The 71716-nt window shown below is 31.5% G+C and overlaps 9 protein-coding genes across 10 annotated transcripts; 4 read left to right on the forward strand and 5 right to left on the reverse strand.

Annotated features, from left to right (window-relative positions):
* Positions 1 to 18047: 18047 nt before the first annotated feature.
* LOC108562328 (protamine-like) lies at positions 18048 to 18575 on the forward strand. Its single transcript, XM_017920619.1, has one exon. The coding sequence runs from the start codon at positions 18048 to 18050 to the stop codon at positions 18573 to 18575; it is 528 nt and encodes a 175-aa protein (XP_017776108.1).
* A 2324-nt stretch (positions 18576 to 20899) lies between these two features.
* On the forward strand, positions 20900 to 31281 carry LOC108562335 (integrin alpha-PS1). Its single transcript, XM_017920628.1, has 12 exons — positions 20900 to 21014; positions 21289 to 21428; positions 21524 to 21544; positions 27292 to 27562; positions 27624 to 27835; positions 27974 to 28181; positions 28240 to 28761; positions 28891 to 29140; positions 29218 to 29377; positions 29443 to 29597; positions 29664 to 29905; positions 29966 to 31281. Exons 1-12 carry the CDS (start codon positions 20983 to 20985, stop codon positions 30861 to 30863), a joined length of 3111 nt encoding a protein of 1036 aa, XP_017776117.1. The 5' UTR covers positions 20900 to 20982; the 3' UTR covers positions 30864 to 31281.
* A 196-nt stretch (positions 31282 to 31477) lies between these two features.
* LOC108562329 lies at positions 31478 to 35092 on the reverse strand. The gene is made up of 2 exons (XM_017920620.1): positions 34845 to 35092; positions 31478 to 34157 (listed from the first exon to the last, which is right to left on the reverse strand). The coding sequence occupies exons 1-2, from the start codon at positions 34980 to 34982 to the stop codon at positions 31533 to 31535; spliced, it is 2763 nt and encodes a 920-aa protein (XP_017776109.1). The 5' UTR covers positions 34983 to 35092; the 3' UTR covers positions 31478 to 31532.
* Positions 35093 to 35316: 224 nt separating this feature from the next.
* On the forward strand, positions 35317 to 36307 carry LOC108562330 (thioredoxin domain-containing protein 9). The gene has a single exon (XM_017920622.1). It carries the CDS (start codon positions 35452 to 35454, stop codon positions 36184 to 36186), a length of 735 nt encoding a protein of 244 aa, XP_017776111.1. The 5' UTR covers positions 35317 to 35451; the 3' UTR covers positions 36187 to 36307.
* Positions 36308 to 36358: 51 nt separating this feature from the next.
* LOC108562336 (zinc finger MYM-type protein 3-like) lies at positions 36359 to 40327 on the reverse strand. Its single transcript, XM_017920629.1, has 3 exons — positions 40236 to 40327; positions 37965 to 40182; positions 36359 to 37449 (listed from the first exon to the last, which is right to left on the reverse strand). Exons 2-3 carry the CDS (start codon positions 40123 to 40125, stop codon positions 36359 to 36361), a joined length of 3252 nt encoding a protein of 1083 aa, XP_017776118.1. The 5' UTR covers positions 40126 to 40182; positions 40236 to 40327.
* A 418-nt stretch (positions 40328 to 40745) lies between these two features.
* On the forward strand, positions 40746 to 45078 carry LOC108562332 (GPI inositol-deacylase). 2 transcript variants are annotated; one of them, XM_017920625.1, is made up of 13 exons: positions 40746 to 40821; positions 40873 to 41097; positions 41214 to 41361; positions 41418 to 41641; positions 41699 to 41950; positions 42013 to 42186; positions 42246 to 42505; positions 42562 to 42981; positions 43041 to 43160; positions 43215 to 43613; positions 43667 to 43829; positions 43886 to 44367; positions 44423 to 45078. In XM_017920625.1, the coding sequence occupies exons 2-13, from the start codon at positions 40957 to 40959 to the stop codon at positions 44757 to 44759; spliced, it is 3120 nt and encodes a 1039-aa protein (XP_017776114.1). In that variant the 5' UTR covers positions 40746 to 40821; positions 40873 to 40956; the 3' UTR covers positions 44760 to 45078. The 2 variants fall into 2 exon arrangements, with proteins under 2 accessions (XP_017776114.1, XP_017776113.1); XM_017920624.1 differs by having other exon boundaries at positions 40760 to 41097.
* Positions 45079 to 46128: 1050 nt separating this feature from the next.
* LOC108562333 (DNA polymerase subunit gamma-2, mitochondrial) lies at positions 46129 to 47361 on the reverse strand. Its single transcript, XM_017920626.1, has 4 exons — positions 46799 to 47361; positions 46556 to 46745; positions 46276 to 46499; positions 46129 to 46219 (listed from the first exon to the last, which is right to left on the reverse strand). The coding sequence occupies exons 1-4, from the start codon at positions 47345 to 47347 to the stop codon at positions 46160 to 46162; spliced, it is 1023 nt and encodes a 340-aa protein (XP_017776115.1). The 5' UTR covers positions 47348 to 47361; the 3' UTR covers positions 46129 to 46159.
* LOC108562334 (glutamyl-tRNA(Gln) amidotransferase subunit C, mitochondrial) lies at positions 47315 to 47939 on the reverse strand. Its single transcript, XM_017920627.1, has 2 exons — positions 47552 to 47939; positions 47315 to 47500 (listed from the first exon to the last, which is right to left on the reverse strand). The coding sequence occupies exons 1-2, from the start codon at positions 47845 to 47847 to the stop codon at positions 47338 to 47340; spliced, it is 459 nt and encodes a 152-aa protein (XP_017776116.1). The 5' UTR covers positions 47848 to 47939; the 3' UTR covers positions 47315 to 47337.
* A 696-nt stretch (positions 47940 to 48635) lies between these two features.
* On the reverse strand, positions 48636 to 54518 carry LOC108562331 (mite allergen Der p 3-like). Its single transcript, XM_017920623.1, has 6 exons — positions 54357 to 54518; positions 54008 to 54189; positions 53739 to 53893; positions 49833 to 49925; positions 49442 to 49578; positions 48636 to 49349 (listed from the first exon to the last, which is right to left on the reverse strand). The coding sequence occupies exons 1-6, from the start codon at positions 54498 to 54500 to the stop codon at positions 49161 to 49163; spliced, it is 900 nt and encodes a 299-aa protein (XP_017776112.1). The 5' UTR covers positions 54501 to 54518; the 3' UTR covers positions 48636 to 49160.
* Positions 54519 to 71716: the final 17198 nt, after the last annotated feature.

Below are 71716 nucleotides of genomic sequence, written 5' to 3' on the forward strand. Positions count from 1 at the left end.
TTATTCTTTTTTAAATCAAACTGTAAAAAATTCAGAAATAAATTCAGAAAATTTGTATTAAAATGTTAAAAATAGAATAATTACTAATAAGTTCTTGATATTTCCATTAGGTTTTACGTATTAATTACGTATTCATTAAAAATTGAAATTTTACACAATAATTTCAATTCACTTTTTAAAATTTGTAACAAAATGTTGAAAATAGAATAATTACTTATAAGTTTTTGATATTTCCATTAGGATTTACATATTTATTCAATTACAGTTCAATTTTGAACATGAAAGATGAAAATTGTATAAAAACTTTTCAAAAACTTGCATTCATTAAATTTTATACAAGAATTTCAATTCATTTTTTTTTTTAAATTTGTACTATAATGTTAAAAATAAAATAATTACTAATAAGTTTATGATATTTCCATTAGGACTTACGTATTTATTCAATTACACTTCAATTTTCAATATGAAAATTTTATAACAACTTTTCAAAAACTTTCATTCATTCATTAAAAATTGAAATTTTATAAAATAATTTCAATTCACTTTTGAAAATTTGTATCAAAACGTTGAAAATAGAATAATTACTAATAAGTTTTTGATATTTCCATTAGGATTTACGTATTTATTCAATTATAGTTCGATTTTTAACATGAAATTTGAAAATTTTATAACAACTTTTCAAAAACTTTCATTGAAAATTGAAATTTTATATAAGAATTTCAATTCACTTTTTAAAATTTGTATCTAAATGTTGAAAATAGAATAATTACTAATAAGTTTTTGATATTTCCATTAGGATTTACGTATTTATTCAATTATAGTTCGATTATCAATATGAAATATGAAAATTGTATAAAAACTTTTCAAAAACGTTCATTCATTCAATTTTATATAAGAATTTCAATTCATTTTTCAAAATTTGTATCATAATGTTGAAAATAGAATAATTACTAATAAGTTTTTGATATTTCCATTAGGATTTAGTATTTATTCAATTACAGTTCAATTTTCAACATGAAAATTTTATAACAACTTTTCAAAAGCTTTCATTCATTCAATTTTATATAAGAATTTCAATTCATTTTTTAAAATTTGTATTAAAATGTTAAAAATAGAATAATTACTAATAAGTTTTTAATATTTCCATTAGGATTTACGTATTAATTCAATTGTAGCACGATTTTCAACATGAAATATGAAAATTCTATAACAACATTTCAAAAACTTTCATTCAAATAAATTGAATTTTATGCAAGAATTGATCATTTATTCACACACTATAAAATGCACATGAAAATTAAAATTATTTAATAACAAATTTTATTAATTGTATATTGAAATCAATGAAATTTGAACTATTTCGAGTCTCTCCAATTACCGCAATTAACGAAACTTTCTTCTGCATTGTATTTCACGCATTGTTTACCATAGTTGATCTCCTTTGTTCTCGGATTACAACCAAGAGCGACAAGTGTCATTACACTTATCCTCACAAACAATTTCTTTGTTTTTCCCTTCCCTTTCTCTTTTGACTCTACACCCATGAATCACTGTCATCATCGCCATCATATAAATTACCTGTCTGAAATTTCTTCCTCTCAACTTTTATTTCGTATTTCATTTCATATTTTTTCCTCATCAATTTCAGACCGACTTAACAGTTATGAATAATGGCGCCGTTTTTACGTCCAACGAATATAAATCGAGTGAATTTCCGGACTCGACCTTCGAGCGCAATTGATCTGAGTTTCTTATCGAAACAGAGAGAGAGAAGAAACGTTTGGTCGAGATAACCAGAAGATGACCGACGTTTGCCTTCGCAGATAACAAGTTCTAATGCTCTTCTCTCCAGACATACCAGACAATTACAACAATAAATCTGTGTAATTTCGTAAATTTTCCTGAAATAAATAATACCTAAGAGACGTAAATATAAACGTTTACGTGTATCATTATTCATGGAAAATGCTGCCGTGTTTAAACGCTGGAACACTTTAAATTGTTTATAATTAACTCGACGTGTGTAAATACTCCCGGAGAAAACCCGATTCATTGAAAAAATATATATATATATTCAAGGTATAAAAATAATTAACCAGTTTTCTGTATACGTTTATCGGGTGATTCTATTTATATGTTTTCAAAGTTATTCTAGAATTATTCACAACTCGCAGCGACTTCAGCTCTTTGCATTTATCATTTCATTATACCAATCTCAAATTTTAATTATAGAAAATGAAAATCAATATTTGTTAATAAAATTTTTCCTCATAATTTATCATATTTCCAAATAATATTACATATTTTTGTACTTTAATAATCAAAAATTTAGTTTTTTTTTCATTCTTGAAATTACATTTATTTAAATTAATTAAAATCTAACGAATTTTTGTAAATTATATTAAAAATAATTTAATTTTATTACTGATTTGAATTTTTTGTTTCTCAAGAAATTCCAAGACAGAAAATGTAGTTATATATTTCTTGAAATTTCATTACAATCTTTTTATTATTAAAAATCTAAAATATTTCTGTAATTTAAAGGAAACATTAATTAGCTTGACTATAATTTTAAAGTATTTCTTAAGAAATTCCATGACAGAAAATGTAATAGACAAATACCGACAATTTAGAATTACTTTTCTCGAAATTACATTTGTTCACATTTGAAAAATTCTTTTTACAATATTTTTTTTTATATTTCTGTAAATGAAAGGAAAAATAAACTAGTTTCAATTTAATTTTGAACTGTTTCTAAAGAAATTCTATGATTAATGTAAAAATCTGAAATATTTCTGTTATTTAGAGGAAAATAAGTAATTAATTTGAAAAATAAATTAGTTTGAATTTCATTTTTAACTTTTTCTCAATAAAAAACTATGATTATAAACAAATTAATTATGTAATTCTTGAAATCAAATTTGTGATTAAATTGATTAAAATCTAGCATATTTTTCAATTCGAAGAAAAAAAGAAGTATAATTGGAAATAATCTATAAATAAAAAAAAATATAAAATTTATTTTTCTAATTTTTGTTTATATAACACTATTTAAATTTCTCCTGAAACTCTTCATTACGTGAAGCAATTCTAATTGGATTTTGCTCTATTTCTCAACTCTTACCAAACATAGAAAGTCTAAAGCGACAAAAATATTTCCTTAAAAAGAAAGTCACGAATTACTACTTAAAATTATTGCTGTAAAGATCGTACATGTATGAGAAAATAAGTTTACGTTTATTGAAACATAAAAAATAAAAGTGATTTGAAGTAAAAGAAAAAGCATATAAAATAAAATTTATTATGAAATTACAGTTGGTTTCGAATAAAAAAAATGAAAAATCGTAAAATGAAATTGTTAATTATTTTGTTTTTTCTCTCTATTTTCTTATGTTTTTTATTATCAACAATTTAATAATAAGATTATTAAACAGGTTATAAACATAGGGTTTTATAATGAAGAAATTTATAAAAAAAAAACTACGTGCATTTGCAAATGAAGGTTATTTGAAGAGTTGTAAAGCAATCCACGTTTTGGCTTCGAAGTCAAGATGTATCCATTTAATATTATAATTTCTGTGCGTTCGAAAATTTCCATGCGGATTTATGTAATAAAGCGTACACTTTGCATAACGTATATGTTAATGTATGAATTGTTTCGAGAATTGTTAATTAAGTGAAGTTCATTAAACGCGAATGCAAAGAGATATGGTTTGGTAGTAATTAAAATTAATTGAACGAGTGCGGACTTCCACATTGGAATAACAAATAATTGGATTTGGATTCGGGACGGCTTTCGCGGCTCGAACCAAAATCGGTTACTTAATTGCAGCTACATGCGAATTTGCACGGAACCGCTAATTGCATTTATAAATTCAACAGCGCTCGAAGAAAATACGTTTAAAAAAAAACATAAAAAGTTTGAAGAAAGAGAAACGACTATTTCGTAATCCGGCAATTATCGATAGTTTAAATCCAGGGTTGTTAAAAGGTTGTCATTGAGATTTAAACTAATAACAGTTTATGTAACCATTAAAATGTGAAAACACTGCTCTTTTTGAGTGTTGATTTTTCAGCAATGTGAATACTTGTTACATTCCCTAAACATTCAGCTTTCATATGCATCTTTTGAATCCTTTCAATCTATGATAGTTTAAAGGAAAATCACTGAAATATGAAATATGTTTTTTCGAACCTTAATTTTTCAATTATGAATTACAGCCAAATGGAAGAAATCATATGAATATATGATCTCTCTACATTCTCCAAACATTCAGCTTTCATATCCATCAAGAAAATCACTAAAATGAGAAAACCTTGATTTTTCGAGCATAATTTTTTAAACTTTGGAAGGGAATCCAGGCAAAATGATGAAATCACAGCAACGTATGAATACTTGCTACATTCCCGAAATATCCATATTTCATATACATCTTTTGATTCTAGTCTAACTGGTATAGTTTCTGAAAAAATCACTAAAATGTGAAATATGCTTTTTCGAACGTTAATTTTTCATTTGTGAATTATAGCCAAATGGATGAAACCATATGAATACTCTAAATTCTCCAAACATCCAGCTTTCATATGAATTTTTTGAATCCATTTAATCTATTATAGTTTCCGAGAAAATCACTAAAATGTGAAAACCATACTTTTTCGAGCATAATTTTTTAAACTTTGAAAGCGAATTACAGGCAAACTGATGAAATCACAGCAACGTATGAATACTTGCTACATTCCCGAAATATCCAGATTTCATATACATCTTTTGATTCTAATCAAACTAGTATAGTTTTCGAGAAAATCACTAAAATGTAAAAAATTTCGAGCATTCATTTTTCAACTTTGAAAGCGAATTACAGCAAAACTGATAAAATCACAGCAACATATGAATACTTACTACATTCCCGAAATATCCAGATTTCATATACATCTTTTGATTCTAGTCAAACTAGTATATTTTCCGAGAAAATCACTAAAATGTGATATATGATTTTTTGAACGTTAATTTTTCATTTGCGATTTACAGCCAAATGAAAGAAATCATATGAATACTCTACATTCTCCAAACATCCAGCTTTCATATGCATCTTTTGATTCTAATCAATCTATTATAGTTTCCGAGTAAATCACTAAAATGTGAAAACGAGCGTTCATTTTTCAATTTTGAACGCGAATTACAGCCAAACTGATGAAAACATATGCATCTTTTTAATCAATTTAAACAATGAAACTTTTCGCAACTTTTGCTCAAAAATTTGATTTCATTGTTAAAATCTTTGAATTCTTATTTCATTTTCTGTCTACAATTTTATCCAAGATCAACCATAATTGTATTTACTGCTTAACTCTTGTAATTTACAAGTAATCAAAATGAAACTGGAATTGCTTAAGGTAAAACTCGAGGAGGATAATAAACATCGTTTAAATACTGTTACCGATGTCGAAGATTCGTGGAATGCAGGAGAGACGTCCTCTCAATTGTAACGTACGGGCTATGTATGACCTTATCTTCAGATCTACTCTCGGTTTCAAATATCCCGCGCTCCTTCACCCGAGATGCTCAAAGTAAATAACATACATTTTAATCTACGCTGCGTACGTTCACGCGGTTCGTAAAATAAATAAGACGGGGCCGTATCAGCTCATGTAATGTTTGTATGTACATAGATAAAGACTTTTTTTTTGGTATCGGATTATGTCGAAACTCTGAGAGAGAAATTACATGTACAAACACATACAAAAACAAACAGGAAAATTGTACAAATTGTAATGCAGTAAATATTAATATTTGCAATTCAAATAATTTTGTGTCTTCTAAAGATATTGCTTAACTTTCAAATGTAAATGTAAGTTTTTTTACTACAAATTGATTCAACTAAAGTTATTATATGATGATAGTAGTAAATACAAATAAATCATTGAAACATGTATAATTTCTATTTTTCTTTTCAATGTTATTGATGATATTGAGAATGGAACGTTTATGGTCATAAAATTGTTTGTTTCAAATAATATTCGTGTCATGGGTAAACACATAATTCAATTACATGGACAAGTTTTATTCAATGCCAATTATTTACAAAAATATATAAGATTTGTATATAAAAATTATATGTATAATATTCACAATTTTATAGATTAATTCAATTTTAATAATTTACAAAATTTATATGATTTTTGTATGTAAAAAAAACTAGACTAAAACCATCTATTTTACAGATGAATTTAATACCAATTATTTGAAAAATTGTATACAAAAAGGTAAATATTTTTTGTTTAATTAAAAAGTAAAGACAAAAATTTCAATTTCAAAGATTTCTATATAGAAATCTTTGTAAAAAAACTCAAATTTCACACTTTTAATGTCAATGATTTACGAAGTTGTAAAAGATTTATGTACAAAACAAAGCAAAAACAAAGTATAATATTTTCAATTTCATAGATTAATTCTAAGTCATTGATTTGCAAACTTGAATAAGATACAAAAGAGATGAAAAATTATATTTTTTTTAATTAATTCAATGTTAAGGATATGCGAAGTTGTATAAGATTTGTATACATTTGTATAATTAAGGTACAATTTTTAATTTAATTCCAATGATTTTCAAAACTGTATAAGTTTTGTATACAAAAAATCAAGTTGAAAAATTACGAATTTCCTAGATTAATCCAATGCTAATCATTTGCAAAGATTTGTTTACAAAAATTTTGATACAATATTTCCAATTTCATATATTAAAACAATTCCAATGATTTTCAATACTGTATAAGTTTTGTATACAAAAAAAATAAGTTGAAAAATTACGACTTTCATTGATTAATTTAATATGAATAATTTGTAAAGTAGTATAAGATTTGTATACCAAGAATCAAGATGAAAACTTACGAATTTCCTAGATTAATCCACTGTTAATCATTTGCAAAGATTTTTTTTACAAAAATTTAGGTACAATATTTTCAATTCTATATATTAAAACAATTCCAATGATTTTCTAAGTTGTATAAGAATTGCATACAAAAAATCAAGATTAAAAATTTCTAATTTTACTTGATTAATCCAGTGCTAGCAATTTGCAAAGTTGTATAAGATTTGTATAAAAAAATGTTTATTTCTTTAAAACCCATTATTAAAAAAAACTAGGTACAATATATTGAAGTGATGTATTTATATATATTTGCTATTTGGCAAGGAGCAAACGCAGACAAGAATTTGGGTGGAAAACGTTACAATTCGACGGTTTTATTTATAAAACGTAAACACTGCAAACTATTTCTCCACTTTGAGCGATCGTCATTACGTTACTTTTTTTTCATTCTAACTCCTAAAATAAAGTGTTTTGCGTAAGCGTTTCGCAAGCGCCGAAGAGCTATGTAAATCGTATCGACTTAAAAGTCGCAAATGGGATGCAGGATGCGAAAAGCGAGCCAGGAATTGAAATTTCAAACGGTCTTAAGACGATTCGATTCGGCATGCAAATAACGGTTCGACAACAATAATCCGGTGTGTGCCTTATTAGACGGATTCATTTACGTTCTTCTCTCGCCTTCCCAGCGGGCGGCAATTTATATAATCTTCTGTTTATTGTAGAAGGAAGGAGCGGAGGGGGAGACCCTAAACCCATCCGGCACGCAGACAATTTAACACTGTTTACACTGCAAGTCGTTCGAGTAATTGCTTTCTGGATGCACGCCGGACGACTACTACTTCATTTACACTCGTTAGTCACCATTGCTTTTCATATAATTTTTAATGTCCTTATCCAACTTAATTTGTATCATTTGGAGAGATATAAAAGAGAGCACAGAACAGTTAAAAACAACATCGTTCCAAGAATTTTAATTGATTAAATATTAACATTTTTATTGTGTTTGCAAATATTATTTTCGACTTGCAAAGATTCATACTGTTTGTTGTTATTTAAGACTTAAATAATTGCAATGTGTCAATAAAATATGTAATTTTTCTTATCCAACTTAATTTGTAACAATAAAAGATCAAACAACAACAACAGTTTTGATGGTCAAATAAATCAAAATATTAACATTTTTCTCAATTGTTTTACAGCACATCTGTACCAATTTAACAGTTATAGTTAAACGTTTTACTTGTGAAAATGCTTTATTTTTTTTATAATAATTTACATAACTTCTTTTGAATTCATATTGCATTATGTTCTTTGTTAACAAATTGTTGTTTGCTCTTTGTTAGGGACTCTTTAAAATGGTTGTAGCATTTCGAACGACATACTTAGCATATTCGATTTTTGCTCATGCCGTAACGATCTTATTGTATTCCAGTTTTCTGCATTTTTCTCGTCTTACCATAAACTTCTACGTAGTTTTTCTTCGACATGAAATTGCTTTCATGCTAACAAGGAGTATTCCCTGTTTTTTTACATTTCTAGAAGTTTATTAAAGTTTCTTTTCAGACTTTTAGAAATATATTGTATATTAAACTTTAATTTTTATTTACGTTATTTTTTAGTTCTGTTTAATTATTTAAATAAAAATGTATCTTGTTAGAAAATTAAGTAAATTACAAACTTTTTTTAAAAAAAAAAATTAAATTTTCAAAAGTTTCGTATTCATTTATGAAATTTATACAATATTTCTCAGAATTTGTTGTATTTTGTAACAAATTGAAGTTTCCATTATACTTTTAGGTCTATAAGATGCATCTTTGTTATGTAGAGAAATTGATTTTGAAGTTGGATGTGTTTACGTAATTTTATACAAAAATGAATTTTCTAAAAATTGTCTCATAAAATTGATCTTAAGTTCGAAAATTACGAAATTTTGTATCAATATGAAGTTTCTACCATATTTTTTAACTTTCAAATACACCTTTATTATGTATTTACTTTGAAATTGGATGTGTTTATGAAAGTTTATACAAAAAAAAGTGTTTTTAAAAATTGTCTCACAAAATTGATCTTCAGTTCGAAAATAACGAAATTTTGTATGAAAATTAAGTTTCTACCGCATTTTAAGGACTATAATATCCACATTTTATATGTAGACAAATTGGCTTTGAAATTGGATGAGTTTACTAAATTTTATACAAAAATGTATTTTCTAAAAAATTTCTCATAAAGCTAAGTTAAAAAATGACGAAATTTTGTATCAAAACGAAGTTTCTACCATATTTTTGGACTATAAGACACACATTTGTTCAGTAGACAAATTTATTTTGCAATTGAATGTTTTTATGAAATTATATACAAAAATGTGGTTTTCGAAAATTACGATCTTTTGGAGCGAAATGAAGTTTCTACTATATTCACAAATTGTCTTTGAAATTACATGTGTAATAATGTGTTTTCTAAATAAAATTTTATCACAAAATTGGTCTTAGAGTTCGAAAATTTCGTATCAAAGATATCATTCAGATTTGTATCATTTTTATGCAGATTTGATTTTGAAATGGGATACAAACATGTATTTTTTAAAAATGTTTCATAAAATTTGTCTTATGTTAGAAAATGACGAAATTTCATAAATTTGGTTCGAAAATTCTTATATTCTCTAATTGATTTAGATTGAATAACTATAATAAATCTACTTATCCCAACAATCTCATTGTATTCTATACTATTTTGTATGTCTCATGAATATGTTTACTTTGTTTACTTGAATAACATTACGAGAAAGAGATTAAAGCACGAAAACCGTGCGTGTTTTAATGGTTTTAAGCTTTGCGGGGTGACATCAATTCCGAGAGAAGCTCTGACATCATTCGACGACGTAATTAAGCATGAAATTTAATGCATAAATTAAGCTGCGGATATTGTAAAGAAAAAGAAAGGATACAAGAGAAGAGAGCTTAATCCGAATAATATTGAAGCAGGAGATTAATGATGGCACAAAGTGGTCTCGTTAAGTGAACGAGAAGAGAAAAAAAAAACAACAACAAAACAACACGGAATGCTGCAGGGTTGACGTTGCATTGTGAAACTGGTCTGGAATTCGGCTGCGCACTGAATTAACGCCGCTCATCGTGCTGCAGCTTATTATTTTTAATTAGTTTAATTATTGTATATAGTATATATATATATGAAGAAAAAAAGAGAAGAAAAGAATGAATAAATAAGTCCGAAGTGAAGCTTAATGAAGTGCGCGATTCTTGAGCACAGGGAGCCACTTGTTAAGTCTGTCCATATTTAGTCGCAATTCATTACCGTTTCTTTAACATACTGAAGCAGTAACAGCAGCAGGAGACGAGCTCTGCCATTTAGCAAAAGCGGTCCAGATTTCTTTCGCGGTTTTCACCTGACCGGACTTTCGTAATTGCACTTAACAGCTCTCTTTGCTGAAGCAGGAAAAAAAATAAACTAACTCAATTGAACGTTACGCTAATTAAGCGCGACTTTCGCAAATTGAAACTAAAAATTTTCTTGTAAAAAAAAAAATAAATAAATATAATACTGAAACTTGAAAGCGCAATTACGACCATATGTCGTTTTGCCGCTGAGATATTTTACAATTTATTTTCTGTGCAGTCCGGAATTCTTCTCACGGCAGTCAACATTTTTCCCGAGACGCCAATGTCAAGCTCCGGCGGTCGCACTATATGGACTTTCTTCCGGAAACTCTAGATTTTTCCACCCTTTTTTTTTCTACATTTTACTACTACCTACGTCCACTTGAATGTATTCTTTTTTAATGTTGACGTATTTAGAAGGCCACGTGTCTGGAATTCTTCTACCTTGATCCAATTAAATGCGCGCGGTCACGTTTTGGTTGTATTTGGGCTTATTACGCCGACGATTTGGATGAAAAGACATAAATGTACGCTATAATTGATGACTCCCCCCCATCTCGGTTATAACGAGTCGCAGCGGGACGCACGCTCGCCCTAAATTCATACCACGTTCGTAATTGCCTTCAGGATTTAACGAACTGTGTAAATCTCATAATCCTTCTGTTACGTTTTGTCTTTGGGAATTAAAACACCTAACTTCATGAAACATAAGTCTTTTAGATATTACATATCAAGTCTTTAAAACTAACATTTTAGTCAAGTTTGAAATATTTAAGTGAAAAGTGTTAAGTAAAAATATTCCAACTTCAAAGAAATGTCTTCATATTTTATTTAATTATTTACAAACTGTTCACTTTAACTAAATCAATGATAATTCAATTTAAAGACTAAACTATAGCCTTTCCAATGAACTTATTACAAGACTTGTAGTATTTTTCATTAGTTTATAATATAATTTCAAAAATGAAAAAAAAGTCTTTCACGGTTTAACGAACTGTGTAAATCTCATAATCCTTCTGTAACTTTTTGTCTATCGGAATAAAAACACCTAACTTCAAAAAACATAAGTTTTTTAGATATTAAATATCAAGTCTTTAAAACTAACATTTTAAGTTAAGTAAATAAATTCCATTTTCAAAGAAGTATCTTCATATTTTCTGTCATTACTCAATAACTACGTACGCTAACTAGATCATTGAAAATTCAAATTAAAGACAAAACTATAGCCTTTCCAATGAACATATTACAAGACTTGTAGTATTTTTCATTAGTTTATAATATAATTTCAAAACTGAAAAAAAATAATATTTGAGGATTTAACGAACTGTGTAAATCTCATAATCTTTCTGTTACATTTTGTCTATCGGATTTAAAACACATAACTTCTCAAAAATATAATTCACTTAGATATTAAATATCATTTTTTTAGTATTACATTTTCTAAGTGCGAAATATTTAAGTGAACTATTCAAATTTCAAAGTGTGTTCATATTTTATGTAATTACTCAATAACTACGTACGCTAACTGGATCATTGAAAATTTAAATTAAAGTCAAAATTATGGTCTTTCCAATGAGTTTATTGATACATTTGTGCTACTTCTCATTTATCTATAATATAATTTCAAAACGGAACTAGCAAAAGTAATATATTTTACTTTTTTCTAAAAATTAACAACTTTTATTGATGCAACCGCAATTGATAATCTAATAAATTGATAAACTAACCTCTAATATTGCTATACTTAAACAAGTACGAAGTGCTTAAATGAAAATAAATACGTTTAAAAAAAAAATAAATTTGAACTTGAAAAAAAAAATATAATCACCTTTTCTTTAATTACTCAAACACCACAAAAACTAATTACATCATTTAAAATGCATATTAAAGAGAAAACTATGGTCTTTTCAATAAGCCTATTTCCAGAATTATAATATTTCATTTGTCTGTAATAAAAATTTACTTATATTTTAAATAAATTATTTTTTACAGTTTTCAATTACTTCAAAACTATTAAGTTTGTATAAATATTAAAATATAAGTAACTTGAAAATATAATTATAACATTCTTTAATGCTATTAGAGGAAATTTATTATTATGTTAGTGGAATTACATACGTTTTTATTATAATTAAGTTAATCAAACAATTAACAAACTACATGCATTCGTTTATAAAAATCTGAGTTTATAATTGCAAAATTAAACATTTTCTTACAATAATAATCATAATAAAACAGGTAGTTAACTTCTAGAAAAAGCTGAAATTATAGTTAATTTAACAATAAAAAAAAAATCATATAAATAAATGATGAATGTTTGATTTTTCATGAATTTTTTCATGTTTTCAGAAGCGTCAGACAATTTGTTTTACTTGTAATTTAATAAATATAATATTTTCAATGAAAAATATATGATAGATTTTTCTTACAATAAAAAATGTAGCTAATTTGACAAGAAATTGTATAAGTGAATGCTGAAAGTGCGTTTGTTGATTGAGTTTTATATAAGTGTCAGGCAATCGCAGCCGCCTTTGTTTCGCTCACGCTTACAAGTACATGTATCAAAAACAAAACAAAAAAACAGAAACAAGCATAATGGAAGGAATAAAAACGCAACAAAACGAAAATAATAAAATGCAAACTCGTTCGGTCAGAATGTAAGTTGATTCGTCGCGATTTATTTTTATTGCGCATTGTTTAATAATCTTGCGAGCAAAGCAAGCAAGCACTTTTTTCCCTTCGATTACCCAAGAAACGGTTACGAACTGGCTCGAGCATTGGAGAAAAAAAACACGAAACGAAAGGGGGGGGGGCTTTGCACTTCGATATCGACAACGGAAACGTCGAACTGTTTTCTAATTCTATTTTTTTGTTGGCCATTAGTGTGTATGCGTATGTATATATAGATTTAGACCTCCAGATGGGCGCAACAGACCTCGAAATAAACCCTAGATGAGAAAAAAAAAAATGAGCACGCATCAACCCCTTGTGGTTAATTAGCGTTTGGGAATCACGCTTTTCAAGTGGACAGGAAGCGATTCTGGATGAAGTAGTTTCTTTATATAATAATAACGAAGAGAGGAAAAAAAAGAAGAAGATCGGAAGCGACGCGTGCTCGATCTTAAATCGACGGGTATTTTAAGAACTTTTATTGATGCGTGTACGAGCGTTTTAACACCTCGTTATATTTGTAAACAGAAATTATCAATGGGAAGCACACACATCTCTGTATCAGATTGTTGGTTTTATTATAGACTTCCCGGTTCAGGGAGGATGATGAGATTCGAGCATAGAGAAAATGAGAGAGAACTTTCATGAACTGTTCGTTCTTAGCCTCAGGTACAATGAATTCCTTTGTTGGGTCCAGGTAAGAAGGTATCTGGCAGAGATTTATTATCGAGCGAAAGAAGAAGAAGAAAAAAAATCAAATAGAACACGAGAAAACTTCTTTCTTCTCGCTTTGTAGTAAATTCTTCTCCTGCTGATTCCCATCTGAATATTAATAAAATTTCTAGAATTGCTGTCTGGGCTTTCGACGATATATAATGTTTTCGCGCTATTTTTAATTTGGGTCACGACATAAATCCAGAGAGTTTACTATGCGAGTGCAAAAGGCTGCTGCTCCCGCAGCAATTTTCTGATTCTACAGACTGTTTTTCTTTCGGGAAAAACAGGCGAAAACCAAAATCCCCCTTCGACAGTTTTTGGGGAGCGCACAACTGTTCTCTCTTTACATATGAGTCAGACCTTTAATTTTTGTTTTTCGGGGGTGGTTCCACAAATCCGCATTAATTACACCCCTGCATCGAGCGCTCTATGCACTGAAAGGAAATAAAACTGAGGTGGAAGATACGAATATAGATAGAAAATACGGAAAAGGTCAGTAGACTGTTGTCGGCTTTGGCGAAATGCCACGCGAATTTTCGCTTGATTTTAATCAATATTGGGGACGAAAATTGTTTGCACGGTGACGCGAAAAAATGAACTAGATATGATGGATAAATATAGGAGGATTGCTGATAAATTAACCGCTTGAACGGCAATAATAAATCATTGGTAATTCGATAATTCAATAAAAATCAATCAGAGTTCATTTGTTTAATGATGTTTATCGTTTTATACGGGTTCGGTCAATGTTCATTGGCTCAGATCGATCTCTTCTCGTCTCTCCTTCTGTGCCTTTTCCATCTATTCCAATTCGTTTTCAATTTCAACCCCTCTGGGCTGGGAGCGATCAATCAATATGTTGCTCTCTCTTATCCGGCTCATATTTACTCTGCTGACACGAAATTAGATAAAGGCCGTGGTCTTCCTCGTCCTTTCGCTCGATAATGTCCAAAAGCGAAACGGGACAAATCAACACATTCACTTTGATATTGAGTCCTAATATTTCATCTTTTGTGTAAACTTGTTCATTTTTTTTCTCTCTAATTTGATAATGTCCAAAAGTAAAACGAGAATATCAACACATTAAGTTGATACAGATTCTTAATAATTCACTTTAGTTCGTTAATTTGATAAGTCCAAAGTAAAACAAGAAAATGAACACTTTTATGTTGATACAAACTCCTAATAATTCACTTTAGTTTGATAATTTTCAAATGAACAACACTTTAGTTGACACAAACTTCATCACTAAATCATCTTTATGGTTTTCTTAATTTTGTAGTTCAATAATTACATAAAGTCAAACGGGGAAAATTTACACATTCACTTGATATTGAGTCCTAATATTTCATCTTTTGTAAACTTATTCATTTTTTTCTCTCTAATTTGATAATGTCCAAAACTAAAACGAGAAAATCAACACATTTAAGTTGATGCAGATTCTTAATAATTCACTTTAGTTCGTTAATTTGATAAGTCCAAAGTAAAACAAGAAAATGAACACTTTTATGTTGATACAGACTCCTAATAATTCACTTTAGTTTGATAATTTTCAAAAGAACAAGACTTTAGTTGACACAAAATTCATCACTAAATCATCTTTGTGGTTTTCCTTAATTTTATAGTTTAATAATTTCAGAAAGAGAAACGTGGAAAATCTACACATTAACGTTGATGTTGAGTCCTAATATTTCTTCTTTTGTAAACTTGTTCATATTTTTCTTTATAATTTGATAATGTCCAAAAGTAAAACTAGAAAATCAACACTTTTATGTTGATTCAATCTCCTGATAATTCATTTTAGTTCGATAATTTTCAAATTTACAACACTTTAGTTGATACGAACTTCATCACTAAATAATATTTGTAGTTTTCATAATTGTATAGTTCAATAATTTCATAAAGTGAAACGTGGAAAATCTACACATTAACGTTGATATTGAGTCCAAATATTTCATCTTTTGTAAACTTGTTCATATTGATACAGACTCTTGATAATTCACTTTTGTTCAATAATTTTTAAATGAACAACACTTGAACTTCATCACTAATTCCTTCATTGTGATTGTATTCATTCTATAGTTCAATAATTTCATAAATAAGACGGGAAAATGTTCGAATTTCCACTAATTCATCATTTTAATACAATAATTCCATCCAGTAAAATGGCAAAATTCACGAATCACCATTACTTTACTTTTGTGAATTTCTACAATTTTTAGTTTAATAATAAGTAAAATTAAAACTAAAATATAATTTGATACGTATTTTCACTAATTATGATGAAATTTTATAAAAAAAGATAGGGAAAATGTACACATTAGCTTTCGTACGGATTTCCACTAATTCGTCTTAATTTCTTAAACTTAAAACGGAAAATCAATACATATTTCCACTAATTCATCTTTGCTTGACAGTTTTTTTAGTTCAATAATCTCCAATAGAAAAAATTAGTTATGAATTATGAATTTTTACTAATTTTTTTAGTTCAATAATTTCATAAAGTAAAACGTCTAAAATGTACACATTTGCTTTTATTTCGTTTTTAGTTCATTAATTTCTAAAAACAATAAAATAAATACGTTTACTTTGATAGGAATTTCCATTAAATCATCTTTGTTTATAAATTTAAAATAAATCAGTGAAATTGATATAAACATTCATAGTTTTGCCAAAAAATCTATGCATTTTTATTTCAATAATTTCCAAAACGTAAAATCACATTGTTGTAACCTTTCAATAATCCAATTTTGTGAGCATCTTTGAACTTAATATCTTTATATAAAAACTATAACAAATACATTCACATACATACAAATTTCCAATAACTCATTTCAGTAATCTTCTTTATACTTTTATTAAAGGCAAGAAGATAAAATTTGGTTTAATTTTAGTTCAATAATTTCCAAAATCATTGTTACAGGCTTCAAATAATTCAACTTTTTGAGTTTCTTTACACTTTTGCTTCTTAAAATCATAATATAAAAAACTAAATTAATTTATGTAATTTTCATCATAATGTAATTTATTAAAGTCCAAACTGTAAAAATTGCTTAAAATCAACACATCAATGTTAATAATTCATTCAGCTTTAGCAATAATTCATGTTCACGCATTAAATGTTTGCAGCTGTGTCGATGTTCAAGCTTTATTTGGCTGCGTAACTGCATTACTCAAAACTCGCAGCGGTGTGTCTTACGACCGTAATTAAATAACAGCCGTGTTCGTATATTATAACGAACAACTAAATTATATTCCACGTAATAAATCAACGTTTAATTGCTACCACATCGATCCATTTTCAATCCAATTTCATACTCCAGTTAACATTTCAACCACCTACACACTCCAACTTTAACACATCATTAAATACAACAAAAATGTACTAAAAAGGTTATAATGAAATTGACAAAATATACAAATTTACACTCAAATTTTAACTTTTTAAATTATATTAAATTATTAGTTTTCCAATATCTTAGATTTAAAATTTATTGATTTCTATAAGCGACATCTTCAATTCTAATAAATTTCTATTAAGGTCCATACAATTATCATCTCTATTCACGTCTTCTCTTTTGTTAATAATTTATGGGAATTCTACAATAATTAAATTAGTTGAAAATTATTTATGAAATTCCAACGTGTGGCAGGTACCCAAAATCAGAATTAATCACTTGGAACGTACCGAAAATAAATCTTTTCCAATGAAAAATGGTATTTTCTCGTTTACGAACGAAGCGTGTAGTTAGTTAGTTGTATATTTAAACCTCTATTAATAAGAATACGTAACTAGCATTTACTAGAAAGTCTGAACTAAATTTCAAAATCAATTACTTTCCCAATGAATTCGTAAAATAAATTTGAAAATGTTTAGAAATCTACATAATTTTTACATTTTCTAATAGATTTTTGTATATATTTGATTTGTCACTTTTATAAAAATAACTACAAACTTTAACTACAAAAATGTATCTACAATGCTTAAAAAGTAAAGATTCTTGAATTTGTTTTACATGAGGAATTTAGTAGTATTCTTTAATATATCTGCAAGACAACCTTGATGAAATGCAGGAATGGCTCCAAATTGATGCACCTCACGTTTACTGCGAGAAAAGGTTCTTGCATAAAGAATAAACTCAGATTTTTTTCATTTTGTAGAAGATCCAAGTATTACACAAAAATTCAATTTTGTTGCACATTGAGGTCATTGTAAATATGAAATGAAATATTTGAAAAATTGATATTTTTTGTTGTCTGGGTGATGTTGACATCTGTCGAAATGAATAGAATTGAAGTGAAATTGTAGTTTAAACGAAACGTTTGGAATTTAACTGCGTGGGATGTTTTTAATCAAAATTTCTTCGTACATATTTGGACTGCGCGAAAAAACAGGATGAACGGCAGATTCGGATCAAAATCGCAGAGTAGCAATTCCCGAGAGAGGACTCCTACTCATGCAAGTGACCGAGCGACGAAGGCTATCATACGCAAAGACGGTCCAGCCACGAAACTCTCCCAGAATGCGTTCTTCAACTTCCTGAGGGTTTTCCGAAAGAAGCATTCGGGATGGACGTCCACGAAGATCGCCATCGAAGGCGCCCGCAAATGGTGCTCATTGCCGAAGAAGGATAAAGATAGATTCAAAGGTATACCACGAAAGGCTCCGATAAGTAAGATGAGAGAAAACTGTGGCAAGAAGATGAAGAGAAGCTGCGGACGTAAACGAAGGAAGAAAAGCAGTTGCGGTCGCAAGAGGAAGAGCCGCAGCAGCTGCGGCAGGAAGAAGAGAAGACGCAGAAAGAAGTCGAGCTGCGGATGCCCCAAGAAACGACGGAGGAGGAAGAGTCGAGGATGCAAGAAGAAACGCCGCAGGAGGAGCCGAGGATGCAAGAAACCCAAGAGAAGCTGCAGATGTATCTAAATGCCAATTTCGTGTGGACCTTTTGTACCAATAAATATTGTATCTATAATAACCCTCCTTTTCCATCAGCTCGCATTGAATTGTCATGTGTAATTCAGTAGGGGGATGGCGTGAATGGGATTAACCGAGGGTTGGGTTTATGTATGACCATTTCCACCACCCGCATACATCTTCATAAAGCGAATTGCTTTTGCAGCTTTCCTTGACCAAAAAACGCGATCTCGGCTTTCTCAAAATATAAACTGAACTTGAATAGGTGGACTAACGAGGCACTCGTTGGGGGCTCACTCTTTGTCGTGTCGCAATAAATTACAACACACGCCGCCACGTCGACAGAAAGGAACGAAAATCATAAGACGTTTCGTCGTGTTATTATTATTTTTTTCTCTCGAACCGCAATGTGAGCCAAGTTCACGGTTCCTTCTTTTATTTTTACGCATTTCTTTTCCTCTGGCTGCAATTTATTTTTAACTCGTTCTAAGAACCTCGCGCGTTCTCTCGTCTGAAACTTTATCCTTCCTTCTCATTGTCTGCAAAAGATGATATCATCATCATCGTGCAAACAACTTGAAGTTTACGAATTTAATTGTCGAATAGTTCTTCTGCAGTCGCCTTTACGAGTGCGACTTCTTGCGTCGATAAAACGCGAGTTTTGTAGCATCAATAAAACGTATTTATAGCGTCGGGATAAAAACAGTGTAGGAAAAAAATGGAAACTGGAAGAGATATAAGATGCAGAAGATGCTCCGTTGCGCAAAACTTGTTATTGTTTGCGTGGCTCCCTCGAGTGATAAATGGAATCGATTCAATCTCGAATGGTGGAGAAGGAGGGCCAAAGTGGAGGAGATTTATGCTGCACTTCCGGCTGTAACAAATCCTGCAAGTTTACCAATCGATGACATATCGAAAAACACTCTGTCACCATTTATTTGGTAGGCAGGAAGATCTGCTACATTTATTTAGATGAATTGAATTTCCTGCTTCTTTATATTTATCTCTCAAAAACGTTTTTCTTAATATTTACTTCTCAATAAACTTTTCTGAATCATCGTTTTTCCAAGTTTTCTCGTAAAATTGATTCATATCATATTAAAGTATAAAAATACAACAAAATATTTATAGACATCAACAATTTATATCATTTTTTTTTACATTTATTTAGATGAATTGAATTTCCATCCAATTTCTTCTTTACAAAGATTCTTCATTTTTATCTTTGAAAAACATTTTTCTTAATTATTTACTTCTCAATAAACGTTTCTGAATCATCGTTTTTCCAAGTTTTCTCATAAAATTGATTCATATCACATTAAAGTATAAAAAACAACAAAATATGTACAGACATCAACAATTTATATCATTTTTTTTTACATTTATTTAGATGAATTGAATTTCCATCCAATTTCTTCTTTACAAAGATTTTTCATTTTTATCTTTGAAAAACATTTTTCTTAATTATTTACCTCTCAATAAACTTGTCTGAATCATATTTCTTCCAAGTTTTCTTATAATAATGATTCATATCACATTCAAATATAAAAATACAACAAAATATGAATAAACAGCAGCAATTAAAAAAAATATGCTTAAATCATTTTATATTTCTCACTGCACAATTTTCTAATGAATTAAACTTATCTTGTTTTCTTAAATCTTCTATATTTATTTAGATTAATATTTTTACTACCACCTGTTTATACAGCTTCTCTGAATATAGCTTCTATATTTCTATCTCTTCTGAATCATCGCAAAACTAATAGAACTTAAGCCTGTGACGCATTCAAGAATTTCATCTTAATTTTACTATTTTCGCCACAAAAGTGAGTCAAACTACATTGTTAAAGTGTGACAAAATGATACAGAGTCAAATAGGAGAAATTAGATAAAAATAATATTAGATTACTCAATCGTGTAAAGAATAATACAAAATCTACACAATAATAATTTTAACTTAAGATGACATTCACGAAAACCAATACAAATTAGTCTGTATTAAGTAACAATTTTAACGAATAATGCATAAATTGTTATTTTTCAATATTATTTATGAAAAATTAATGAACATCTGCGTTCATAATTAAATAAAAATATGAATCGATATACTATTTTTAATGGTAATCTGTTCACAATTAACATTATCTAGGCTTTTAGTTTATCTGTGATGCTCTCACTTTCACGTGGCCATCTGCTTACAGAATTTATTTTAAATAAACCAAACGCAAAGATTTCCAAAATAAATCAACGATAATGCAATAATTTAGAAGATCAAAAGCTGAAAACGTGGCACATCTAATTTTAAATTTTTCTCTTTTTCCAGGTTACTAGTCGGAGCGCCTTTAGGGAACAACATCCAGCCGGAAACGAATCGATCCGGCGCATTGTTCAAGTGCCCTTTAACCAGAGACCCATGCATCCAGGTGTCCACGGATGGATACAGACGTAAGTTCCGAAATAACCACAATCCACATTCTATTATACCAGAAAAGGCTCAATTGAAAACAACTGTAAAAAGAAGTAATAAACCAAAAAGCATGTAATATTCATGCAGCAACCATCGAATTTAATTGCTCCATCCACGTAGAGCGCGTGGGTGGTTCAATTGTTTACAATGCGAGTCTTCCCCGGCGTCCACTTTCCTTCAATCCTTCAAAATCGTTACATTTAAGTGCACTGTATATTATATAAACTATGATTTGAACATTGTTCCCTTTAGATACTACGTAGAAGACATTCTGTGTGTGTGTGTTAGAAGGACCCCCAACAAAAAAAAAATAGCAAATTGTCTTGTCTTCGTTGTCCAGAGTCCAGTACTTTTTTTTTTTGTTTTTGTTTTTGTTAATTTGTCGACGTGCTGTAATTATTTTTGTTATCTCCTTTATTTTCTGTATTGATGTATTTTTTTTTGTGTTTTTTTTTTCTATTGTTTTTTCGGGGGGCCTCTCGTCCAGTGGCGTCCGGTCTATATAAGTGTAAGTGGTCTTAAGAGAGCCGTAAACTTGGTCAAGAAAACCCAAGTTTTTTCCCTTTCTTTCTATACTTTTTTTTCGTTTGTTTCGGCAAGTTTGATTGCGCAGAAAAAAAAACAAGATTTTCACTCATAAATTTGACCTCTGTTTTTTTTTTCTCTCTCTTTGCTCTAACACCTAAAAAAAAACAACTTAACCCCGAGGATCATTGCATGCTGTCTGTACGTTCTTTGTTTGGTGTTTTCTGCACGTTTACTAAACTCGAAAAAAATATACGCTTGAGCTTCGCTTTTGCATGAACATATATACGTCTTCGCTTTTATTTTTTTGGTTTTTGGTTTGTTAACAAAGATTGAAGACAATGGCGTCTCTTCGTGGCTTTTGTATATATGCTTTGTATATAGATTTCGTGGAGCGACGACCTCGTAAACACACGGCTCAGAGAGATGCGAGAATCTTCGTCATCTATGCGAAAGCGCAGCATCTCTCGCATTCCGTTTATTTACGAATTTTTTTTTTATAAACTCCCAATTTGTTATTAAGCATAAACAATCTTGCAATTTAAAATAGTAAATGTTTCACGTTCACAACCAAAAAGGCACAAATAATAAATAGATCTCGAGATTTAAACAAAAAGAAATGCATGATATTAGACGAGAATAAAATTAATTAATCGAGTGGGTAAACAATTTAATTAATCAAATTAATAACATAACTCCCGAGTGGACTTAATCTTCGAATTTAGGCCATGTTACTACGATTTTTTTGTATCCGATCATTCCATGGTAGCGAAATACTGCGTCGTGTCAAAGGTCGCGTGACCTTTCCTTTTTTTTATATGATTACGATGATTTTGTCACACTTTTTGCTGTCGCATTTGTATAATAATGAATTATTTGGAGCGTGATGTTTTCTGCTGGAAATATGGTACATTTTGGTGTGTGCTAATTCAAGAACTATCTGGAAATAACGAAGGCGCCTAAACGTGCTTCGCTCGATTTATTCCGTCTTTTAGCGACCGTGGATCATCGTATAATTAGTGCTGAGATGTCAAAACTGCGGCCGTTTGCGTTTCCAATTCGTGTGCGTCCGTCGCTTTTACTGCTGCACAAAGCGCAACCCAAATATTGATTCCTCCACTCTCACAATGATGGACTAGTAAATACACTGCATAATCCATCGTCAAGTTATAATTGATCGGACGGAACAAGAGGGAGTCTTTCGAAATAATAGGATTCAATGATCTGTTGCAATATTCAACAATAGGACTTCCTCTATTTTTTTGTATTACATGATTACACATAGATTTTGTAGTAGTCCTATACTTCCTATAGAAACTACAACAGTGTTGAACCATTGAAAATTTAGATATTTACCATTATTCTATCCTTTATTTAATTATTATTCAATGTTAATAGAAAATGGTAATAATTTCTACAATTCCGAACTTTTATCTTCGAAAATTTAAAATAAAATAGTGTTTTTCTTTATATCTACGTTATAATTTCTCAACAACATATAAAAAGTATACTTCAACGCAATAACTTTGTTTCATAGAAAGTTTATTGTAATTTGTCCGGCAGAAACTTCAATAGTTTTGAACTTCTACAACTTCAATATTTTTTTGCAATAAATCTCAGAAATTACAAAAGTTTAGATTCTTTTCAAACTTTAATTTAAATAATAATGGATTTGAAGTCTTAACGTTGAGTATTTTTACGAATTTTCAAAGAATATATAATTCTCTTTGAGATGCACAACAAAATCTTTTACAATTGAAGAAAATACTTTTTGCTTTATTTACAAGTCTTATTAATTGCATAATTTCAATCAAAAAGATATGTGTTTTACTTCAATATCTTCAAAATTGTTGATATCAACTTTAATAAATTTATAATTTACAAACAAGTAAATTCTTTGATATCAATGAAAATTTAATCAAATATAATTAATTTTCTATTAAAACGTAAACATATAAAATAATTTCATTAATATTTATTCTACTTTCTCCTTGATAAAAGTGATGATGTTAAAAAGTGATGAGTAACTTTGTTAACTGATTTTTTTTTAATATTCCTTATCTCACATTCTTAGCCTCAAATCCATTAATCCCCAGTTAACTCTAATGACAAACCAGGTGCATCCTTACTTGTAAAAGCAGAGAAGACACTTTCTTATCTTACATATTCTGAATTACTCAAAAAAATAAACTGAAGTAATCATATTTCATATCTGAACGTCACGAGGATGTAATAAAAAGGCGGCTGTAAATCACGGATTACGTAACCGACTGAAACGAATTTTATTATTTCTTGTATCTTGTACGCATTTCCATGTATTCATCTTCAACAGTATTTTCGGATTAGACATATATTCTGATTCAAATTGTTACCAATGCATAAAAGGTTGAGTCTATCCCCTTTTTTTTTATTTTTTTCTCACTGCTTAAACTTCAAAATATTAGGTTTCACTGTCTGTTGTGTTATATTAAAGGAAGACGCTTTCAGAGATATTTCAATGGTTCTTCATTCAAGTGCAAAAGGAAGACGATTCTATGAGAATCGCGCTAATATCGGTACGATGAAAGAAGAAATTTGAAACTTGAAAAAGGAAGTACAGCTGTTTGATTGAGGTTTTTGTTAAATTGAATAATATTTGAAGATTGTTAGGATATAAAAAGGCTTTAGTAGCTTTAGTTTTTAAAGTTAAATTGAAATTTTATTATAACAATTTAAAAATTAGTTAGTAAAAATTTGATGGAAGAAGAAATTTAATACTTGAATAAAAAAGGAGTAAAACTGAAATTGCAACATAATTATAGTAATTTCTTCAAAAAGTTTAAAATCGAAAAGTACGAAATACATTAGTTAGTAAAAATTGATGTATTGAACATAATTGTAACAATATTTACTGAAACAATTTAACAATTTCATAAAATATGCACAGAGTGTGAGTTAAAATCTAAAATATTATGTAACATTTAACAATTTGAGCACTATTATGATAGGGTTTTTAAGGATTATAACAATATAATATAAAATATGAATTAAATTTGTAAGTGAAAATTGATGGTTTGAACAATTTTCGAACATTGCAACAATTAAACAATTTTATTTGAGTAAATTGTAAGTTAAAATTGATTTTTTTAAACAATTTTTGTACATAATTGTAAGAATTAAACAATTAAAGAAAATCATAAAATGTGCAGACTAAACAGTGTTAATTAAAATGTAAAAGTTTATGTAAAATTTCAATTTTGAAAGCTTAAAATATAATAATAAAGTGTGTAACACAATTTCTTATGTTAAAATTGATTTTTTGAACAATTTTTGTACATAATTGTAAGAATTAAACAATTAAAGAAATTGATAAAATGTGCAGACTAAACAGTGTTAATTAAAATGTAAAAGTTTATATAAAATTTCAATTTTGGAAGCTTAAAATATAATAATAAAGTGTGTAACACAATTTATTAAGTTAAAATAGATTTTTTGAACAAGTTTTGTACATAATTGAAAGAATTAATCAATTAAAATAATCATAAAATGTGCAGACTGAAAAGTGCGAATTAAAAATGTAAAAGTTTATATAACATTTAAAAAAAATTGAGCTCTATAATATTATGAGAGGTTTTTGAAGGATTGTAGCAAATATTTTTAAAGTAAAATTTAACTTTTGAACACTTAAAATATATACTAATAAAGTGTGAAACATAATTGTAACAATTTCTTAAGTAAAAATTGAATTTTTGAACATTTTTTGAAGATAATTGTAAGAATATTTACTGCGACAATTAAACAATTTCATTTGAATTAAAATTTAAGTTTTGAACACTTAAAATATATACTAATAAACTGTGAAACATAATTGTAACAATTTCTTACGTAAAAATTGAATTTTTGAACATTTTTTGAATATGATTGTAACAATATTTACTGCAACAATTAAACAATTTCATAAAATATTCACAGACTAAAATGTGTGAATTTAAATGGAAAAGTTTATGCAACATTTGAAAATGTAAGCTATGTAGGCTTTTAAAGTAAAATTTAATAGAATGGAATAAAATTTGAAATAATACAAAATATCAGATAACAGTTTAAGGAAAACTTGAAAATTTCATCACAATTTTGTTTAAAGATTGTAGCTAAAGTATGTATTTTGAGTGTAAAACAAATAGATGGTTGTGCAATTAGAAACTCGTTGTTTTCAGCTCCACAAAACACGCGTTAACCGGTTATTATTAATCTGCAAAATGGATTCGCGAGAAACGCTGAAAGTTCTCTTTTCCTCTCTGTCTCTCTGCATACAATTAAAATAATAGGTCCCAGGCCTTTGCGGAATGCAAGTAGGAGTAGTATCTCCAGTTTACTGCACCATTACTTATATTTATCGCTCTTTGTTATATAGCTACCAACCACTAAACCTATTAATACGAGCTGGTGTTTCCAATTAGACGTAATTACGCAACAGTTCTTTGTTTGTTTCGTTTTTCTTTCGTCTCACGAGGGTGAAGTTTCCACAACATTTGTGAAACATATTTAACAAAAAATTATGTAACAGAAAATGTATTTAAAACGCATTTTACTTTGCGACAATGGAATGATTCGGAATTAAAAAAAAAATATTAAATAATCAATTGAAGTAATCTCATTAATAAGTGATAGAAATAACCAAAATATATAATTTAGAGTTGGGATTCAAATAACTATTAAGCAAATCCCGTTGTTTCGTTAATTTATAATTTACTATAATATCATAACTATCGAATAAAACAATAATTCAAATTAATAATAACAGTAATATAATATAATAATAATTTATTTTTGTTACATTGGTGTATGGCTAATTAAAAAAAAAACAAACAACATACAAATTTAATCGTTGACGATTTTGGTGAGTCCAAAATTTTCACAACAAACAATCGCCTCACCGATTTCTCAATTTTTTAATTTATTTGTTTAACATTTTTCATTCTTGCATTAATGAATTAATAATAATATTATTAATAATAATAACAACAGAGCGAAGAAGATTCTATAAAAAGAAACGATCAGATTGTGAAATAAAGTGACCACTTTCGGAGCATTCGAGTGCCTCAAGAGGAGAGCGCGTGGTTTAATGGAAGAGTGCCTTTCGTATAAACAGTTTCGTTGTTGTTGTTGTTGTTCTTGTTTTGTTGTTTCTTATTTTATTATATATGATTTTTTACATCTCCTTGATTAATTAATTGTGTTTTATTTGTCTTTTTAGGCGATTCTCATATTTTTTTTTTGTTTATATATATATATATTTATATTTGTTTTGCTTCTTGCAGTTTTTTTTTTGATTTATTTATTTACATTTTTTTGATACAGCATTTTGTTTTATTTATTTTACTAACCAAGTTTACACTGCGGCTCTTGCATTCGCGCACTTGTTCAGCGAATGTAAATGAAAAGAGGAGAAGAAGTTTTTGCGAAGAAATGCAACTGGATTTAACCCCGAGTGCAGGAGCTGCGGCTGCGATAAAGAGTGGCATTTATGAAAGGCGCGCATATATGCAATCTCCTCCTGTTTGTTTCTCGCTCCACATAGATAAAACAACTTATTTATTTATTTTTCAAATTTTCTTTGTTCTTCGTGCAAGTAGTAATAATAATAATAATAATAAAGATGCCGGTTAAATATTTACGGAGCGAGGAACGAACGGCGGTGCGTTGATTTAACGACGACGTGAAAGTAATCTTGAACTGGATTGTTTTGCGCAGCGAAAGAGTTTGATTACGATGACTACGAGAGCGAGGGTGAAGATGAGCAGCTGAAGCCACCTGGAAACAACGAGATCAAGAACGGGCAATGGTTGGGTGTTGCTGTTAAGTCGCAAGGACCGAAGGGGAAGGTGATGGTCTGCGCCCACAGGTACATCAAGGGTAACAATCTGAAGGAGGTGCAGCACGGATTGGGATTGTGCTATTCGCTGCATAGTAATTTGGAGTGGGATGCTGTTTGGGAGCCGTGCGAGGGCAGAGAGATGTCTTCGTGAGTTCGATAACTTGATGAAAATCAAAGAGTTGTTTCTTAATTTATGATGCATTTGCAGACAACACGAGCAATTCGGTTATTGCCAAGCCGGCACCAGTTTGAATCTTCTGCCTGATGGCACTGCTCTGATCGGTTCTCCTGGTCCTTACACTTGGAGAGGTACCATGTTTGTGGTTTCGGTAGTTGGAGAGTTTCTCGAGCGCGACAAGAACTACTATCTCGGAAATCTCACCAACACCCCAGAACCTATCGACAAATACAGTTACTTAGGTGAGTTTTATCAAAATTATTTCAAAGTAGAAATTAATGTGGCTGCAATCACCTGGAGAAGTTGTAGTTACTCATAGTTATGCAGTTTAAAATCGTGTGCCTCAAAGATGAATTATTCTATAAAGCTATGATTTTTAGGTATGAGTGTAACGGCGGGGAACTTCTTCAATAAAACTCTTAAGCACTACGTGTCTGGAGCGCCGAGGGCCAACCACAAAGGAGCGGTTTACTTCTTCACGAGGATTTCATCAGGAGTGACGATGCCAGTGGGCCTGATCATCGATGGCAAACAATTCGCCTCCAATTTCGGCTACGAACTTTTGACCGCCGATCTGAACAACGACGGGTAAAATCCTAATAAAATTATCGATTCCTTTTTATAGCCAATTTTTTTCTTTGAGTAGATACGATGATCTTATGGTGGCCGCACCTTTCTACTACAATAACACGCACGGCGGAGCAGTCTACGTTTATTATAACTTGAGGAAATGCTTCGAGAAGGGTCACGAATGCGAACCGGACCTCCAGCTCACCGGCACGTTAGAGTCAAGGTTTGGGTTCTCGATGACGACTTTGGGTGATATCAATCACGATGGGTACGTGGATGTGGCCATCGGGGCTCCGTACACTCAACCCAACGGCGCGATTTACATCTACTTGGGTGGCGAAAACGGCCTCAATCCCGAGTACTCGCAGATGATCCAAGTGAAAGGACCGAAGACCGTCGGGTATTCTTTAAGCGGTGGTATGGATATGGACGACAACGATTATCCGGACCTTCTGACCGGCGCCTACGAATCCGACAAAGTGATCCTCTTCAAGGCTCGATCCATTATTCATATCGACATCGAAGTTCGCGGCGAAGAGAGATTTAACATCGATCCGAACGGCGGCTGCCCGCACGGCAGCAACAGGAACAGAACATGGTAACTTGTTACAACATAATGAATAATTTAAGATTGTAAACTCAGCGAAGAGTGCTTATATTATTGTATTAAGTGTTGGCAAAACTGCTCGAAGAAGAAATAAGTTTTCACCGAATTGATTCGTTTCAGCTTCTCGTTCGAAACGTGCTTCAAACTGAAGAGACCGAAAAATTATGGTCAAGAAATCCGCGTGAAACTGTTCATAGAAGCGGACGTGGATAAAGCGAATGGAAAATTCGCGAGAGTAAGATTCGACGGATTATCCGAGGGTCCGACGAACGTGAGCTACATCACCTGGCACAACAGACCTGGTTACCAATGCAGCAATCACGTCATGATCATCAAAGAAAATATCCGAGATATACTTTCTCCTATTATGGTAACTCAATCCTTCTCGTATGAGGAATGCTTCGTATTAATCACATTCTCGTTTTTCTTTCCTCTTTTTTTTTATAGTTCCGCATGAATTACACTCTGGTGAACGATGAACCGATGGCTCCCATCCTCAATAAAACCTCTTTGACTAAATTCAAAGCCACATTCCAGAAGGACTGCGGAACAGACGACATCTGCGAGAGCAACATGATCCTCAAGGCCAACCTTCCACTACTCACTGGTAATAATCACATTTACAATATTTAATAAACATGTAAATTTTTGTTATAATTTTTCGTTTTTCAGAAATTGGAAACAACCGTTACTCCTTGAACTTGGGCTCCGCTGATGAACTGAATTTCAAAGTAACGGTCAAAAACAGCGGAGAATCAGCGTACGAAGCTCAACTCTTCGTCGTCCATCCTTCGGCTCTCAGTTACATAGCTTTGAACAAGAAATCGGTAATTATTTATTTGCACGACAATCGAGGACATGTATAGAGTGAATGGGATTTTGTATTTTCGCAGAGCGACATAATATGCAATTACCACAACGACACGATCGTGAGCTGCACTCTGGGCAATCCGTTCCCGAAGAACAAGACCGCGGAGTTCAGTTTGCGCTTCGAGAGCAAAGTCAGCAAAATCGGTAACGAGAAGGAGTTGAATTTCATGGCCTTCGTTAATTCCACCTCGAAGGAGAAGTCCAAGCAGACCAAAGTCAATATTAGCGTCGAAGTTAAAAAGAAAGCGGAAGTGAAAATCGATAGGTAAATAATTTATTCTATTTTAAAGTAAATACTTAATTGTATTATTTGATTTCCTTGCAGTGCTTCCACTTCTTACGTTTTATTCGGTGGTCCGGTTAAGGGAGAATCTGCGATTCAGTACTTCGATGAGATTGGAACTAGAGTGTGGCATACTTACCTGGTCATCAATGAAGGTCCTTACGCTGTGGACAACTTGAAGGTGAATATTCAGTGGCCTTTGCAAGTGGAGAGCGGCACGCCCGAAGGAAAGTGGTTGCTCTATCTGGAGGGTAATCCGACGATCGAATACGATGGGAACATTCCGACAGATTCCTGCTACATCAAATTACCTTTCATCGCCAACGAACTGAACATCACCGATCGTCTGGGATCATCCGAAGCTCCGCCGGAAAATCTAATTTTCCCCAATATAGAGCCGCAGTCTTTGGTGCTCGGACGGTACAGAAGGAGACGCGAGCTGGAGTTTCCTGCGACGTCGGAAAAATTAACAAGCGACGACGGAAAACGAAACGTCTTAACATTAGATTGTGAATCCGGTACGGCGAAGTGCGCCAACATCGAATGCATCCTGAAGAAGGTTAACAAAGATAACTCTGCGACTATTAAGATAAAGGCTAGGATATGGAACTCGACTCTTGTGGAGAACTACAGTAAATTGGATTCTGTGAAGATCGTCTCCAGCGCAAGAATCTACGTCCCGGATGACGTGGAGCAGGACGACACGAACGACGACGAAAGAAGAGCGGAAACGTCGTGCTTCCCAGAGAACACCGATCAGAATACTTCAGTGCAGATTTGGCTGATCATTGTGTCCGTTGTGGTCGGAGTGATCGTGCTCCTCCTCATCATCTTCATACTGTACAAATGCGGATTCTTCAAGAGGAATCGCGTCGACGATCACACCTTGTCTGGGAACCTGATGAAAGTGGGCGAGTCGGAGAATCTGCTGAATCGTTGAGAGTCCGCTGTGATAGCATATGAATGCTTCTGCTGGTGAAAGGAAGATTTTCGCTCTTTACACGGAAATATATTTAAGTGATTGAAAACGAAACTTTTGTACATATACAAATCAGTTCACTGCCTCTTCTAAATTTAAGACAATTTGTACTTAGATTACTTTTTAATTTTGTGTAAATATTGTATTTATGATTGTTGTAAATAGTACGATTATTATTTTTTTTAAATATCAATTATATATTTATCGTATAACATTCTATCAATCTTCCGTATTCTTGGGAAGACTGTTTTAAGTGGAAATTATTTATTTAAAAGCGAAACTGCTGCAAGCGCTTAATTTACATATAAACTTGCAGCACTTTCGATTATTGCAGCTGATTTTTTTTTTTATAATTGCTCTAGAAACTTATACTTATAAAGAACGAACATTTTTGGTAATATTATTTAAATAAAAATAAATTTACGAATTAAATATAAAAATCTCTTTATTGTACTCTTTCATCCTAGAATATGTTTATAATATAAAATCTGGTAATAAATTTTCTAAAATAAACCCAATAACAAAAACATGCAAATAATCCATGATTATAAGTAAGCTTTCATTTTGTTGTATTTCTTAATTATAAAGTATATTAGGTTGCATAATTATACAAAAAAATTAAAACATTATTTATAAAGCGTGATTCTTTTGCAGTTGTACGATAAAGGCATTTTGGTCGAGTAAATTTAAACAAATTTGCTTATCGTTATTTTTACAGAGGTTGCACATGTATGTCACGTAGGAAGTTTTGCAATCTTCCCAATAAATATTCGAATAATATTCCTGATGTTTGTACGTCAGATGCAGCTCGTACGTCTCGTAGAATTTGAACGTTTTCTTGCAACTCTTGAAGGGACAACGGTATTTGATTTTCTTGTTGGGCACTTTCTTCTCGTGCATCACGTGCAGATGTGTCATCAGGTACTTCTTGTCTCTGAACATCTTTCTGCAAAGATTGCATAGGAACAAGTTGTGCACGTTGCGAAGATGACAATTCGTTGATGTCACATCGACGAATCCCATGTTGCAGGTCATGCAGAACGTGCTGTTCTCACAGGTAGTTTCCAGATGGATGTTCAGAGTTCTTATGTTGCCGAAGTACCGATTGCATTTGCATTCCTTCGGCTTCGGACATTCCGGCTCGAATTCGGATACCACCGCCTTCTTTTCTGTCTCGTAGATACACATGTGCGCATTGTAAGAGCTGATGTCTCCGAATTGCGTCTTGCATTGATCGCATTGAACGGGATTGTTCTTGAAATGCTGCCGAATGTGTTTCACTAAAGTCTCCTTCGAGGTCAGCAGTAAACCGCAGTGATTGCATTTACAGAGGAACGTCGTTTTACTTTTCATCGGTAAATCAATAATCTGCGACCGCTCCTGCTGTTCCTCCTCGTGGCTCTTCTTCACGGTGCTCTTAATCGTCGACGGTTCCAGGAAGGTCTCGCTAATAAATTCCACATCGTCTGGTTCCGTTTTTATTTCAGTTTTTACTTCAACTGATTCATTTTCTTTAACTGCTGAATTTACTTCAGGTGTTTGATTTACTTCAGTTGGTTTATTTACATCAGGTCGTTTATTTACATCAGGTGGTTCATTTACTTCAGGCGGTGGTTCACTTATTTCTGATGATTGGTTTACCTCAGCTGATCCTTCTTCCTTTTCAGCGGATGTCCCATTATTAAACAATTCGTTTCGTACCAACGAACTAATATTCTTGTTCCAATTGCTCACTATAGTTTCAGACAGGTTTTTCTCGGGTTCCCACGGTGTAAACCTAAGCTGTCTCTTCGCTGGTGTAAGGCCTGACTCCTTCGTCTCCATCACAGCTTTGTATAACGTATTCATGATGAGCTTGCGAGCACTCCTTTGATCATCTAAATCCGATGTATCACACGCCGGAACTATTTTAATGTTACCAGGTGACTTCTGCGCATTCTTCTTCACCGTGGATTTAGCTGGTTTTGCAGCAGATTCTGCAATATTTGAACAATCCATCTTCGTATCGTTTGTTGCCGCAGGTTCTGTAGTAACAACTGGAGCATCAACAATATTAACCTCCAGTTTCTGACCTATTTTATCAATTATTACAGTTGTTCCTGCTGTAACCGGAACTGGAGAATCCAATTTTTTCAAAACGGACTTCTGCTTATCACTGTTTACTATCTGTTTATAAACTTTAGATGTAGGCGTAACAGCAATTTTGGTATCCAACTTACTAGAAAGTTTTTCCTGCATATCAATTATTACTTTATCATCTACTTCGATTGGTGTTGGTTTTGCTACAACTGGAGTATCCTTATTATTTAGAATCAGGGCATCAGTGGTTACCAGTTTTGGTCTAATTGGTACTAGAGGTTTAGACTTCTTTAAGTACGTCACCCTTCTACCATTTAAATTTGCTTTATCAAGAATTATTTTTGTTTGCAATGGTTTCCCAACTACTTGTAACACTTTATTACCATTTTGTGATTGTTTCAGAAATGTAGCCACTGTTAATGGTTTACTTGCAACTGAAGAACTTGGCTTTTCAGAATATGCATTTGTTGTTTCATTGCCAAGCGCAGCTTTTGATTTTGACAACACTTTCTGCACATTAACATTTTGAGATTGTTTCAGAAATGTAGCCACTGTTAATTGTTTACTTGCAACTGAAGAACTTGGCTTTTCAGTATGTGCATTTGTTGTTTGATTACCAAGCGCTGCTTTTGATTTTGACAACACTTTCTGCACATTAACATTTTGAGATTGTTTCAGGAATGTAGCCACTGTTAATGGTTTACTTGCAACTGAAGAACTTGGTTTTTCAGTATGTTCATTTGTTGTTTGATTACCAAGCTCAGTTTTGGATTTTGACACCACTTTCTGCATATTACCATTTTGTGATTGTTTCAGAAATGCAGATAATGTTATGGTTTGATTCGTAACTGGAGAACATGGATTCTTAATAATTTTGTTTGTTTCTAGTTTATCTACTGTAGCTGGCGATGTTGATTTAACTACAACCAAAACATTTCGCTTCTGCACATCAGATGTGTCTGCTGGTTCAACTGAAACCGGAGGATTCAGATTCTGCTCATTGCTAACTTTTGTAGATGTATCATCGATATCTTCTGGTTCTACTTTGGCAACAACTGTAGGATCCACCTTCATGTTGGATGCGACCGATAAACACATCATTCGAAATGTATAACTGGTCAATAGTTTATAGTTGCAGCTCATGCACAGCATGTACACCTTATTTTTGAGCAAATCCTGAAAACAACAAAAAAAAACGGAGAATTACCCATAGGATATAGCATAGTTGGTTGCATACATACTAAACAGAAATGATGTGCGCCATCTCATGGCATTATATAATATATGCTAAATACACCAATTCAGAGATTACAATATTAACTGTACCTTGGACACACACAACTAAAAATAATAATTATTGTTTTAATAAAAAAAAAATAAGCAAACAAATTAACAATAAGCAATAAGTTCAAAAACACTACAAACATAATAATTATATATTTTTTTCTTTAATTAAATATTAATTATTGGAATAAAATTAATTGAATTAGTATATTAATAGATATTAATTAGAATAAATTAATATGGTTCATATATGAGAGTCCATAATAATTAGCTATTATTTATAATTTAAATCCTTATTATAATTATCTTTCTAGGATTATCGACCTAAGACCTAAGAAATTATTGAAAAATCAGGAAAATGTCATAGTTTGATATAGGCTATAACAATTGATGATGTTATAGTATAGTTGCCTATACAGTTGACATGATAACAGCTGTAGCGCTATATAGGTGTAAATAATTGTCGGCCATTGAAGATGACTAATAGGGCAACAGATTAAAAGTATATTATGATATACCTAATATTATGATGTTTCTCTGAAGAGTTTTACCATAATTTCCGTTTGATACTAAACTTACCAATTCTGGGACCAATATCTTTAGCTTTTGGCGGTTTGCTATGCTTTCGCCTGAATCGGTTGAATCCAAGCAGATCGGCACTCCTCTGATAGGTCTTTTGCAAGTTAAGCATGGCTCTGTTTCTGCAATCGAAGCCATGACAACAATCCACTTTAATAAATGAAACAACAGAGAGTGTAAACACAATCAATCATGTATTTACTACACACAGAACACATTGCCCTGCGCACCATCAACCTTTCTTTACTCCTAGCATTGCACTTTGACATTCTTCAAGAGCAACCCTTCATACACTATGTGCATGTATGGTTGTATAACCAAAACTGTTAGATTTCATTGGATGTTTTTATTGAATTTTCCAGTACTTGTTTATTTATGACTTTATGAAGTTATTTGATTTAAATGAAGCTTTGAAATTGGATAATTACTATAGAAATTGAAAAGTTGCGCCTGGTAGGCAGTTGGCAATTGCTTGTAGAAAATTTGACAAGTGATTCAATTGAATTGAATTCGTGGGTGAGCCAGAATACATTCACCTGCAGCCGTTAGAAATTTACTTAATTTCGTGATAATTCGTGGGTAATTATTGTAAAATTATATCAGAATCATGGATATAAACGATAAACTATTGCAAGTGACAAAAACCATTGAGCAGCAAGTGGACTCAGTGATTGAACAAATAGATCAATTGGATGCAGGCGATTTGGAAAGCCTACGCAAAAGCCGCATGAAAGAGTTGAAAGCCAAGCAGCTGAAGAGGAAAGAATGGTTGAGCAATGGACATGGAGTATACAATGAACTGCCTGAGGAGAAGCAGTTCTTCGAGGTGATAAAGAAGTCGGAGAATGTAATCCTACATTTCTACACAAACAGCAATGAGAGATGCAAGATAGTTGATATGCATTTCAAGATCATTGCTCCCAAGCATGAAGAAACACTGTTCACTAAAGTGGATGCTGAGAAATGTCCGTTCCTTACTGAGAAACTGAAAATCAAAGTCATTCCATCCATTGTTTGCATCCACAATGGCATCATGGTGGATAAGTTAGTCGGTTTCACTACTTTGGGCAACAGGGATGATTTTTCCACTGCAGATATGGAATGGAGGTTAGCACAGAATGAAGTTATCGAATACGAGGGTGATCTTAGTGTGCCACCATCAGAACAAAAGGAGAAAGTTGAGAAGAGCACGAGGAAAATAAGGAGTGGCAAGTACAATGGAGCCGATGATGATGATCTGGATATTGTGGATTTCACTCAGAATGGAAATGGGGTGCAGCAGCCATCAAATGCTTTTGAGCTTACACCTGAAGAAGAAGCAGAGTTAGGACTGGATGACTAACTTCTTTTTTTTGTTTCCTTTGATTAATTAAAATTAGCTTTGTAAGTTTACTAAATGCACTGATGATATTATCTATTTCAGTAATAAATCTTAATATTTTTTTCTAATATTTATATATATAAAAATATATTTCAACAAAACATTTCTTTTTATTAATAAAAATTTTAATAATTTACGTCGTGAGCAGCGCTACATTTATTTCCTTGACCATTTTAACCCTATTCAGCATCTTCTCCAAGGGCTTCTTCGGCATGGCCATCGTCGAGTACCAGACGGGGCTGTCCGGAACGCAGCTCCTCTCGGGTTGTAGATAGAACACATCGTTTCGAGTCTTCACACTTTCGGGGCATTTCGACAAAAAGAATTCGTATAACTTAACAGGACAACGGAGCGGATTAACTTCGTTCTCAGCCTGCTCGTACACGCGTTTCTTCCTGTTACCATCTGCACTTTGCGGGGGATAGAATCGTAGAAGTACGTGTCGTGATCCAGGATTATTCGAATTCCTTTTCCAATGCTTCATAATGTGCGAGAAACTCAACTGCAGATGCTCATCCACCGTCGTCAAACTGAAATGCTTGGTGTTGAAGAACATCAGAGTGTTTAGAAGAACCAGAGGTGAATGAGCGCCCAACTGCTTCGATTCCCAAAGGTGTTCCTCCTCGACTCTCGTCACGATGAACTGGGAGTTGTTGTAGAGATTCGAGAACTTCTGGCAGACCTCGTTGAAGGTGTTCGTGAACTTCTCGTAGAACGAATCGCAGAAAATGTTGTCGACCCTTCCGTTCTCGTACAAGTATTGCTGAATCCCAAGGCACAGATAGTAAATCGTATCCGGCGCGTATTCCGCCCCGTTCGGCTTCCGCACCTCTTTAACGAAAAGACACAAAGAGAAATTCAAATCGTCCGCAGTTAACTGCAAAATATCATTTTTGAATAGTTTCGGTGTCTTCTGCGTCCTTTGAATTTCAGCGTTTTTCATCGTTACCCATTGTTTCCAGGCGTTCACCCCGAACGTGTATTTCAAACACAAATTGGTATCAGGCTTTTCCTCGTCTGTGCTAGTCGATTGCGAAGGCGGCGTCACTTGTCTCTTCGGGGACTTCAACTTGGATTTCTTCTTCTCCAGATCCGAAGAGCATTGTGGATCAACGGGCGAGGAGGCTGCATGCAAATCGGATGGTTCTTCGAAATCGCTCGCCATCTTCAGAGCCATAGTGAGTACGTCTTCGCCGAACGAAGTGCTTGCTTCCATCGTCGTTTCTGCAAATGAAACATATATGGAATATATACAAAGATAATATTAAAATCAACACGACACATACTCAAATTTCTTGGCAATAAACATTACATATTTATTTTCCTGTTGTAACGAGAAACTGCTGCGTTGTGTTGAACTATTTGTCACGCCATTTAGCACAAAACTTAATAAAGTTTATTCATAAATAAACGAAAATTAACATTTATATAAATTTATTGACAAATATATAACAGATCATTTTGTAAATATTTAAAGTCAAAGTATTAATTAGAATGTTATTTACATTAACAAATTAATTCACAACCATTTCGATTTTCTTAAAGACATTTAACATAAAAGTACTGTTTCTTTTAAAGAATGATTGTTTCTTTCTAGTTTCTATAATAATGTGTTATATTATTACATTTAATTTGAGCTTGGAATGATTGTCGAAAATATTAATTATGGTAAAAATTAGTTAATTTATCCATGACATAGGATAATTTGATATAATAGTTATAAAATTAAACATATTTACCATCCGGTTGGAAAGTCTCTTCTGCGGGTTTAGCAGGTTCATCCGTTTCGCTTTCAGACGAAGTGTTTTCTTTGGTTTCGCCTGCCGCCATTTCCGCCATCATGAGGAGCTCAGCTTCGAGGGGATCAGCTGGTACGCGATTCTTGATTTTCGTTATTTCCTTCTGGATCCCCGCAATGGACTTCCTTCCGGTCGGTATGAAGATGGGAACCGGAAGTGGTATGGGAATGGGCACAGGCATCGGAATATTTTCAGTGTACATGTGCAATGGCAAGGGAACGTGAACTGGACAAGGGACAGGCACAAAGTATTTACTTTGCTCGTGCGTTTGTGTTTCCACTGATACAAGCGTAGGTTTTATACTCGTCGATTTCGAGGAGAGATTCGGCTTGCACATTGTGGCAACATTCCTCTGCTTAATTGGAGGAATCGGCCTGGTCAGCGTGATCTTGTGGATGGGCACTTTGTTTTGCTTGGAAGTCATTTTGATTATGTCGTAGAGGCTCTTGTTGTTAACTACGAACTCTGAATTCTTTGCTACGCCTTCCAGTTGCTTCAGGTTTGGTTCGGTCTGCCTCAGGAACTTCACCTCGTAGCTACGCTCGAAATGCACTTGAAGGCAGTTATTCGAACAGCTGTAAACAATGTCGCAACCTTTCTCGAACAGTTTCACCATATCGAAGTTGTATTTTTTCACCGAGCATGAACAGCATGTGACGATCTTCCTGTTCGTTATTAGGAAGATTTTCTGGCAGGCCTTCGAACAAATCATGTGCGTGCCGGTTTCCGAATATATAAGAGGATCATCGAATCTGGGCTCGAAGTATGTTGGACACGACTCGCATTTCACCGGATTTGCGTTATTAACGAATTTGTAAGCAACGAAACACGGTTCGCCGCAAAAACAGAAAATCTTATCCGCCTTCCGAATTTTCACTTCCACAGTTTTAACTAGATGACAGACGGCGCAACGATTCGAGTCTTTAGGCACTTTGTCCGGACTACAAACTTGCATGCATCGTTTCGAACAGAAATTTTTCGTTGGTCCGGACAATTCCCTTAAATCCTCCTGACAATACGCGCAAAACTTGTACGTTTTCTTGTAGCAGAGGAGGCACGTCGTTGAGCAAAATTGCGTTATCGTATTACCGAAGCGAACGCAAAATTTGGCCAAAAGATTATCGGGGACTAAACACCTGCATTTAGCGCAGTCTTTGTTGATAGTCTTCTGGAAGATGATCAAGCAACTCTCGTTGCAAAAGTCGATGGCCTCCCACGAAACGTAGTTATCAATATCAAACTGCTTCCTGCAACTTCCACACTTCCTCAAAGGATCTTTATTTATACAGTAATCGTCCGACTCGACCTCGTTCTCAATATCCTTAGACATTTCCTCAATGGTAAAAGGCGCTTCTTCGGAAGTCGTGTTCTCATCTGCTTTTGCGAACGCCTTCAATCTGAGTATTTTCTCCACGTAATTATCAACGTTCTTCTGCTTGAAAGTCTCCAAACATTCATCATTGCATATGTACATAGAATCCACGGATCTCTGAGCAAGGTACTTAGGTATAAACTTCTTCTCGCAAACCCCGCAATCTTTCTCAGTGGACTCCTGAAAATGACTTATAGTGTACTTCTTATCCTTATCGTCGTCGCTCGGGAGTATAGTCTCATCCTCGAACTCTTTCACTTTATCCATGCCGGAACTGTTATCGTCCGTTTGTGTGTCCGAGTCCCGTTGGAGTATCGCTGTGCTCTCAGCAACGAATTCAGAGTCTTTTACATCAAATCCATCCTGAGAAACATCCATGGGGTCATCGATTGGATCTTGTACCTCGTCCTCAACGTTCGTCGTCTCCGCGTTCATATCGTCCAAATTTACAGATGCGAATTCGCTCTTTTTGTTACTGTCGTCGGCCTCATCCGAAGGACCGCACGCTTCGTCTACTTGTTTAGTTTCCGAATCCATCAAGTATATATCTGTTCTATCGTCTATGTTTATAAAAGCGTTGGCTATTGCCTCCTTGCTCGCCTCGCTTGTTTCCATATCGGCTTCTTCCATTTCGACATCTGTATTGTCCGAAGTTTTATTATCCTCACTCATTGTTGCTTTATTTGATTCTTCCGAGGTTTCTTCAATTGTTTGTTTATTTGCCTCCATTGTAAAACTTAACCTTCAATCTTTTTACTGAAGAATTGCATGCGAAATACCTAAAATCTATACAAAAATCCTATTATTATATAGTCTACAAACATAGACTAAACACTTGCCCCATGAATTATGATTATTTACTCTATCTACACAAAATTAAAGCCCATTTTATGAGCGTAAATTATATTGCTTTTTAAACACTTATTTACAATTATACATATGACCAATGAAGAACATATGGTTGCATAAGTTTGAAATGATGTTATTCCAATTAGTAAAATTCAGCTATGATTTCAAAATTATCACATACACTTAAATTACTTATAAATAATTAATTATATTAACTAAACAGTTATCGTTTCTAATATATTCAATCGTTATTAATTACATTATCATTTATTAAAATAATCTATGTAAGTTTAATTGCAACTAGTTTGTTTAATTTAGGAAAGTTTTAAAGTTTATTTGCCAAAACTATACTATCCATCATCTTCCAAAATATCTCTGTTACTTTAAGGTACTAAGATCATTTTCTACGTAAAGGATATAAATATGTGGAGTCCTGGTAATGGTATTAAAATAAACTGGTTTGTCGTACAAATGCGCAAGAACACTTGATTTCCTAGTCAGATCAATGAATCATAACAAAACACTTTTTGTTCAGTGGGTCACCTAATTGAGCATCTGTTGATATTCCCAGGACGAGTGTGTGGCCTAAAAATATTGATTAAATACTATTTTGGAAGACCATATTAGTTTCAGCTCCGACATAGGTGGTCGCAGACACAGGTAGATCGCAGGTAGTATGTGAAGGTGGATCAGCTATTCCGAGCAGCAAAGATGAATCCCTTCAACCTGATCATCATCATCTCGTTGATAATAACGGCGATATACTTCTCGAGCATTATATCCTTCATCAAAGATCGAGATGAAAGCGGCAATTGCGAGATGACTTATATGTTTGAGTATCCACAGTTTGTGGTGAGTAGCTATATGTAAATTCACTTCTGATAAGAATATTATCTAAACAAATACCTTATATTTACTTTGATCTATGATTAGAGATGTACAGTGATTGAAAGCTTCAATAATTTCAGAGGGTTTCAACCAAATTTGATGAGAAATACAAGAAGTATGGATTGTATGCATACAGTGAAGGAGGCGCCACAGAGAAGGCCCGAAACATGCAGTTCAATGGAATTCCCATACTGTTCATACCTGGCAGTATGGGCTCACATAAGCAAGGTATTTACTAATTAAATTTAATTTAAACTCTTCTAATAATTTGCTTTTACTTTTAGTTCGTTCTCTGGGTTCCATTTCATTGAGGAAAGCAATCAATTCAAGGACCCCTCAACATTTCGATTACTTCACAGTTGATTTGAATTATGAATTGAGCGCTTTCAATGGGGCACTATTGAGTGAGCAGCTGGATTATGTTAACCATTCTATTTACAAGGTGTTGGATCTATACACCAGGCAAAGGAATCCTCAAAAGCAAATTATTCTAATTGGACATTCAATGGTAACATTTAATTATAATTATGTTTTCTATATTTGACTAATGTTTATTAATTATTAGGGAGGAATAATAGCTAAAGCTATCATCTCTTTGCTGCCTGAAGGCAGCAACATGATTCCAATTGTACTAGCTCTTGCAGCTCCTCTAAAGAGACCTGCTTTGGACATTGATAGATACACACATGCTTTCTACGCAAATGTGAATCAAAACTATAAACCGAAACCTGAAACAACCTTTATTAGCGTGGCTGGTGGTTACAACGACGTTTTAATAAATACGCATCTGACTGAGGATGGACACCTTCATACAGTGGTACGTGTTTAAATCATGCATTTATTAATAAATACTTTATGATTTTTTTTTTAAATTTGAAGGCGACTGGCGTTCCACGTTCTTGGGTATCCACCGACCACGTTCAAATCGTGTGGTGCAAGCAACTGGTGATGGCAATAAATCGCGCTCTCTTCGAATCCATCGATGCTAAAACGAAGAAGATCTCGCGAGATCACGATACGCGTCTGGCCATATTCAAACATCATTTAGTGAAGGTGATTGTTTATAAACTTTATTATTATTTAAGTTATTAATTATTTTAATTGATTAACAGAATAGCGGTACTAAAGTTTACGTGGAAAACAGTTTCGAATTGGCAACCAATTTGAATTCGCACGGGGAATGGTTCGAGAGTATTTACAAGCAGTACTCTGTGAGGCTGCCTAAAGGCACTAAAGATCCTAGGTATTACATGATACCTATGCCAGCGCAGAAGCAATTCAAGGATTTGGCTATTGTTATTATGAATATGGAATCTCCTGATTGGGTTTTCGCGTGTCCCGAAGTCGTTGTTGATGGTCACAAACGTTACTGGTAAAACAAAATCTTTCAAATTAGTGGTTTTATTAATATTAATTTCATGATTTCAGTCAGGAGGGAAGACACTTGACTCATTTATCAGAGATTTCGCCTTCTTTGGCTTACAAACGCAGGACGTTGAGGGTCGATATGAAGGAGTTGAAGGAGAATTACACGGCGATGACGCACACTGTTGTTAGAATTATGCCAACAGATGAACCGGTTGTGCTGCACGTCGATGTTTACAACCCGGGCGAGAGGAACATTTTCTTGAACTACGCTCCGAAATGGTATAGCAACGATATTGTGACCATCGTGGGCACAACTGAAGACAAAGCTATCCACTACGAAATCCTTTTACCTTACTTCTCGCATATAATCCACTCGAACATTCTCTACGTGGATCCTCTTGAATGCACCGGACAAGCTCATCACGCCACGATTAGTTTAGTTGTGCCTTGGGATAACTACGATTGGCACGATTTCGTAACGTATGCTCATTAATACTCATCTAATATTATTTTATAATACAAAAAACAACTAATTTTAGCCAAAACAAGAGAGACCCAATACCTCTGCGACTGTTCAATTCCAAACCTCCGACCATACCAGGAAACCAGAGCGCTTCAGTACGTTTAACTTTAGATCCCACTTGTCGCTACAAAATAAGGTATGTTTTCAGCGCGAATAATTAAATTAGATTAATTTAATTTTTATTTTTCAGGATACAAAGTGGATATCATTTTGCTAATATGGTTAGATTTTATTCGCCGCATATCGTTGCGAACATGGTAGCTGTGGTTTTGATGACTCTGAAGAACCAGCTCTTGAATATAGCCATGGAAGAGAAATGTTCCATATTCTTTTCGGCCATAAAAGAAGCAGCGAAACCCTATTTCTTGGTGACTGGATTAAGAGTGTTGACTAAACTGCTTGCTCCTTTGGGTCACGCCAATCTCATACCGATTCCCGATTGGCAAATACTTGCGGACGAAGGATTGGATTTCTTTATCCTTCCGTTCTTCCTTTACACGATCAGCGTAGGTTTGGTTTGGTTATTAGCAGTCGCCCTATCCGTTAGTTTGGTTTGCTACGAATCTAGCATTCATAGAGGCGTTTTGAAGTAAGTATTTAAAGCTTCGGAAGATTTAAATTCGAAATATAAATCATTTATAGATTATGCGGAAAGATTTTATCAGGGAATTCTACGTTGCACGATAATTTATTAAGCGTCCTCCACAAAATCCCAGGGCCAATTGCAATTATTTTAATAGTGATGAGCGTTACGACTTGCGGAGGATTAGCTCTGGTCATCGCGACTGTAATATATTTCTTGAAGGTGAGATTTTGATTTCAGATGTAAAAAAAAATTGGTATTATATAAATTTACTTCAGTTGACGCAAATGTCGCAAGATTTCATCGAGGATTTGGTGAAGCGGTTCTTCAAGAAGATTGGCGGTAAATTAACGGATAAGCTTATGAAGAAGATTAAGAAGCGTTGGGGTAAGAAGACTGAAGCGCCGACTGCGAACGAAGCTGTTGAGGATAAAAACGTAAAGACTGATGATGTGGCAAACGGTGAGGCTGAGAAGCCTAAATCGAAAGGAGAGTCGAGCAGTTCTGGAAAGAACAAGAGCGGCGGTAAGAAGACTAAAGGTAAGGAGAAGAAGCCGGTGAATCCTCCGGTCGAAGAACCAGAAACTCCCGGTGATGATGAGGCAACGGCTGCGAGCATTTTGAAGCAGATGGATTTGAAGATCCTTAAAGAGATCGCGCAGAATAACGAGATATTCTTCCATTTCACCATATTCTTGCTCTACTTGTTCGTTACCATCTTGAACATTCCATCTCTCCTGACCTGGGCTCACAACTTCAAGTAAGTTTAATTCATTAATTCTTTTAACACTGAAATTCAATATCATTTGATTTAGATACAGCAAATATTTGGAATCCGATCCGGCTTTAACACCGGCTTTTGTACTGTGCACTTGCGCTTTTGCGTTGTGGCAGTACGATTTCCCTCGCGTAAAGAAACAGTTCTACAACGAACTCAGCGTGATGATGATCATCACCTGCGTCGTCACGATGATGTACGGAATCATCTCGATTTATCGTCTGTCCTTCATCATCTCCGGCGTCGTGGCCGTGATCACCGTGCACCAGCTGTATGCAATCGATAAGCCTGAAACCAGCTCCGGCGAAGACGATGGTAAAGATGACGACGATAAGAACACTTACGAGAAGAAGGTTAAAGCTAAATGGGAGTAAACACGCATTGGCTCGTATAAACAGAAAAAAATAGTTTATAATAATTTTATAGATGTATGGCTTTCAACAGTAGCTCAATAGATGTTGCATGCGCGTGCGATTTACAGAATGTGCAGTAAATTGCATCGAATGTACCTTAAAAAAAACAATGAGGACTAAAACTTCTTTATTACTTTTTCTTTTCTGTTTTGTTTATTGAAGTATAAGGCGACTAGTGTTTTAACTGTTTGTTTTCGTATTATACATGTTCTGTGATAATATTTTCAATTTGTTTATTTAATTTTTTTTAAATAAATGGACTGTTTATGTGTTAATTTAATCCTTTCCGTTCGCGTCTTTTTAATTAATAATTCTTTAGTTTACTCAGTGTTTAGATTGTAATCGATGTTGTATGAAGTAATTACGGCCTATCCGTTGCCAAAGAACATTTAGACTAAGATTAAATGTAATTTCAATCTGGCTGTCGACAATAGTTTTAATTAACAGATAATTAAGTGCATGAAGTAGCATTGCATACACACTTTAGTGCTCGCTTTCTGTGTTAAATGATAAATGGGGAAGAGAAAATTAGCTGTTAAATTCATAACTGAACTGGATTTACAAATTTCAGTTATTCAGCTGAAACAATTTTAACACAGCTACAGAATGTGTTAAATGTCCATTATTACAACATTAATACTTTAAAAAAAAACATCAGACTAATGAACAGACTAATCTGGCTATAAATAATACAGTTTAATATCGAAAAATAGAATATAAGAAATGCAAATCAATAATTTTTTCTAAAAATATTAACTGAAATATTTTCACAAGTGAATGAAAACATCATCTCTTTAAATAATAATAGTACATATGTATAACATTAAGAATTGCAGTATTAAACATCTTTTTGTATCCAATATTATTCTACAAGTAATTCTATGTTTACTCAATGACTGCGATCATATCAATTGTTTTGTAGAATGAGGTGAAAACACTGGATCTAAAAGTATTTTAATATAAAAAAAAGCATCATACTTTTTGGAAGATTACGCTTTAACTGTTAGCTAATTAATTGTTAGATTTAAGCTGCTGTTGTAGACTAGAGAAATTATGTTGACTTTTTGGGAATCCTGAAAAGTGATTTTCAAAGAAAAAACTTAATTTCAATATTTAGAAACCCAAAGCTTCCATATTAAATAAATGTATTATACATTCAGTTCTCTTTATTTTTGCTTATACTAATAATTCCTGTTATTTATTTATTTTTCAGTAAAATTTAGGTAATTGTAAATGTGCGTAAAATGAGAAGAAAACATCAAAAAAATGATTGTATATTATATGATTTTGTACTTTATTGTTTTATTTAAACAATTTTTTTAATAAGTTTTGTATTTTATTGATTAATAAATTCTGTTTGGTTAATAGTTTTTGAATAACAAATCGACGTATTCGGGTAACTCGCTCACATGGACTTGCTCCTGAAATAATACGAAATTAATTGTAATAACTGATGATGAAGAGCAATTAAACTCACCTTAAGAGTTGTATCTCTGCTTCTCAATAAAGCAACGCCGTTCTTCAAAGTACCTTCGTTCAGAATGACCGTGTAAGGCACACCTATGAAGTCGTTCTGCAGGTATTGCTGTTCCAATTTATCCGTGGTGCATTTCGGGAGCAACAAAGAACTCACGTTATTCGTCCTCAACTTCTTGCATAGGTATTGCGCCAGATCGTACAGTTCTATTGTGACTCCTGAAGCTGAAACGAAGATAGAGATTTAATTTCGAGAATGGAATTAACAGCTAATTGCTTACAATAAGTGTTGCAGACAGCGAAGCTTATTTTGTAAGGTGCGAGCTTTCTGTGGAACCGAAACATCACTCTTTTTACATCCTGAAACGGCAGCTCCTCGTACGCATCGCAAACGGTATTCAAGAACATAACTGGTTTGCAGATTTCGCTGGAAACGTGATGCGATTGCACCGAAATATTTTTGAATTTACACTAAAAACATATAATTTAATTATTTGAAAAATCAACAGTTAACAGAAAATCACTTCGTTTTGCTCTTCAGAGATCGATTGCTGTTTCGACTCGTTCATTTGTAGCTTTTCCACCAACTGCTCTCCCCAAGGATACTTTGCACGGATTTCTACAGTGTGCTGACCGTCGTTATTCTGCATATCTGTGGTGAAATATCGGCCAGGAGTTGAAGAGAATTTCCTCCACCACATTCTCCTCAAGCGTTGCCATTGATGGAAAAACTGCATGGATTCGGTGGGCGCAACGAAAACGTTGCATCTTAAGTAATCGGAGACGCTGAAGAGACTTGAAAACACGTCGTTTCCTTCAATTTGTGTACTTTTTGTATCAGCGATACCAAAGGGTAATGTCTCAGAACATAAACCTTTAACAAAATTGTAACTATCATTGAAATTATCACTATCATAAAAAATTGGGTATTCTTTATTGTTGACTAAGCTATTGAGCCATTCAGTGTTTAAGTTTTGCATGAGTATGGAACCTATTGGTCCAATTTTAAATGGATCGGAGCTCAATAGAAGACCATGCTTTTGGCTCAGACTAAGTATTTGCTTTAGTTGCATTTTTCCTCTTCATGCAAGAGGTTTTCTCTTGCTTCTAATGGGATGTTTCCTGGTGGAGCTACAAAATACTCATCCTCCACCACTGAAGCATTCAATAACACCTCAGCTCTTCTATTGCCTTCAGTTACTTCGTCCTCTCTAACAACCAAAGGCCTAAAATATCAACAATCAAAAATCCAATAAGATTCATAATGTAATTCTTACCTATCCTCTAACACAGTAACCAATGGTTCTACTCCTTCTGTATTCACTTGCAGAATTTGATCAGCAAAAGCTATAGCCTCTTCCAAAGTCTCAATGCTTTGCCGATTGGCACAATCTACTAGGGACAACCTTTCAAGCAATGCAATTGTATTTGCATCAATCTTTGTCCTCTCAGGCAATTTTCTTGCATCGATTGTGCTTTGTGCAGGATACTTTGGAACTAAATACTTTCTGTTCAAAATAACCCTCGGTTTTGTGCAGTACAATCTAACAATGCTTCTACTTATGTAATTCATCTCAAACAGTTGTTCAAATCAAATTAATACATTTTCTTGTAACTCTTATGTTATTTCAGTTTAAAATTTTAAGGTTATTCTTATAATGTGATCATTGCAGGAATCTGTTTTATAATCTATGAAAACTTTGGTAATGTTTGGAAAAGGTGGCGTTTGCTTTCAGTATTTTGGAAATTTTCAGTTCTTGAATTACAGATTTTGCAAAACATTTAACATCATCAAAAGTCTTTGATTTTAAAGAAACAGTTACAAATATATTTGAATTCATGATTTTGTGAATTTTACATTTTGCTATAATAATCTTAGCTTATTCTTACAATTTTTCATTTGAATCTAATACTAAAGTTGCTGAAAAATTGTAAGACAATAGTTAGAATATCTATATTGTACTTCTATGGTAGTTTATGTACACATCTAAGTAAATTGACTTAACTATATGTGAAAAACACATTCTTAAAAGTTTTGCAACTTTTTTCAAGAAAGTTCTTTATACAAATTTAAATTGGACTGAGTTTTTTAATTGGAATCTCTGAACTATGTAAATATTATAGTTTCTTTAAATTACTCAAATTGTAAAGATTATACTTAATTAAATATTTAAGAAAAGTGGGTTTTTTTTATAAGTAGTAATTATGTCGTAATTAAAAGATTTATTTATATTTTATGAACATCTTGTATAGAAAACGTTGTGTATACTTTTAATCTTTGCATAACATTAATTAAATGGATGTTTGTTTTAATTAGGATACGAATTTACAATTCTAATTAAATTAGTTAAATGCGCTCCGGATAAGTTAAGATAAAACATGAATTCGCGCTCCCAGCAATATAATTTGAACACGAGCCGTCGTTTCAATGTTTCACGTATCAAATTTAAATGTTAATTGTTTGCGTCACAGGCGGATTGCTACTGCACATACATGTATATATATTTTTTGTCTATTATTATTATTTCGTTGCGCGTTGCAACACGTGAAAAGGGGGCTAACTTTTAACCATCGGATGCGATTATTTATAACTGGCGAAATGTCCGTATTACACATTGCATCGTTATTTATGCAATGCGCAATTAAAAATTAAACCAATTAAACAATAATTTCGCCGGTAATCGAATTAAATTTTCCATTTGTTAAATGCGCGTCCGTAGATAGTAGTGATTGAAATGTCATAATTGCAATCGGCTTAAATTATTGAAAAATCCAACTGAAATATGCATGGAAACAAACGGATGTTCTGCTTTTAGTTTATTTAGTTTTGTTTTATGTTTTGGATTCATTAGTTATTTAGTGAATAATGGAACGAGTTTCGCGAATTCAGGACGTGAATTTGCTGAAATTGATGCCGGTCACTTTCGAGATCCACTTTATGTACGCCGATACTCTCGTGTAGATGGAGTGGTTGAAGCCGATCCTGCAGAAGGGTAGAAGCGCCAGCCGACTGGTGATTCCGATCTGGATGAGCTTGTTATTCTGCAGGACGGTTAACGGTCCGCCGCTGTCTCCCTGAAATTAGCGATCTTAAAAGGACATTCAAGACTCATTAAGACATTGCAACGTATTCCTTGCGTAATTAACCAACTGATGTTTTCTTCTACCTTGCAAGCTTTCCCCTGTTCAACGGTGGATGCTCCGCAAATTTCTTTGTCCTCATACTCGACGTCGTTGTAGCACTTTTTGTAGCTGCTAACTTTCAGCGTGGCCTTCCGAAGTCTTTCCGGCATCTGATAGAAATCTGCAACCAAAAAAAAACACACACACAAAAAGATAATCATCGTTTTACAACCGGATATCCATCAATGGATGAACTAAATCTTGCTTTATTGGTATTCGCATAAATCCGACTGCTGTTTCGTTTGCCACATGATTTATAGATACTAAATTGCGCGCAATATAATGGAATAACTAAATTTCGATATAGATAGCAAAAACAAAAGCGCGACTCTTGAAATATTGTGAATAATATTTAGTGAATATTTTTTTTTTTACCATTAATTATACCGAATCCGGTCAAATATGCGCTCCTCCCCTGCAGATCCTCGCCATTATTGTGGTGCAATTTTATTAATTTCACATTTTTACCTGAAACAATACATATTTATTCATAAAAAGCAACACTATTACATACTTCAATACAGAGAATTATCAGTGAATTGGTTGAACTCAATAATTATTATTATAACAATAACAATTTATTTGTTTAAATACAACATTGATCCTATTAATAATGAAACAATATTATTATTTTAGCTGCGAAAATACAGATTTCAATTACATTAATTTGCTTGCACACGATCCAATACGTTCATTTTAATTCGTTGTATGAATAATTAGTATTTTCTAGTAATTTGGTTAGGTTAGATTAGGTTAGGTTAGGTAAAGAAATCCGTATGGACTCCGCCTATATTAAGATTTTTTTTTCAAGAAGTAACTTTTTAGGTTTACAAATTTTCGGTTAGATAGGTTAGGTAAAGATTAAAGGCTTTTAACAGTAACTCTTGGTCTAGTTTAGCGGTCGGGGAACCGGGGTAAATTACCCCAAATGGGGTAAAAATGAAAATTTTTCAAATTGCTCTTACATCAAAAAGTCCCAATTTTAAAGTAATATCAAACATGAAGCAACATCATTTTTCCAAAACCTGAAGGGGGAAAGTTTTCAATTAATTTTTGTTTGTTCCAATTTAAGAATTTTATTTTGTTTGTCTATTACATACTTACTATTTTCATGTAATTTTTTTTATAAATATGTAAATGTAAATTAATTCAATAAATAATGTTTATTTAAAATTTACATTGATTGTTTTCTTTTCAGAATGGGGAGTGGGTTAATATCGACTTACGCAAAAATATTTTGGGGTAATGGTTAAAAAGATTCTAGTTAGATTGAATGTTAGGTTATGTTATGAAAGGTTAGGATATCTTGTCTGCATGGTGTCTACATTTATAAAGAATTCTTCAAGTAGAAACTTGGTTAAGTGAGCACAAATCTTAGATCTAATTAGGTTTAGAATTTTTCAGTTAGTTAAGTTTGAAGGTCTCTTACAGTAATTCTTAAACAAGTTAGCTTGAATGAAATGTCCGTATGGTGTCACATGTATCAAGAATTCTTCAAGTAGAAACTTGGTTAAGTGAGCACGAATCTTAAATTGAATTAAGTTTAGAATTTTTCAGTTAGTTTAGGTTTAGGTTAAAGGTCTCTTACAGTAACTCTTAATCTAGTTAGATTGAATGTTAAGTTAGGTTATGAAGGGTTAGGATATGATGTCCGTATGTCCACTTATATCAAAAATTCTTCAAATAGAAACTTGGTAAAGTAAGCATGAATCTTAGGCTAAATTAGGTTTAGAATTTTTCAGTTAGGTTATTTTTAGTTTAAAGTTTTTTTTACAGTAACTCTTACTCAAGTCAGATTGATTGTTAGCTTAGGTTACGAGAGGTTAGGACATGATGTCATTAGTTAGAGATTAGGTTTCCATGGTTACACAATATTTAATTATGATAAAACTGCTGAAAAATTGTATAATTATTTAAATAATATCACCGGTGCAGTTGGTAATGGATAAATAAATCAAATTATGTAAAATATTTTGTAATCACGCGCTAATATTCGGTATCAAGATTAATTGTTCGAATGTAATAGGCAAAGTTAATTACAGTCGTAAAGCAGAATATATTATTTACATAACGCGGTGCAAATCGCGCTTCAGACTGACTGAAAAAAAGAATTGCCTCCGTTTTATATCTATTAATCCGGGGACGCTCGGATCCACGGGTAACCAGAAAATCCCGTAAAATCGGTGCAACCCCCAGCTCATAATTTATGAAGTCCTTTATTTTTCCTTCGACCCTCGTAAAGCACAACATTTTTTTTTATTTGTATTGATTTAATAAAGCGTGGTCGGAAAATGGAAAATAAAAGAAAAGGTAAACAGATTACAAAGAAAATTGAATATATTAAACATATTAAATTTATAAAAATTAATCATGTTTACTAAATATATTTAGTTGAGAATAAAACATTTTTTTTAGTAAAATTTAAAAAATTCATTACTCGAAAATAATATGCGCTCCAATTATGTAATTATAATAAATGTATTCTGTATAGATTTAGCTTTAATTTGCATATTCAGTAATTAACTTAGCATTCGTTGTTTACGAGTTACGCGATAAAATGGAATGACTCTACTTTTTGAGGCTTCTAATTTTCATATTTCAATTTTGACAGCGAATTACGCGGAAATCATATGCATTACAATTATGCATTTATCAATATATTATTAATTATAGATTCTAAATTAAATTTTGTATTTCCAATTGTACATTTTGCTTTGTTTCTGAGTTTTATTATAAAATGAAAATAGGAAATTTTGTAATAAATTTGATGTTTTCAGAAAGAGAATTCAATATGACACGATTGCCTCGTGAAATAAAAAATGGAAGATATTTCAGTTTTATTTTCATTATTTTTCCGTTCTGCACGGAATTCAAGCAATTTCTGCGTTATTATCATTTGATTTGTGTCAATTTTATTCAAATCGTTGCATAACAACACACACATTTTTGTTTTGTTTCTTGTTGTTCCGCTACGAAGTTCATGTTATAAACAAATAACATGTCGGGCATGAAAAGGTCCGTTTTGTCAGTGGTACAGTTTGTTGTCTCGTGCAAAAAAGATTAATAATAGGCCCATTCTAGCATGAACACGGAAGCACATCATCATCATTATCCGCAAGTCATCCTTTACAAAGCCACAGTTTGATACATGCTGATATTGTAACTGAATATTTATTTTTATTTTATTTTTGTGTACACTGGGATTTTATGAAATGCGACTTTTAATTACGTTTTCTTTCAGATTTCAGGTTTGCTGAGTTCACAAATTGTGAAATGTTTCACTCAACTATTTACTTTACCAAGGTTTCTCATTACTTTCCGGATCATTTCTTATGGGATCGTGGAAACTTCCCTTCCTGTATTCTTTCTTTAAAGTTTGTTTCAATGTTTCTGACTTTAGTAGCACTGCTTTTAAGATGGACCCACATTATGTGGGTCACACATAGTAGGCTATATAATATTCCCATTGCGAGTTGCCATGGAAACAAAACAAAGTCTAAGTTATATTCGCGGTTTGCATTAAGAGCGGAGTGTGTCGTCTCACGGAAATATATTGACTTTTGAAAGTGAGGTGGAAATTGACTGAAAATCAACTGAAAAAAACTTTTCTAAAAAAAAATATAATTGAAATATAAATATTTTTTTGATCATGTAAGTATTTTTATATTTCTTTAACATAGTTTTTATGTTATAAATTTTTTGTTGTCCATTATAATTTTTGACATTTCAAATGACATTTGTAAACCCAAGTTACAACAATAAGCAAAGTTGACTTGATTATTTAAATTTTCCAAAAAAAATGACAATCACTTTGACAGTTATATTTTTAAATAATGGATTATATCAAGTATATAGATTTAGCACATTTCAAATGTTAACTTTAACATTAAGTAATTATTAATATTTCTGAAATCAATACATTTTTGTTGAAATTGTCTTATTTTAACCTTTTGAGGATGTATAAATGATGGCTTCGTCTGAAAAAGATTAAGATTTGATAACTGTGATATCACAGTGATAATTCATACAATTTTGCATAATGATAGATTTTTGTATATTAATTTCGGCGAATATATCCGCCATTCGTCCGCAAAATATTTTTTTCAGTATTAGTATAGTTTGATTTTGTATTAAAGCAAATGTTTATAATTTTGTATATACTTTGATGAAATTGTTGCATTTTCATTGCATACGCTATTGCTTTTATAAGATTCTGTAACTAAAGTTTAAGTAGAGGGAATAAAGAAAATAAAGAAAAAATAAAGTAAGTAGAATAATTACCCAATTTGGCTGGTCTTCGTAATTTAATTAGACCGATATCGTTCCTTCCTCCAGAACTCAAATACTGCGGATGAATCTTGAGGGTTGCGGCCCGAATGATCTGCGCGCCTCGAGCACTTCTGTAGATGCTGCCCAAAGCGACGTAAACTTCGCTCCTGAAATTTTTGCAGGAAAAGTTTTATGCGGTTACGTAATAATAATGTATGTGGGGAGGCTAAGGAATCGAGGATGTTGGTTGGAGACGGGTGCTCGCTCAGAGGACTTCTTACGCTTTCATGGCGGGGGCGGTTTCGTCGAGCCGTATGCAATGGGCGGCCGTTAGGATCCATTCCGGATGGATGAGGCTGCCGCCGCAGAAGCTATGATAAGACTTCTTGTCATCTAAAAGTTGCATGAGGCTGGCTTGAAAGGGAAACTCGCCAAGTGCCGGTTCAATGGGTTTATTGAACCCCTGTGGAACAATAATTCGTTCTCATTTCTTGAAGGGAATCTTCTTTGGGGGGAAACGAAAATGTGGGAGCGGTTTTAGGAGGAGACGAAAGGGTGATGTAAGGAAGGGAGGAAGGTTAAGGGGAATAGAGAAAACCAAAACCAACAAACGTACGTATATGTACTTACGAAAACAACAGGTGCCGGTGATCCGGGAATGCGGAGGCAGCCGGAAGAATGGAAACAGAGAAGCGGAAATAATAACCCCTTCACTATATTAATACCCTTCTTCCAACGCTTATGTAACACGGAAACGGAATCAAGCAAACGCATATTAAACTTCCATTTATTTATTTGCTTCTTTGTTTGTTTTGTTTTGTTTTGTTTTGTGTGTGTACGTTTTGTTTTGTTTCACGAGAAATCCATTTAAATCAAACGCCTCGCACAGAATGACCGTGGACACAAATAGTATTTTTGTATAAATGCCGTAATATCAATATTTCGTTCCGCTTTTTTAGCAGAGCTAATACGGAAATGATATTATTATTATGCAATTCGACGAGAATTTATATAAACATATAAAATGAATATTGTAAAGCTTTTCACGTACATTGCTCTGCAAACAATATAAATCTGATGTGATATTTCAACTTTAATTTAAAATTAAATTTTGATTGATTATTTAATACGTAATTATATTATTTAAATTCAATATTATAGAAAGATATATTAACGTATTATTAATTATAGTTTATTCATATTTAGAGGTTTGTGTAGTTTAGTAGAATTGAATATTTTTTTGATTTTTGATCACTCGCAGAAACCATTAATCCATCATTCAATCGTCACAAAATCACCAATCACCATCTTCACAAACACTCTTTTACACACACTTCATCTGCAAACAAAAACTTACACACACTACACTCTCCCCACAATCAAACACTCACACACACACCAAAGCATGTAAAACTTCTATGTAGACTCACACTTACCCGCAAATTAACCCAAATGTAACGCTCCTCTTTTTCTTTTTTTTAAATTATAACCATAAAAATGCCAAAAGGCTTATAGGGGCATGCACTTTAAAATAATTAATTTTGTAACATGTCTCAATCTAAATAAATAATCTGAAATATATAACATTTTTAATTATAAATTAGTACTTTTCGTTCACTTGGTACTAATAATTATCAATTTTCAGTTACAAAAATATATTTTTCTCATTATCTTTACTAAACTATAATGTTTATCATTTTTAGGAGAAATTTCGTTCGTTCTCTGAGTAATATTATCAATTTTTATTAAAAAAAATTATACTTTTTTTTTTAGAATCTTAACTTAACCAATATTTAAAACTTTTCGAACACTTACTAATTTAATATAACATTATTATACTAATATAATATTTATCCATTTTTAGTAGAAATTCTTATATTTTTCTCATGACATAACCAATATTTATAACTTTTCGAATACTTACTAATATAATATAACATTATTATACTAATATAATAATGTTTATCCTTTTTTAGTAAAAAAAAAACTATTTTTTTGAGTATCTTAACTTTAATGATATTTAAAACTTTTCGTTCAATTGGTTATAATATTTATCAACTTTTAGAAGAATTGTTATAATTTTTTAAAGTATTTTAACTTAATCAATATTTGAAAATTTCCAGTCACTTACTAATATTTGTCGAACACTTGCTAATAATATTTATTAATTTTTATTAAAAAAAAATATTTGAGTATCTTAACTTAGTAAAATTTGTCAATTTTTAGTAGAAATTCTTTTATTTTTCTCATGACATAACCAATATTTAAAACTTTTTGAATACTTACTAATATAATATAACATTATTATACTAATATAATAATATTTAGTAAAAAAAATATTTTTTTGAGTATCTTAACTTAATCAATATTTGAAACTTTCCAGTCACATACTAATATTTGTTAATTTTTTGTAGAAATTCTTATATTTTTTTGAGCATCTTAACTTAACCAATAGTTAAAACTTATCGAACACTTACTAATAATATTTATCATTTTTTAGTAAAAAAAATCTTTGAGTATCTTAACTTAATAATTACTTATCAATTTTTAGTTAAGAAAAATATATTTTTTTGAGAATCTTAACTTAAACAAATATTTAAAACTTATGGAACACTTACTATAATAATATTTATCAATTTAGTAAAAACAAATCTTTGAGTATCTTAACTTAAGTGATATTTAAAACTTTACAGTCATTTAGTAACATTTGTCAATTTTTAGTTAAAAAAATATATTTTTTGGAGAATCTTAACTTAACCAATATTTAAAACTTACTATAATTTAAAACTTTACAGTCACTTAGTAACATTTGTCTATTGTTGGTAGAAATTCTTATATTTTTTTGAGCATCTTAACGTAAACAATATTTAATTTTTTTTAACACTTAGTAATAATATTTCTAATTTTTAATTAACTTAACTTGAGCAACATTTAATTTGGTTAATTGTAAATATTAGAAAGAAAATGATTAGTAAATAAGTATACAAATACATGTTTTTACTTCAAACCCAAAGTAATTTAAATTAAATTATAAGAAAAAAAATTGCTAAATTCTGATATTGTCTTTCTTTGTGAATGCAATTATTTAGTATTATTCATTCTCTCATTTTTGATATTCATTTTTTTTTCAAATTATTGGTGATATGACGATATAAAATATATGTAAAGTTGTGAATAAATTGATATTATTATTAAATTTGCGAATGGGGCGCAAAAAAATCGGAGTACACGTAATTTCGCCAATTTCGTCAAATATTATTAGGATCGTCCTCGCACACGGCATCATCCCCGGGAGGCGGAACAGAAATAAAATGATGAAGAATGTAAAATATCCCGGTGTCTTTTATCTCGCGCCGCCCCCGGTGTTGGTAATGGGATTTCATAAGCTGTCGCTTAAAGATAAATCGGTGAAAATTTCATTGGTACATTTACATCGGAAATCCGGCAATATAGGAGACCACGTGAAATAAGGTGGATGAAAGAAAAAGAGGGGACCAACGTTCAGTGTTAGAGGGTTGGGGCGGATGAAAGGGGGGGTGTTTTTTTTGGGGAGAAACTAATAATAAGTAGGCGGTTGGCTTCCGCCTCCCTTCATTAATATTTTATGAGCGGTTATTTCGTAACACGATTACTCATCCTCGGAGGATGGAGGTGGCCACTTAATTTCGGCATCAACCGGAATTCCGGACGCAATCTTTAATAAAAATGATTAAATGTCCTTCCACTCGTCTTTCATCCCGAATAAATTCCGATTAAACGAGTTTCATCCGAATGTGAACAAAAACCGCAAGGGAAAAAGTCAAGTCAAAGTGGAGAGAAAAAAATTTGTATGAAATAATCATGAAAATCTCGGACAAAGTTCTCGCGAAAGTAAATTTAAATTTTAAAATTATTTAATAAAGCCGAAAGCGAAAACAAAAGTTTTACTCCGACGTCCCCTCGTCTCCCACCTAATGAGCAGAGACCCTACGGTCAATATTACATACATAAAACATGACCACGTCCAACTTTGTTGCATTTATGTTAATAAATTTACATAAATAATCCAAGGATCTAGGACACATACATACATATACTCAGCTACTTCCTGGAGCTTACAGAAAAGCTTATTAAATTATCATAGCTGTTTCACTTCAACCTTACCATTGTTTATTATATTTTTGTTAGAAATCTTATGTAGTTTTACACTTTTCACAACTTATGAAATATTCTGTAATATGTGTATAAAGTGTGTAGTAGCTCTGATCTAAGATTTGAGAAAAAAAATCCTCATTTCTTAATACTTTCCAAGTATTCCTACAACTTACTTTACAAGTAATTTCATACTTTGCATTACACGAAAATTAACAAGAAACTTATCAAATAGTGAGTAATATATATAAATAAAGTGTGTAATCTGTAATCTAAGATTTCAGTAAAAATATACTCATTTCTTAGTACTTTTCAAGTAATTTCACACATTGTACTACACAAGAATTAACAAGTAACTTATCAAATATGTAAATAAAAAGTTTGGAATTTATGAACTTCGATTATAGAAAACGAATACTGATTTCATTATTACTTTCCAAGTATTTGTACAAGTTACTTTTCAAGTAATTTCACACATTTGCACTTTACGAGAAGTAACAAGTAACTTATCTTAAATATTGAGTAATATATAAATAAAGTGTGTAAAATCTATGATCTAAGATTTGAGAAAAAAGATTCTCATTTCTTAGTACTTTATACGTATTTCTACTAATTGCTTTTCAGTAATTACACACATATGCACTACGCGAGAATTAACAAGTAAATTATTAAATATTGAGTAAAATATAAATAAAGTGTGTAAAATCTATGAAAAGAGATACTCTTAGTACTTTATCAAGTATTCTTACAGGTTAGTTTTTAATTAATTTCACACATGGCACTACAGAAGAATTAACAAGTAACTTATCAAATATTGAGTAATATGTAAATAAATTATTTGGAATTTATGAACTTCAATTTTAGAAAATGAATACTGATTTCATTAGTAATTTTCAAGTATTTTTACAAATTACTTTTTAAGTAATTTCGTAGATTGCACTACACAAGTATTAACAAGAAACTTATCAATTATTGAATAATATATAAATAAAGTGTGTAAAATAAAATATTTGATATAAAATTTGAGAATATGATACTCATTTCTTAGTACTTTCCAAGTAATTTCATACATTGTACTACACAAGAATCAACAAGTACCTTATATTATACCCAAATATTGCTTAATATTTATATGAAGTGTGTGAATCTATTAATGAAGATTTGAAGAATACGCAATTCTTATTACTTTCCAAGTATTTCCACAAGTTATGTAGTTTCACACATTTCACTACACGATAATTATCAAGTAATTTATAAAATATTACGTAATATTCATATTATGAATTATGTAGCATCTTTGATACCAAATATTTCTACTTTTCATGTTGATACATACTTAACATTATAAAATATTGCAGAAAATGTGTAAAAAGTGTATAGCTCATGACTTTTTTGTTGCTATTACCCCATATTTACCCCATTGTGAGGAAAAACGTTTGAGTGCAGATTTTCTTGACTCAAATTGTAATATTTTTAATGGATACATTTCAATTTATTGTAAGTCCTCATTATCACCAAACTGTTACCCTATTTGAGGTAATTTACTGATCTATGATATAAGAAACCAAGTATTTTTAGAATTTACTTGTGATTTTTTTGTAACGTTAAAATTTTAGCGACCAGTACATTCTAGTTACATTAAATAATAATTACAACATTATTTAATCATTACATTTTAATGGAATATGAAATAAACATTTAATTATTTAATACTTTTAAAACGTAATAAATTATTTAAATTTAATTTAATGTAAAATTGGCGGCTTATTTGAGAAATATATACAAATCTTTTTATCATTTATTTATCAAATTTAATTAATTATTTATTAATGATATATGATACTTTTTACATTGCGAACACTTAAAAAAGATATAAAATGTATAAAATAAGTTTTTTTGCCATTAAATATAATACTTTTTGGAGAGTTATGAAGTATTGCAAGAGCAATTATTGGTAAATGCAATCAAAGTATCTGAATATTAGTTTCAAACTTGATGATGCAGGAAATTAATGAAAATTGCTAAAGCAAATATGTTTCTGTATAAACATAGTTTATTAATAATTAAATTAGGAAATAACAATTATTAATTTTATGTTATGAATATTTAAATTTTATAATTTAATTTGAATTATTTTGAGGAGATTTTAGTTTTAGATTTATTGAAATTTTTTGATTCAAATAAAAATGAATGATTTTTGAAAGGATGATACGATTACTAAAACAAATATCTTCAAAGGAATCAAAATGAAAGCAGATTTTTCCTGTCATCAAATAAATGTATATTTCATTTTACCTTTCCTTTTTTTGTTCTTTCCAAACTGCATATGTGTCCGAAACCGTTCGCATATACATACATAAATTTATCGATGAGCTACCAAAAAATAAAAAAAAAATATACACAAAGAGAGAAACACTCACAACCACCCACCCTCTTCCGTACACATTCTAAATTGAATTTGTATTTGGCTATGGAATCATGCATTGTTGTTTTCCTTTTATATATGTGTCCGTTTCCACAATGAAATATTCAGTTTCCAATTTGCGAGATTCCATTCCGATTCGCGGGGCTTATGCTCGCTCTTTCTTTGTTTATTTCCTATTATTATTTTACCTTCTGCTTTCCTCTCTATATATGCTTTTTATATCCATCTATAAACCTTGTTGTTGTTGTTGTTTCTATACCGATGCAGTCACAGGTCCGTAAAGAAAAATATGCGCAAATAAGCAGAGGATCATACTTTGAAGTAACAATACTTTATGCGAAATGAAAAGGGAATTCATGCATTTATTTGGTTATTAATCATTGAAAATAAAAAGAAGTTATTATGTTTGATCATTTGATCTAATTATGTAAGTTAACAAAATAAATTTTTAGTAGTTGAAAATATATTTCTAAAAATATAAAGGTACATATACACCACGGACTATTTGAAAATTGACAACTTTGACATGCGGAGTATTTGAAAATTGACAACTTTGACATGCGGAGTATTTGAAAATTGACAACTTTGACAAGCGGAGTATTTGAAAATTGACAACTTTGATATGCGGAGTATTTTAAAATTGACAACTTTGACATGCGGATTATTTTAAAATTGACAACTTTGACATGCGCAGTATTTTAAAATTGACACTATGTTTGTTAGGTAGACCACTTGACAATTGACACAACGTTTGATATGCGGAATAATTGACAAATGTTTTCAGATGTGCGAATTACAACCCCAATTGCTATGTTTCTGAGTATTAGTGTAGATAGTTTAATGTTATTGATGGAATATTTTTACAATAATATATAAATTTATATAACAGTGGACATAAATACAAAAAAAAAATATAAAATTTCCAATTAAATTTCATTGGTCCCTATAGAACTTTGAACTGAATAATCACTATAATAATTCTCGAATCGAGGGGTTTTCAATTTGTTGAAGTAAACTCAGACAATAGTTTCTGTGTATTTTTTCTTCTCTCTCTCTCTTGGCCTCTATTAAATTGAGTTCCAGATTGATTTAAGATAGCGTCTCCCCTATTCCATTACAGCAAAGTTTCTTTTATCTGCAATGAACTTGAAATTACGACATCGGGCTTCGATACCGGGGCTCACCCAGCGCGCTTGATTTATTGCAAAGTATTTAGGTCAGTGTATTACGGCATTCGCGCGATGTTTCGTAATTCCCCTTTGCACGAGGTGAATTTGCATTGTGGGCGATTTTTTTTATGTTCGTATGTGTATATGAATGTGCACATGTGTGTATGTGTGTGGAAGCTCGATGGTAAAAGCGAGACACAAGAAGTCGGTCATTGAGATGCAAATTTCCTTACATAAAATTCCGAACTCGGTGTTCTTAATATCGGCCAGGGTTCAGCTGAAAAGAAGTTAATAAATCGATCTGATCCTATATTACTCGTAATCTATGCTTAGTGAAGATTCAGTACATTATCTTGTAATTTATAATAGTTGGGAAAGTCGGAGGATGGAAATTTTCTTTAGTAACTTTATCGTTGATGTACATGAAATATACTTCATATTTTTTACACTTAATGTCAAAGTAATATAATGGTGTATACATGCAACGTTTGTTGTGAAAATGATCATTGTTTTTAAGGTGTATCAACTACATACTTAACATGTAATATATTATGTAATCGAAAAAGGAAATCATGTTATAGGAAAACTACTTAAATTGTATTTTACATGTTTATTTCACGCTATAACAAAATCGTGATAGGAGTGTACCGTGTTATAAGAGGATTTGCTGTACATTTGTTTCATGAAATGTCATAAATATTTCACGTTTAAATACGTCAGTAAAATATTTCACATTTCATACTTTTGTTTTGTACGTTAGTTAAATACTTCAAATATCAGACTTAATGTTGAAATAATATGAAGGTTTGTACACACAATATGTATATATTTCTCAAATCACAATTAATTATTTGAAATGCGAAGTATTTGACAATTGACAAAGCGTTTAACAGGCGCAGTATTTGACAATTGACATAATGTTTGACATGGAGTATTTGACAATTGACACAACGTTTGACAAGCGGAGTATTTGACAATTGACATAACGTTTGACATAGACTATTTGACAATTCACACAACGTTTGACATGCGGAGTATTTGACAATTGACATGCGGAGTATTCGATAATTGACACATTCTTTGAAATTTGGAGTATTTGACAAGTGACACAACGTTTGACAAGCGGAGTATTTCACAATTGACATAACGTTTGGTGTGGAATATTTGATAATTGAGATAACGTTTAACATGTGAAGTATTTGATAATTGACATGACGTTTGACATCGAGTATTTGACAATTGACAGAACGTTTGACAAGTACAGTATTTGAAAATTGACATAACGTTTGACATATACTATTTAACAGTATAGTATTTGACAATTGACATGCGGAGTATTCGATAATTGACACAACGTTTGAAATTCGGAGTATTTGACAATTGACACAATGTTTGACAAGCGGAGTATTTGACAATTGACATAACGTTTGGCATGGAATATTTGACAATTGAGATAACGTTTAACATGTGAAGTATTTGATAATTGACATAACGTTTGACATGGAGTATTTGACAATTGACAGAACGTTTGACAAGTACAGTATTTGAAAATTGACATAACGTTTGACATAGACTATTTGACAATTCACATAACGTTTGACATGCGGAGTATTCGATAATTGGCACAACGTTTGAAATTCGGAGTACTTCATAGAAATCATTAGGATTAGGAGGATTTACTGTACATTTGTTTCTTGAAATGTCACAATTATTCCACGTTTAAATACGACATTAAAATATTTTTCATTTTAGACTTAAAATGGAAAAAACATAATGGTCAATATATAACAAGTTATTGTTTTGTATTTGTCAATTGTACCAACTACAGTTACAATTTAATAGTTCTTCTTCTTCCTTCCACCACCCTTCTCACTTAGCTTGTGCCGCGCACAATTTCGCCAGTTTCCGCCGAATTTAATGGTTAAATACTTCAAATATCAGACTTAATGTTGAAATAATGTAAAGGTATGTACACACAATGTATATATTTCTTAAATCACAATTAATTGTTTGAAATGCGAAGTATGTGACAATTGACACAACTTTTACCAAGCGGAGTATTTGACAATTGACACAACGTTTGACAAGCGGACTATTTGACAATTGACACAACGTTTGACAAGGACAATATTTGACAATTGACATAACGTTTGACATGGAATATTAAACAATTGACACAACGTTTGAAATTCGGAGTACTTCATAGAAATCCCTTTTTTTCTATATTTTTATTAATGATTTTCAGTAATAATTCTTTCGTTGATGTCATTTACTATAGTTATACTAATGTAATTGGGATTATTAAGAAATGGTATAAAATTGTATCCTGAAATATATTACAATGTCTTCTTTTCTTTTAGAATTGGTTGAAAGTATATGTAATAAATATGTTTCCTGCGAGCGTGTTTGTTGCTTAGATCTAGAGGATACGGAATGGGTTTATTTTCGATAATGAGGGAGATGGTCTAGATTGGTTTACGTTTTAACATAATTATTATCAGAGGTGGTCGGTCTGCACGAAACGCAAGAAAATATATAACAAGCAATCAGGTAGGAAGATTTGAAATAAATTCGTTGGGTGTCTATCAGGGGACAGGATCTAGTTCTAATTTCCTGTAGTGGGACGACACCTCAACACCCACCACCATTCGTTATAACTAGAAATAAATGAACATCGTCATCATGATGATGATCATCAGTATCATCGATTCGTTAAATTATGACTAAGGTGAGTATTAAGATTGTTAGTTGAACGAATGTGCATGTGCCGTTTTGGCCTCACGCTCGGATCGCTATCGATTCCCGAACCAACCCCAACACCCATGAACTGAACCTCTCCTACCTATATCTGTATTTACTTGCGTTCAGTACATACATCAGCCCTAATGGGCCATAATGGATTTATTGTATTAGGCCAATGCCACCCTTACCACTCACCCTCCCCTCGAACTTCCTTCCATCATCATGTCAAAATGCGCGGATCGATGAAAAAAGAAGCACCTTTCGCTTAGCCGTGCATACTATATATATATATGAACAGAGAGAAGAGGACTTGTTTTTCCCGCGTCTCTGTTGCGCTGAGTTTCCCCAACTTTCAGCGCCAGGAATCACGTAATTAATTTCAAGTTGCTTATCAAGTTTTATAATTCCATTGTTTGACTTTGCAAATTACTTTCCATAACACGTCCGGCGCACATAAATATTTGAACGTAATTTGCAAATTGGATTTTTCACTTTTTGGCGGCGGCGAAGGCGATGGAGGTGGAGGACTGCGACTGCCACGTCTCGGATGAGGGAGGAGGATCGAATACACTTTACTTGTCGGGATTAGTTTGCGCCCCCAAAACAACCCGTCTCCGTTCTTTGGTGGCGGCGGCGGTGGAAAACATTAAGGACCTTCGTAACCTTTTAAAAGTGTCACACGGATGCGGGAAAAAACATAACTTGTAAATAAATTTAACCCCAATACTCATCCATTATATGGAACCTTTTTCCTTTTTTACCTTCTTGTTTTCTAAAAACTTTTGTACGCAACGATTCCAAGAAAACCATCTTTAATAACTTTCGCGTAAATTTTCCATCGAAACCACAACCGTTACATCTTTTACCGGCTTAGAGTGCTCGGTTTCATCAAGATTTATAATACATAGTTTTATACGTTTTAACACTTTATCTTCCAGGTTTTTCATTACTTTAAGTAACATCAACATATTCGCACTTCCAACTCCACTAAATCTCAATAAGCACATGTTAGATCAATTTCATACATTTCTATATTTTTCTCAAAACTATTGGAAAAATGTTGAACACATTTTGAATTTTTTTATTAATATCTTAACAAAATAAAATAAAACTTTTTATATCAATAATTTAAATTTTGCAAATTTTTTTTAATCGTTTATATAATTTCGGCTATAATTTTTATAATTTTACGTTATGATCAAAAGCTTTAACATTGGAAAGAACGTACATATTATTTAATGCTACTAAAAACTTTACATTTTTAGCTAAAAAATTATTTTAATAAAATAATCGATTTCATCAGACAAAGTTGTAACATTCATTTTTTTTTATAACTAATATAATTTTTGTAAGTAATTTCATAGAAATTTAAGTGTGACATATACGACTGTGGTTGCCCATTTTTTTTTGTATTATAAAATATTTTTATTATGTTATAACGTTTTTATCGCTCCAAATTTTATTTAGGAAGTACGAATTTTATTGCCGTATAAAAAAAGGACGAATTCTCTCCTGTGCACGCTTCCTTTTTTTGGGACTTTTCCTTGATAATTTTACTTTTATTATCATACAAAAAAGTGTAATTGAAGTTCTAATACTGAAATCTCAAAATTAAATTTAGCAATTTTTTAATAAAAATGATGATTTTTTAGTAGTAAAAATTCCAAAATATTTGTTTATTTTCTGAAATCACAAAATCAGGTTTAGTAATCAGTTACAAGAATTTTAATTTTTTGAAGTACTTTTTTTGGTTATTAGCGTTTTTAAGTAATTTCATTTAAATGTAAAAGTTTGGTAAAATTTTGAATATTTATAAAAATAAGTAATTGAAGTTTTTTTTATAAATAAAATCACAAAAATATACGAAATTAAAATAATTTTATAAAAACAAACATATTTATAGAAACAATTAAAAAAAACAATTTGGTAATTACTGCTTATAATTAATGTTATTAAAGGAATTGGAATTTTTGTACTGAAATCTCAAAAACTGAATTTAAAATTTAGGCTGAAAATTTAATTTATTTTAAATTGTTTGTAAGTAAGTTTTGTTTTTAAATACATAAAAAAAACCAATCATTAAAATTATACTGAAATTAAAAAAAAATATGTGTGTAGATTTGTGGAAGAAGTTTGAAATTAAGATTTTATCATTTGTTAGAGTGTAAAATATTTGTTTCTGAAATCAGAAAATCAGCTTTAGTAATCAGTTACAAGAATTTTAATTTATTGAGGGTTTTTTTTGGTTATTAGCGTTTTTAAGTAATTTTATTTAAATGTAAAAGTCTAGTAAAATTTTGAATATTTATTGAAAAGTTTTTTTTTAATAAAATCACAAAAATATACGAAATTAAAATAATTTTATAAAAACAAACATATTTATAGAAACAATTAAAAAAAAATAATTTGGTAATTACTGCTTCTAATTAATGTTATTCAAGCAATTGGAATTTTTGTACTGAAATCTCAAAAACTGAATTTAAAATTTAGACTGAAAATTTAATTAATTTTAAATTGTTTGTAAGTAAGTTTTCTTTTTAAATACATATAAACACCAATCATTAAAATTATATTGAAATTTAAAAAAAAATGTGTGTACATTTGTGGAAGAAGTTTGAAATTAAGATTTTATCATTTGTTTCTGAAATCAGAAAATCAGATTTAGTAATCAGTTACAAGAATTTTAATTTTTTGAGGGTTTTTTTTTGGTTATTGCGTTTTTAAGTAATTTTATTTAAATGTAAAAGTCTAGCAAATTTTTTAATATTTATAGAAATAAGTAATTGAAGTTTTTTTTTAATAAAATTACAAAATTATACGAAAATAAAATAATTTTATAAAAACGAACAAAATTATAGAAACAATTTTATTAAAGGAATTGAAGTTTTTGTACTGAAATCTCAAAAACTGAAATTAAAATTTTGACTGAAAATTTGTTTAATTTTAATTTTTTTTAATACAAAATGTATGCAAATTTGTGGAAAAAGTTTGAAATTAAGATTTTATTATTTGTTTGAGTGTAAAATATTTGTTAATTATTGTGTAATTTGTGATTAAATAAAAAAAAACAGTAATAGAATTAAACATTTATTTGAATCTATATTAATTGGTGCTTTGGTAAAAAGTCTTCAAATTCATGTATTGAAATATAAAAAATAGGAGTGTAGGAGGAATTTAGTAATAATGAGTGTAAATGATTTGCAATTAGTTCTTTCAAGTTAAATTTATTTTTTCTCTGTTCATAAATTGTATGCGTCTGGTGAAAATTGAGATATTTATAGAAAACAAGTATTAAAAGGGACGTAATGTGAACTGGGGCAATTAAAGGACATTGGAATTTGTAGCTGCGACACGGTATTACTCTAATTGGAATTTGAGCGAACGACGAATTGAATGACATCGAGGCTTTCTCCGTTGCATATTATTAAGTAGAAAGGAGAGGTAAAGTGGAAATATATTGATTGACGTCGCAGAGGGTTTTGTTTGCTCGGCTTTCAGTGCTTTTAAAATAGCGACAATTCGGTGTAATCCATTCAGTTGCAAAGTCCAAAGAGGCAATGCATGTACTACAAACTGCATTTCAATTTTCAGCGAGGCCATCAATAAATTAGGGACGTGTCAGTGCTTCGTTTTGAGAACGTCAGGCGATGTAAATTATTAATGAAAACGAGTGGCTCAGTCAGTTGATTTTGTCCATCTAACTTTAAATTTAAAAAAAAAACTTTATTTGTTTTGTCAGCATTAACTTTTAAAGTCTTTTCAAGTTTTCTTTGAAAACAAAGTAAATATAATTATTATACTTTTTTTTTCAGGTATCGCATGTCTATTGAAAGTCCTTGATACATTTCCATTCGGTGGATACGTTTAGGAGATGCCAACAGACGAGATGGTTCAAGTATACACGACAACTCGAATAAATAAAAGCGTTGGATAGACACCTACGAAAATGTACGTTGTAAGATGTGTTCCAGCTTCTGTAGTGGAACGTGTCTGAATATCAACGGTAAGTACGTAACGCACTTCAGATATGTATAGTCGTATCAGCAACTTTGCATATTGATCACTAACTTCAGAGAGACACAGAGAAACAAAAAAAATGAAAGAAAGAAGTGTAATTGACAACCGCATGAAGCAATTCCATTGAGGGTTTTTTTTTTTGTATTTTCATTTCAAATGCGGCTACAGAATGAGTAGTAGAGGAACAATATCTGTCTGCAATAAAACTAATTAGTTAGTTCATGCATTCAATTCGTGCCGCAAGAAAACCTTTATAATTAGAGAGACACAAAACCAATTGCATTATGTTCGCAAGAAGCGTAATTGGTTTAAAGTTTACATGATGAACGAGTTTTGGAGCAAAAATTAAATTGTTTAAGCTCACAGTAAATTAACAAGTTTGTGTTTATTCAGCCTTAATTTCCATCTTTAATATATAATTTAACTTAATTAATGTGTTTGTTTTTATGATGAAATTAATACTTATTATTTGACTATTATCATACTCGTATTAAAACCAATATATTCAGCTTTAATTTTCATGTTCAATATTAATTCTAAGATTTGCAGTTTTCGAAAAATTTAACAAAATATATAGCCACAATTAATAATTTATAAACGTTTTAATTGTTATATATTTTCTACCAATTATAGTCTTTTATAAATTTAACAAATTATCAAAAAACTGCTTTTATCGTGGCTTAATGTAGGATTATTAGGATTATTCTCTAACTACTAATTAAAATTGTACTGAAATCAAAACAAAACTTATGTAGATTTGTAGAAAAAAGAATGACTTATATTGTATAACGCGGTTAAAACGTTAGGCGTTGTTTGAAATCGTGTTATAAGAGAATTGTCTTACTTATAACACGAAATTCCCTTATTTTGTTATATTGCGCATTGTATGAGAAGTGCATTGTATAAAAAAGTTGTCCCAACATTTTTAACGCCTTATAGGAATTTTCTAAAGAAAGTAGAAAAATATTTATATGAACTAGTAATTGAAATTGTACTGAAATCACAAAAGAATGTATGTAGTTTTGTAGAAAATATGAATAATTTTCATGAATGAGTAAATATTTCTATTTATTTAAACCGGTATTTTGTTGATTCCCGTATAACACGGTTAAAACATTACACGTTGTATGAAATCGTGATATACGAGAAGTATTTTACTTATAACACGAAATTCCCTTATTTTGTTATATTGCGCATTGTACAAGAATCGCGTTTTATAAAAAAATTGTCCCAATATTTTTAACGCGTTATAGAAATTTTCTATTGAAAATTGAAAAATATTTATATAAACTATTTATAATTGTACTGAAATCACAAAAAAAAATGTATGTATATTTGTTAAAAACATGAATGATTTTTATGAATGATTTCTATTTATTTATTTCTTCAATAGACTTTCATATAACGCGGTTATAACATTATACATGGTATGAAATCGTGTTTTACGAGAATTATCTTAGTTACAACACGGAATTCTCTTATTGTGTTATATTGCGTATTGTTTGAGAATTGCGCTATATAAAAAAGTTATCCCAATATTTTTACGCGTTATAGAAATTTTCTATTGAAAATCGAAAAAATATTTATATGAACTAGTAATTGACATTGTATTGAAATCACAAAAAATGTACGAAGATTGGTAGAAAACATGAATGATTTTTATGAATGGGTAAACATTTATATTTAATTAGACCGGTATTCAGTAGACTCCCGTATAACGCGATTGAAATGTTACATGTTATATGAAATCGTGTTATACTCGTGTTAGAATTATCTTACTTATAACACGAAATAGAAAAATATTAATTGAAATTGTACTGAAATCACAAAAAAAATGTTTTAGATTTGTAGAAAACATGAATGATTTTTAATGAATGAGTAAATATTTCTATTTTTTTATATTCCGGTATAACGCGATTAAAACGTTACGCGTTGTTTGAAATCGTGTTATAAGATAATTGTCTTACTTACAACACCAAATTCTCTTATTTTGTTATATTGCACGAGAATCGCGTTGTATAAAAATGTTAAACGGTATTCAGTAGACTCCCGTATAACGCGGTTAATATGTTACACGTAAAATTAAATCGATATTTTTTTAGTTTGTTATATTTCGCATTGTACGAGAATCGCGTTATATGATAAAGTTGACCCAATATTTTTAACACGTTATAGAAATTTTCTATTGAAAAATATTTATACAAACTTGTAATTGAAATTGTACTGAAATCATAAAAGATTGTAGGTAGAAAACATGTATGATTTTTATGAATGGGTAAACATTTATATTTATTTAGACCGGTTTTCAGTAGATTCCCATATAACACGATTAAAACATTACACGTAGTATGAAATCGTGTTATAAGAGAAGTATTTTACGTGTTAAATTCTTAATTTGTTATATTGCGCATTGTACGAGAATCGCGTTATATAAAAAACTTGTCCCAATATATTTAACGCATTATAGGAATTATCTATTGACAATAGAAAAATTTTAATTGAAATTGTATTAAAATCACAAAAAAGTACATGTAGATTTGTAGAAAACATGAATGATTTTTAATGAATGAGTAAATATTTCTATTTATTTAGACCGGTATTCCTTTATTTTGTTATAATGCACGAGAATCGCGTTATATAATAAAGTTGTCCTAATATTTTTAACGCGTTATAGATATTTTCTATTTATGTATGAAGATTGGTAGAAAACATGAATGATATAACGCGATTAAAACGTTACATGTTATATGAAATCGTGTAATACGAGAATTATTTTACTTATAACACGAAATAGAAAAATATTAATTGAAATTGTACTGAAATCATGAATAAGTAAATATTTCTATTAATTTAGACCAGTATTCAGAAGACTCTCGTAAAACGCGGTTAATATGTTACACATAGTATGAAATCGTGTTATAATATCTAATACTTCTTTTAAAAGAATATTATTTGTTCATTGAGTAAATGCTGGAAAATGCGAAAAGTACAATGTAAGTTTTTGTAGTTAAAATCATTTTGAGGGAATATTATTGGTGAAATGGCGAATGTTTCGTGAAGGTCTTCTGTATTTTTCGGTTGTTGTGTGATGGCACGTAGGTCTCGGGTAATAAATTTAGGGAGACGTGAGAGAGTCTATGTGTGTATGTGTAGTACGTATGTGCGCATCTCAACTGGATACAAACTCCAGACTGGATAATTGTCACGTCCGTCCATATATCGTCGTCCTCCAGGAAATTGTCCGCGGTGATGGTTGAGATCGACTCCTTCAGCGAGAGAGAGAGAGAGAGAAAGGATCAGCTCTCTCCTCGGAGCAATTTCCAACTTCACACTTACGCTACTGACTGCGAAACTTTGCCGCCGTTTAATTATTTTAATTAGCAACGCCTTCTCTCAGTTTTACGTAATAATAATACGGTGCAAAGGGTGCAGACCGCAAGTTCTCTGATTTTTCTTTTTATATGTATAAAACATTATGTTTCTTCCTTTTTTTTTTAACTATGTAA

This window comes from Nicrophorus vespilloides, unplaced genomic scaffold (assembly GCF_001412225.1).
Source record: "Nicrophorus vespilloides isolate i.1.1-1 unplaced genomic scaffold, Nicve_v1.0, whole genome shotgun sequence".
NCBI classification, from domain to species: domain Eukaryota; kingdom Metazoa; phylum Arthropoda; class Insecta; order Coleoptera; family Silphidae; genus Nicrophorus; species Nicrophorus vespilloides.

Coding starts and splice junctions, on each gene's coding strand:
- LOC108562328 (XM_017920619.1), top strand. CDS start 18,048: ATGAACGGCAGATTCGGATCAAAATCGCAGAGTAGCAATTCCCGAGAG.
- LOC108562335 (XM_017920628.1), top strand. CDS start 20,983: ATGCATCCAGGTGTCCACGGATGGATACAGAC. Junction 28,762..28,890: donor AGCAACAGGAACAGAACATG/GTAACTTGTTAC, acceptor GATTCGTTTCAG/CTTCTCGTTCGAAACGTGCT. Junction 29,598..29,663: donor TAGCTTTGAACAAGAAATCG/GTAATTATTTAT, acceptor GTATTTTCGCAG/AGCGACATAATATGCAATTA.
- LOC108562329 (XM_017920620.1), bottom strand. CDS start 34,982: ATGGCTTCGATTGCAGAAACAGAGCCATGCTTAACTTGCAAAAGACCT. Junction 34,158..34,844: donor AGATATTGGTCCCAGAATTG/GTAAGTTTAGTA, acceptor TGTTGTTTTCAG/GATTTGCTCAAAAATAAGGT.
- LOC108562330 (XM_017920622.1), top strand. CDS start 35,452: ATGGATATAAACGATAAACTATTGCAAGTGACAAAAACCATTGAGCAG.
- LOC108562336 (XM_017920629.1), bottom strand. CDS start 40,125: ATGGAGGCAAATAAACAAACAATTGAAGAAACCTCGGAAGAATCAAAT. Junction 37,450..37,964: donor AGAGACTTTCCAACCGGATG/GTAAATATGTTT, acceptor TTTCATTTGCAG/AAACGACGATGGAAGCAAGC.
- LOC108562332 (XM_017920625.1), top strand. CDS start 40,957: ATGAATCCCTTCAACCTGATCATCATCATCTCGTTGATAATAACGGCG. Junction 41,642..41,698: donor TTCTAATTGGACATTCAATG/GTAACATTTAAT, acceptor ATTAATTATTAG/GGAGGAATAATAGCTAAAGC. Junction 44,368..44,422: donor ACCTGGGCTCACAACTTCAA/GTAAGTTTAATT, acceptor CATTTGATTTAG/ATACAGCAAATATTTGGAAT.
- LOC108562333 (XM_017920626.1), bottom strand. CDS start 47,347: ATGCAACTAAAGCAAATACTTAGTCTGAGCCAAAAGCATGGTCTTCTA. Junction 46,746..46,798: donor TCTCTGAAGAGCAAAACGAA/GTGATTTTCTGT, acceptor ATATGTTTTTAG/TGTAAATTCAAAAATATTTC. Junction 46,220..46,275: donor GCAGAGATACAACTCTTAAG/GTGAGTTTAATT, acceptor GTATTATTTCAG/GAGCAAGTCCATGTGAGCGA.
- LOC108562334 (XM_017920627.1), bottom strand. CDS start 47,847: ATGAATTACATAAGTAGAAGCATTGTTAGATTGTACTGCACAAAACCG. Junction 47,501..47,551: donor GTTACTGTGTTAGAGGATAG/GTAAGAATTACA, acceptor TTGATATTTTAG/GCCTTTGGTTGTTAGAGAGG.
- LOC108562331 (XM_017920623.1), bottom strand. CDS start 54,500: ATGCGTTTGCTTGATTCCGTTTCCGTGTTACATAAGCGTTGGAAGAAG. Junction 54,190..54,356: donor CACCGGCACCTGTTGTTTTC/GTAAGTACATAT, acceptor ATTGTTCCACAG/GGGTTCAATAAACCCATTGA. Junction 49,579..49,832: donor CGGATTCGGTATAATTAATG/GTAAAAAAAAAA, acceptor TTTTGGTTGCAG/ATTTCTATCAGATGCCGGAA.